The 70,500-nt window shown below is 46.8% G+C and overlaps 3 protein-coding genes and 1 long non-coding RNA gene across 4 annotated transcripts; 2 read left to right on the top strand and 2 right to left on the bottom strand.

Moving 5' to 3' along the window:
- Positions 1–17,236: 17,236 nt before the first annotated feature.
- Positions 17,237–28,422, bottom strand: LOC115337776 (butyrophilin subfamily 3 member A2-like). The gene is made up of 12 exons (XM_041121758.1): positions 28,350–28,422; positions 25,386–25,736; positions 23,861–24,145; positions 22,435–22,533; positions 22,020–22,046; positions 20,887–20,913; positions 19,870–19,896; positions 19,400–19,426; positions 18,753–18,779; positions 18,484–18,504; positions 18,270–18,296; positions 17,237–17,781 (listed from the first exon to the last, which is right to left on the bottom strand). Exons 1-12 carry the CDS (start codon positions 28,420–28,422, stop codon positions 17,237–17,239), a joined length of 1,536 nt encoding a protein of 511 aa, XP_040977692.1.
- A 7,450-nt stretch (positions 28,423–35,872) lies between these two features.
- Positions 35,873–45,202, top strand: LOC115337775 (butyrophilin subfamily 3 member A1-like). The gene is made up of 6 exons (XM_041121757.1): positions 35,873–35,945; positions 37,155–37,511; positions 38,237–38,521; positions 39,475–39,573; positions 44,143–44,169; positions 44,658–45,202. The coding sequence occupies exons 1-6, from the start codon at positions 35,873–35,875 to the stop codon at positions 45,200–45,202; spliced, it is 1,386 nt and encodes a 461-aa protein (XP_040977691.1).
- Positions 40,592–43,481, bottom strand: LOC121233095. The gene is made up of 3 exons (XR_005931879.1): positions 43,395–43,481; positions 41,716–41,790; positions 40,592–41,423 (listed from the first exon to the last, which is right to left on the bottom strand). It is a non-coding gene; the product is annotated as an uncharacterized LOC121233095 (long non-coding RNA).
- Positions 45,203–50,963: 5,761 nt separating the features above from the next.
- LOC121233088 (butyrophilin subfamily 1 member A1-like) lies at positions 50,964–67,931 on the top strand. Its single transcript, XM_041121756.1, has 7 exons — positions 50,964–50,967; positions 51,214–51,555; positions 53,526–53,789; positions 54,443–54,703; positions 59,293–59,337; positions 60,425–60,445; positions 67,405–67,931. Exons 1-7 carry the CDS (start codon positions 50,964–50,966, stop codon positions 67,929–67,931), a joined length of 1,464 nt encoding a protein of 487 aa, XP_040977690.1.
- The last annotated feature ends 2,569 nt before the right edge of the window (positions 67,932–70,500 follow it).

The raw sequence follows: 70,500 nt of genomic DNA, 5'->3' as shown, positions 1-70,500 counted from the left end.
GAGGGAAAGCAGGGAGAGATCGCCTCCAGCCCAGCTGTCTCTCACCACTCCTGACACCACTCACGCTGCAGGCTCTCCTGGCTACCTCGTGGCGTGAGGGGTGGCTTGCCCTCCACTGTCCCACCCTGGCAACGCATCCCATGACCCGCTTGCGCACACATGGCACCCAGGGAGTCAGCAATACTCACCAATCTCCTGTTTCTGTTTCTCTGCAAAAAGAGATGGGGAAGGGAGACGACCTTGCTTAGCAGCCCAACTCCAAGGAAGACAGGGGAAAAAGCCTGGGTCTATTTGGCAACGTGGTCTCATACTCCACCAACACCCATCCCCAGTCTGGGCCTCAGACGAGCACAGAACCATGGTGGCAGCACACTGCATGCAGTCCCCCTTCTTGGCACCCCTTGATGTCCCACCTTGTGGCTTGAGCTCCTCTGCAAATGAGGGGCAGGGAGAAGGGAGAGCAATTGGGGATGCAGAAGCAGCAGCTGCTGCCAGCAGTGGGGATAAGGGCTCCCTCGGTTCTGGGGACAGCAGCATCCACCACCTGCGCTGGTTGAGACCCACTGCCCTTGCTCCCGCTCCCCCACTCACGAGAACTTCCCACCAGCCCTGCCGAATGCACGCTGGGCCAGGACGACAGCCAGGGACCCCATGAATAGGACAACCATTGCACTGTCAAGACTCCACTAATGACCCCGCACCACGGGCGGGCAAGGCCACGAAACACCAAACATCCACACTTACCATTCTGCCTCTGAAGGTGCACTGAAAGGCAAAGACACCAGAAATAGGACCTCCACGGCTGCTGTTGGGGGACCCCTCACAAAAAGGAGGAGTCAAAAGCAATTGGCCATGGGGCACTGCCTTGGCAAAGCCCAAGCTAGGGAGCACTGGCTGCTATGTCGAGCTTTGGGCACTGGCAGGGTCTCTCAACACGACAATCGCAAAGCAGTTGGCATTGCTGGAGCATCCCACCTTCACCCGCCCCAAGGCCCCTGTCCCAGCGGAGAAGGCACGTGGGCAAGCAGAAAGACTCACCGTTCCTTGCACGCAGTTCCTCTGCCGAGTCCCCGTGGTCACAGGAGAAGAAGACATGAAGTCAGGGCAAGACCGTGACCAGGTTCTTGCAAGACATGGTCCTTGCAAGCCAGTCCGCTCAGGGACTGTCGAACCCAGGGAGGGATGAAAAACTCCTCTGGCATGGTGGATGGCTCACGCTCCTTGGAGCTACTCATTACGTGGCGCTGATTGGATTTTTGCCACCAACCACAGACACCCACGTCCCTACCAGGACCCGGGGCTGGTCAGGGACACAGGCTCGCCGCCTCAGCAGCCACACCGTGGCCTTCCCTCAACATCCCCTTCCCTCACCCTCCTGCCTGCACCAAAGCCTCCACCAGCCTGGACACCACCAGCCACCCGCCATGGCAGCCCCAAATCTCACGAGTTGCAAGGGCCATGGCTGCCGCTAGAGATCCTTTCCCCGGGGACATTTGGTGGAAGAAAGCAGAGGGAAAGCAGGGAGAGATCGCCTCCAGCCCAGCTGTCTCTCACCACTCCTGACACCACTCACGCTGCAGGCTCTCCTAGCTATCTCGTGGCGTGAGGGGTGGCTTGCCCTCCACTGTCCCACCCCGGCAACGCATCCCATGATCCGCTTGCGCACACATGGCACCCAGGGAGTCAGCAATACTCACCAATCTCCTGTTTCTGTTTCTCTGCAAAAAGAGATGGGGAAGGGAGACGACCTTGCTTAGCACCCCAACTCCAAGGAAATGGGCAAAATCATGCACCAGGGACCACGGGAGTGACAGGAGCAGCAAAGCCCTTGTGCCTCACAGCACCATTGCCATTGGGATCTTCGAGGAAGTCTTGCCCCATGAGTCCTCAACCAGGAACAAGGGAGGACAAGGGGCACAGCACATCCCTCTCTCACAGAACATGCGTACTGGCCTCATGGCACCCTTTGGAGCCAGACCCAGCACACGCTCCCTGCCTGGCTGCCCGTGCTGCACCTCTCCCACCATGGCCATTCTTGGCACAGCATGGGAAGTCTTCAGCAAGGCAGTCTTGACCCCCGTGAACGCCCGCCCCCAGCCGGGGCTCCCGTGGGCACTGAGCCGTGGCAGCAGTCCGCTCCTTGCACTCACCCTTCTCTGCATCGCCTGCTGCCTTGTTTTGCGACTGGAGCTCCTCTGCAAATGAAGTGTAGGGAGAAGGGAGAGCAATCAGGGCTGCGCAGGCAGGAGTTGCTGCCAGCAGTGAGGACAGGGGCTCCCTCGGTTCTGGGCACAGCAGCATCCAGCCCCTGCGCTAGGCTGAGACCCCCTGTCCACCCACCCACTCCCCACGCCTTACATCGATGACCCTGCATGGCACAGACACCCTGCACGGCTCTTCCCTCCACTGGCATCGCAGCCACGTGTCCTTGTTGGCATGTCGGGTCCTGAGGGACACGGCACCACCCCTCGACCAGCACCCAGTAAGGCAGAAGCTGGAGCACCCCCACCACAACCTCCCTCACCCTTCTTTCTGGCTCGCACAGGGAATACAGCCTGGCAGTTTCCTACTTCCCCAGGGATGGTATTCCCTTCACGCAGGGATGGATTCTCTCTCTTGAGCCACCGCTTCTCACCCTGACGCAGCAGCAAGGACCCAGAGCCTTCACAATGGAGCCCAGTCAGCAACAGGGGCCCCCAGTCACGAGAACTTCCCACCAGCCCGGCCGAATGCACGCTGGGCCAGGACGACAGCCAGGGAGCCCATGAATAGGACAACCATTGCACTGTCAAGACTCCACTAATGACCCCGCACCACGGGCGGGCAAGGACACGAAACACCAAACATCCACACTTACCATTCTGCCTCTGAAGCTGCACTGAAAGGCAAAGACACCAGAAATAGGACCTCCACAGCTGCTGTTGGGGGACCCCTCACAAAAAGGAGGAGTCAAAAGCAAGCACACAATTGGCCATGGGGCACCGCCTTGGCAAAGCCCAAGCTAGGGAGCACTGGCTGCTATGTCGAGCTTTGGGCACTGGCAGGGTCTCTCAACACGACAATCGCGAAGCAGTTGGCATTGCTGGAGCATCCCACCTTCACCCGCCCCAAGGCCCCAAGGCCCGTGTCCCAGCGGAGAAGGCACGTGGGCAAGCAGAAAGACTCACCGTTCCTTGCACGCAGTTCCTCTGCCGAGTCCCCGTGGTCACCGGAGAAGAAGACATGAAGTCAGGGCAAGACCATGACCAGGTTCTTGCAAGACATGGTCCTTGCAAGCCAGTCCACTCGGGGACTGTTGAGCCCAGGGAAGGATGAAAAACTCCTCTGGCGTGGTGGATGGCTCACGCTCCTTGGAGCTACTCATTATGTGGCGCTGATTGGATTTTTGCCACCAACCACAGACACCCACGTCCCTACCAGGACCCGGGGCTGGTCAGGGACACAGGCTCGCCGCCTCAGCAGCCACACCGTGGCCTTCCCTCAACATCCCCTTCCCTCACCCTCCTGCCTGCACCAAAGCCTCCACCAGCCTGGACACCACCAGCCACCCGCCATGGCAGCCCCAAATCTCACGAGTTGCAAGGGCCATGGCTGCCACTAGAGATCCTTTCCCCGGGGACATTTGGTGGAAGAAAGCAGAGGGAAAGCAGGGAGAGATCGCCTCCAGCCCAGCTGTCTCTCACCATTCCTGACACCACTCACGCTGCAGGCTCTCCTGGCTATCTCGTGGCGTGAGGGGTGGCTTGCCCTCCACTGTCCCACCCCGGCAACGCATCCCATGATCCGCTTGCGCACACATGGCACCCAGGGAGTCAGCAATACTCACCAATCTCCCTCTGGTTTTCTGTAAGAAAAGAAGGGGAAAAAAGAACACCTTGCTTAGCACCCCAACTCCAAGGAAATGGGCAAAATCATGCACCAGGGACCACGGGAGTGACAGGAGCAGCAAAGCCCTTGTGCCTCACAGCACCATTGCCATTGGGATCTTCGAGGAAGTCTTGCCCCATGAGTCCTCAACCAGGAACAAGGGAGGACAAGGGGCACAGCACATCCCTCTCTCACAGAACATGCGTACTGGCCTCATGGCACCCTTTGGAGCCAGACCCAGCACACGCTCCCTGCCTGGCTGCCCGTGCTGCACCTCTCCCACCATGGCCATTCTTGGCACAGCATGGGAAGTCTTCAGCAAGGCAGTCTTGACCCCCGTGAACGCCCGCCCCCAGCCGGGGCTCCCGTGGGCACTGAGCCGTGGCGGCAGTCCGCTCCTTGCACTCACCCTTCTCTGCATCGCGTGCTGCCTTGTTTTGCGACTGGAGCTCCTCTGCAAATGAAGTGTAGGGAGAAGGGAGAGCAATCAGGGCTGCGCAGGCAGGAGTTGCTGCCAGCAGTGAGGACAGGGGCTCCCTCGGTTCTGGGCACAGCAGCATCCAGCCCCTGCGCTAGGCTGAGACCCCCTGTCCACCCACCCACTCCCCACGCCTTACATCGATGACCCTGCATGGCACAGACACCCTGCACGGCTCTTCCCTCCACTGGCATCGCAGCCACGTGTCCTTGTTGGCATGTCGGCTCCTGAGGGACACGGCACCACCCCTCGACCAGCACCCAGTAAGGCAGAAGCTGGAGCACCCCCACCACAACCTCCCTGACCCTTCTTTCTGGCTCGCACAGGGAATACAGCCTGGCAGTTTCCTACTTCCCCAGGGATGGTATTCCCTTCACGCAGGGATGGATTCTCTCTCTTGAGCCACCGCTTCTCACCCTGACGCAGCAGCAAGGACCCAGAGCCTTCACAACGGAGCCCAGTCAGCAACAGGGGCCCCCAGTCAGGAGAACTTCCCACCAGCCCTGCCGAATGCACGCTGGGCCAGGACGACAGCCAGGGACCCCATGAATAGGACAACCATTGCACTGTCAAGACTCCACTAATGACCCCGCACCATGGGCGGGCAAGGCCACGAAACACCAAACATCCACACTTACCATTCTGCCTCTGAAGCTGCACTGAAAGGCAAAGACACCAGAAATAGGACCTCCACAGCTGCTGTTGGGGGACCCCTCACAAAAAGGAGGAGTCAGAAGCAAGCACACAATTGGCCATGGGGCACTGCCTTGGCAAAGCCCAAGCTAGGGAGCACTGGCTGCTATGTCGAGCTTTGGGCACTGGCAGGGTCTCTCAACACGACAATCGCAAAGCAGTTGGCATTGCTGGAGCATCCCACCTTCACCCGCCCCAAGGCCCCAAGGCCCCTGTCCCAGCGGAGAAGGCACGTGGGCAAGCAGAAAGACTCACCGTTCCTTGCACGCAGTTCCTCTGCCGAGTCCCCGTGGTCACAGGAGAAGAAGACATGAAGTCAGGGCAAGACCGTGACCAGGTTCTTGCAAGACATGGTCCTTGCAAGCCAGTCCACTCAGGGACTGTCGAACCCAGGGAGGGATGAAAAACTCCTCTGGCATGGTGGATGGCTCACGCTCCTTGGAGCTACTCATTACGTGGCGCTGATTGGATTTTTGCCACCAACCACAGACACCCACGTCCCTACCAGGACCCGGGGCTGGTCAGGGACACAGGCTCGCCGCCTCATCAGCCACACCGTGGCCTTCCCTCAACATCCCCTTCCCTCACCCTCCTGCCTGCACCAAAGCCTCCACCAGCCTGGACACCACCAGCCACCCGCCATGGCAGCCCCAAATCTCACGAGTTGCAAGGGCCATGGCTGCCGCTAGAGATCCTTTCCCCGGGGACATTTGGTGGAAGAAAGCAGAGGGAAAGCAGGGAGAGATCGCCTCCGGCCCAGCTGTCTCTCACCATTCCTGACACCACTCACGCTGCAGGCTCTCCTGGCTATCTCGTGGCGTGAGGGGTGGCTTGCCCTCCACTGTCCCACCCTGGCAACGCATCCCATGATCCGCTTGCGCACACATGGCACCCAGGGAGTCAGCAATACTCACCAATCTCCCTCTGGTTTTCTGTAAGAAAAGAAGGGGAAAAAAGAACACCTTGCTTAGCACCCCAACTCCAAGGAAATGGGCAAAATCATGCACCAGGGACCACGGGAGTGACAGGAGCAGCAAAGCCCTTGTGCCTCACAGCACCATTGCCATTGGGATCTTCGAGGAAGTCTTGCCCCATGAGTCCTCAACCAGGAACAAGGGAGGACAAGGGGCACAGCACATCCCTCTCTCACAGAACATGCGTACTGGCCTCATGGCACCCTTTGGAGCCAGACCCAGCACACACTCCCTGCCTGGCTGCCCGTGCTGCACCTCTCCCACCATGGCCATTCTTGGCACAGCATGGGAAGTCTTCAGCAAGGCAGTCTTGACCCCCGTGAACGCCCGCCCCCAGCCGGGGCTCCCGTGGGCACTGAGCCGTGGCGGCAGTCCGCTCCTTGCACTCACCCTTCTCTGCATCGCGTGCTGCCTTGTTTTGCGACTGGAGCTCCTCTGCAAATGAAGTGTAGGGAGAAGGGAGAGCAATCAGGGCTGCGCAGGCAGGAGTTGCTGCCAGCAGTGAGGACAGGGGCTCCCTCGGTTCTGGGCACAGCAGCATCCAGTCCCTGCGCGAGGCTGAGACCCCCTGTCCACCCACCCACTCCCCACGCCTTACATCGATGACCCTGCATGGCACAGACACCCTGCACGGCTCTTCCCTCCACTGGCATCGCAGCCACGTGTCCTTGTTGGCATGTCGGGTCCTGAGGGACACGGCACCACCCCTCGACCAGCACCCAGTAAGGCAGAAGCTGGAGCACCCCCACCACAACCTCCCTGACCCTTCTTTCTGGCTCGCACAGGGAATACAGCCTGGCAGTTTCCTACTTCCCCAGGGATGGTATTCCCTTCAGGCAGGGATGGATTCTCTCTCTTGAGCCACCGCTTCTCACCCTGACGCAGCAGCAAGGACCCAGAGCCTTCACAATGGAGCCCAGTCAGCAACAGGGGCCCCCACTCACGAGAACTTCCCACCAGCCCTGCCGAATGCACGCTGGGCCAGGACGACAGCCAGGGACCCCATGAATAGGACAACCATTGCACTGTCAAGACTCCACTAATGACCCCGCACCATGGGCGGGCAAGGACACGAAACACCAAACATCCACACTTACCATTCTGCCTCTGAAGCTGCACTGAAAGGCAAAGACACCAGAAATAGGACCTCCACAGCTGCTGTTGGGGGACCCCTCACAAAAAGGAGGAGTCAAAAGCAATTGGCCATGGGGCACTGCCTTGGCAAAGCCCAAGCTAGGGAGCACTGGCTGCTATGTCGAGCTTTGGGCACTGGCAGGGTCTCTCAACACGACAACCGCAAAGCAGTTGGCATTGCTGGAGCATCCCACCTTCACCCGCCCCAAGACCCCAAGGCCCCTGTCCCAGCGGAGAAGGCACATGGGCAAGCAGAAAGACTCACCGTTCCTTGCACGCAGTTCCTCTGCCGAGTCCCCGTGGTCACAGGAGAAGAAGACATGAAGTCAGGGCAAGACCGTGACCAGGTTCTTGCAAGACATGGTCCTTGCAAGCCAGTCCACTCAGGGACTGTCGAACCCAGGGAGGGATGAAAAACTCCTCTGGCATGGTGGATGGCTCACGCTCCTTGGAGCTACTCACTACGTGGCGCTGATTGGATTTTTGCCACCAACCACAGACACCCACGTCCCTACCAGGACCCGGGGCTGGTCAGGGACACAGGCTCGCCGCCTCATCAGCCACACCATGGCCTTCCCTCAACATCCCCTTCCCTCACCCTCCTGCCTGCACCAAAGCCTCCACCAGCCTGGACACCACCAACCACCCGCCATGGCAGCCCCAAATCTCACGAGTTGCAAGGGCCATGGCTGCCGCTAGAGATCCTTTCCCTGGGGACATTTGGTGGAAGAAAGCAGAGGGAAAGCAGGGAGAGATCGCCTCCAGCCCAGCTGTCTCTCACCACTCCTGACACCACTCACGCTGCAGGCTCTCCTGGCTATCTCGTGGCGTGAGGGGTGGCTTGCCCTCCACTGTCCCACCCTGGCAACGCATCCCATGATCCGCTTGCGCACACATGGCACCCAGGGAGTCAGCAATACTCACCAATCTCCTGTTTCTGTTTCTCTGCAAAAAGAGATGGGGAAGGGAGACGACCTTGCTTAGCAACCCAACTCCAAGGAAGACAGGGGAAAAAGCCTGGGTCTATTTGGCAACGTGGTCTCATCCTCCACCAACACCCATCCCCAGTCTGGGCCTCAGACGAGCACAGAACCATGGTGGCAGCACACTGCATGCAGTCCCCCTTCTTGGCACCCCTTGATGTCCCACCCTGTGGCTTGAGCTCCTCTGCAAATGAGGGGCAGGGAGAAGGGAGAGCAATTGGGGATGCAGAAGCAGCAGCTGCTGCCAGCAGTGGGGATAAGGGCTCCCTCGGTTCTGGGGACAGCAGCATCCACCACCTGCGCTGGTTGAGACCCACTGCCCTTGCTCCCGCTCCCCCACTCACGAGAACTTCCCACCAGCCCTGCCGAATGCACGCTGGGCCAGGACGACAGCCAGGGACCCCATGAATAGGACAACCATTGCACTGTCAAGACTCCACTAATGACCCCGCACCATGGGCGGGCAAGGCCACGAAACACCAAACATCCACACTTACCATTCTGCCTCTGAAGCTGCACTGAAAGGCAAAGACACCAGAAATAGGACCTCCATGGCTGTTATTGGGAGACCTCTCGCAAAAATGAAGAGTCAAAACTGAGCCCACAACTCACTCTGAGGTTGATTCTTTACTGTCAAGAAGACCTGGGTAATGTGATCTCTGACATGGGGAAATATCTTACCTCGCAAAGTAATGAGAACAAGGCAGCAGATAATCCAGAACAAGTTGCTGTTTTCTGAAAAATGGAAAAAAAGCCATAAAAAAAAAAGACATCCATTTTCTTGCGGTATAGCACGTGCATAACAGAGTGGCTTTGGAATCACATAATCTGCACTATTTGGACACAGTTAGCAGCAGAACACTTTCAGCAAAATCATTCATCTGGAAATGTGATGAGGAACACAAAAAGTCTTAAAGAAAGCTGAAATGAGACACTGATAGTTCCATTTTAATTCACTGCCTTGTGTCCAAGAATTTTCCATACACACACACTGAAATCCAGATTTGAGATTAACCGGGAAGTAAAATTTTTTTTTTCCTTGTGAAGTTTTTTATTATTTTTAGTCTTTGCAATTGCTCTCTATTTTTATTCAAGAGGCTACTATCTCTGAAGTGAGCAATATTGTTCTAAGTGATACCATAAAAATATTGTAGCTTAACACAAGTTGACCTTCAAAGCTTTCGATGAGAAGACATTTCAGAGGAAAGCTCAGCCTTAGCCTTGCTGCTCAACACCACCTTTCAGGCAGAATAATCCTCCAGTAGCCTAGTGCCAAAGTCTTTCCTTGCTGGTACAAATCTCAGCAGCTGACAGTCTGAAGAGCTGCCAGAAAAGCTTCTCTGCCAGCATTGAAAAATAGAGGTTCATGCTGGGAAACGGGCCAGTGGGCACTTAGCTCAGGAGCCCACTGTCTTCCTGGCTTTCCTGGGGTCAGCAGATGCTCTTGCCATTTCAGCCACAGTCCTGATAGCGGGATGCCATGACTGCAGATTCATTGACTTCCTCAAAGTATTGAGCAATAGACTCCTCTTAGGCAAAAATCTCATTCCCTAACTATTGTACCCATTAGTCTTTACAGGATGACATTTTATCAACTTTCTTTAGATATACGTAGTTACACCGTATACCGAATCCCCATGCTTAAGTAAGCATGACTAAAGGAGCCCAGCTTATTGCAAGGAGGAGGACAGTCCCGCCTGGAGATAAGGACCTTTGTTTCTCAGAATCTTAAAGCTGTCCATGAAGGATAAGGATACCCCTGGACTACCGAGATATCGCCAGCATCCTAGCCACTCAAAACCTCTGTGAAACCCTCCCATTATCAGGTGTCATAGATAAGCAACTGTAGCAAGACCAACTCCAGGGACATCTAGATCAATAAAGAAGCAGGTAGATGATGACACCATGGAATTATCATTGCTTTGCAAAGAGTTGTGTGTGTGTGTTAAGTAGCGATTAGTCAAATCATGTTGTAACCGAATGCTTGAAAGGTGTTAAGAACCATGTGTAAAACCACATTTGGGTTTCCCAATTTGGCTCATGCACGTGAATAAAAGAATTACTCTTGCAATTCTATACTTTGTGTCCTAGCCTCTCTGCCTGGTCAGCACGGGCCAGTTGCAAATTTTTGTGACATTCCCAAATGAATTCAACTATTGAGTGTTGTGGGAAACTGAGTGAACAATTCACAGCATTAGGCCCAGCTTTCTCATTAGTGGAGGATGATGCAGTATCCAAGTGAAAAGAGAGTACCTTTGCTTGCTTGGAGAATGCCAAAGTACATGATATGTCTTAATTGCTGCATACCTGACTGTTGAGCAATCCGTGGACTGCGTTCCCCATCAGTGGTCACAAAAGAAGGTGGCGGTTGTCCACAGAGTATCTCAATGGAGCTTTCTATATAAAAAATATTGTCCTTCTCCTGCAGAATGCTTGTCTGGGCCAGTGAAGATAGATCTTCTCCTTGGGGATTAACCCACATCACTTTGGGCTTTACATAGGAGCCTCTTATTTTGCCCTTGTATGTACAAGTGCCTGACTGTGGCACAGTAATTTCATTCATGGGACTTGTAACAGAGGCAATTTAACACCACAACATCTGGCACAACACAGAAATAACAAGTATGCCATGAAAGAGATCTCATAGAACACCTGTGCTTTTGTTGTTTTTTTCATTTCTAATCAAAACCATCTGGCTTTTGAGCACTTCATTTTTAACAATTCCACACTGGAGAGAGTCCTATGAGCTTTCTGTGTGTAAGAGTGAAACTGCTGAAATAAATGAAAACAGACAGGATTGTGTACAAGAAGCTCTTCCCAAACCCTAAGTGATACAGCCTGTCGCTTCAGGTATGAAGGTAAAAAAACAGAAGTGATGCTGAAGAGATAACAATACTAATGGTTCAGACTGTTAAAAATACAGGAAAGCTATGAGCCCCTTAAGCTATGGCTGAACTCGGCCCAAAGAGGCAGAGCAGTGAGAAGATCACTCTCAGTGCTTTCCTGGGGTGTCGTTTCATGGTGTTCCCCTGAAGATGCCACAAGGCCAACCCAAACCTCTGTCACCCGACAGCAAAGATTCCTCCTGAAGGGTAAGATTCTGCTGGATGCTTGCGGCTTCAGGGAAGGTGCTGAGACCTGTCCAATTTCAGCTCTTCTAGCAATAATGGAAGGCTCTGATTCCCTCAACAAAGCAGATGCAGGTGTAAAAATGTGACCTACCTGACAGGCTTATCTTGGATTTGTTGAGTTTGACTACACACACCACATCTACATTATCACAAGGCACTGTGATGATGCTTTGCACTGTGAAATGGTCTCTCTCACTCCAGTGTTACGTACCCATGGAGCATACTCATGGGCACTGTGGGCAGTGGTTTATTCAGGAAGACAGTAGGTACGCTGGTGCGAGGACTGCAAACCAAAACTCACCGAGCTAGGAGCAAGTCACCACACGAGGTGCAAAGATCTATGCAATGATCTATGCACTCCGCAAATTTACACCCTGCAAAGCAATCTGCACAGGCTCTTGCTCTCCACAGGCCCTGGCTCTGTGACCCAGGAGACACTGAACATGCCTCCCTCTTGTCTGTAGTAAGATAATACACCTATGCTCCTTCCCTGAAATAGCTGACACCCCAGCGCAGGACTGGGGTGTCTCACATCATCAAGATGGCTGAAGTTACCCCAAACTTGGGCTTGGAGGTATGAGACACCGCATACAACGTACAGTGCATTTGTTCCTTTAGGGACTATGAACTGAAGTGCAGGCATGATATCTTAGGAGAACTGGCTAGCTGGATACAGGAGGGAGTTTCTTACCTGTAGGCCACTTTCCAATTAAAACACATGTTAGAAGAGCAAAGAACAGGACTAGTACAAGCTTCCTTCCTGAGCACTTATTCCATAAATCCTCCAAAAACATCCTGTGGGTCAAGTCAAATTGCTTCTATTCCCCCTGGAAATGGATGATGTGCTGTAAAAATGAGAAAGAATTCCCAAGAGGAATGAAACAGAAAGCAATGAATCTTGCTAAAGACAGAAACACAAAGGCAGCACCTGGCTCTGCCTGCTGTGTTCAGATCCTGTGGGACTGCGTCATATTGGTGGGGTCACCCACAGCTCTTGGCTCCTTTCTCTGAGGGAAAAGCTGCCCATTCCCACTCCCTGACAGTCCCTATTCTTCGGCACAGGATCATTTGACTTCAAACTGATTTAGATGGCAGGCCAGAAAGTCCAGGATGCCCACTGCCAGCCCTGTACGCATATTACTCGGCTCATGCAATGAATCTCTTGTTGCATGTGTCTAGGAAACTGGGCCATGCATTGTACTTCCCAGGCTACTTTGATTATGCAGCAGTGCATTACTTGGGTAGGAACACTTTCCTGGATGAGGATGTGACAGAGAATAACAGAAAATGCTGCTTTTGCTTCATTACAGATGAGCAGCTGTGATCCTCATGCATAAATGAGGGAGAATGGGAGCAACTGCCTGGTCTGGTTCTCCCAGTCTCCTCGGAAACTTTGCCAGGGTCCCATCTTGGAAGGCCTGAGAAAAGCAAAGTATTCCACAGAGATGCAACACTGCAGCTCATCTGTGCCCAGTCAGTTGTGACTTTACTCCCCGCAGCCACTCTCTTCTGTCTTTTACAGTTCCTCACACAGCCTGGCTAAATCAATCAGCACACCCCATTCCCTATCTCTATGGCTGCGTTATCTTGCACCTGCAGTTTATCTTAACTCCCAACAAACTTGCACTCTTGTCTTAGCAGAAAACGTTGGTGAACTCCTGAAGGGCAGAAAAAGAGTTGTTTGCTAGGGCAATAAAACTGGAGGAACTGTTAGTGCTGTAAGGAAGCATCTGGGGAGTACACCATGGCTTGCAAGGGTCTAGCGTTTACTCTAAATGCACAGAGGATAAGAGGGAGGCAATGCAAGCACAGTGCAGGAGAAGAGCAGACATCATACTAATCACCTGAAAGGCAGGTTAGAGGACAATAAGGCATGCCCAGGGAAGCCCTCTCCCTTTGTTTTACTGAACCCGAGTCACACTGAGCTGCTTGGCACTAAAGCTCATCTACATATCAAAATACACAATTACCCACATTCTGAATACCAACTGGCATTTACAACATCTTTTCATAATAGTCTATCTGAGGGACAGAATACTAACATTTATGTCTCAACCATTCAACATTTTGAATGAATTAAACCAGCAAAATGTATATCTGGCTGTCACTGTTTTGTATATGTTTGCCCTCTTCTTCTACAACCCTTAATTCCCTGCTGGGCTAAATATTTATACCTATATTACAAAGATCATTCTAATAGATATTTACCATTCCAAAGCAGAGGATGTTTTACATTTTCAATCAACCACATTGGAAGAACACTATATAGCAACAAAGTACCAGTTCAATGAGATAAAGTGACTAAAACCACAGTACAAATCTCAGAGCAGTACCCGATTAACGAACATACATTCTCATAGGTTTAGTTATTAAAATGCTCCTTCCTTACTAACGCTAAGGTATCCTCCACTTTATTCCTTCTCATTCATTAATCCTCCGATCTCACCTGTGAAGTAGTAAATAGAATATACCTACCCAAAAAGACATCTAGAATATATTTTTTTGCTATTTTCATTATGCATCCTTTCTAGCATTAAAAAGGTCTTGTGCTCTTACCTGTGGGAAGGAGTGTCTTGGCTAGAGATTTTAAAAAATACAGGAAGGAACGAGATGACTCAAGTTACCACTGAAGTAGGAGGAGCAATTCTGCACTACTGAGAAAATGATAAGAAATGCCTTTCACCTGTTGGTGAACTCAAGAAGTCTGATAGAAGATGATAGGTAAATATGAGAGACTTATTTGGGGGGTGTATTGGGTGTCTGTGGCCATGTTTTGGGAGCAGGGGGGTTGCAAGGGTGGCCTCTGTGGTAAAAAGTGAGGGGCTGCTCCCATGTTGGACACAGCTGATTCAAGCCGGCGGCAAAATGGACCTGCCCCAGGCCAAAGCTGAGCCAATCAGTGAAGCTAGTGGCACCTCTGAGAAGACCTGTTTATGACGGGGCAAAATGCAGCACGACAGTAAGGAAAAAATGTGACAGAAACAATCCTGCCAACACCAAGGTCAGAGAAGGAGGAGGGGGAGGAGGTGGTCCAGGTGCCAGAGCAGAAATTCTCCTGCAGCCTATGGGGAGTGGTGGAGCAGGTACCCACACTGGACCCGTGGAGGTCCCTATACTGCAGCAGAGTGGATATTCTCTGAAGGAAACTGCAGCCTGTGGAGAGCCCATGCGGGAGCAGGTTTCCCACGCTGGAGCAGGGGAAAGTGTGAGGAGGAAGGTCTGGCAGAGGGGAACCATTATGGACTGACCACAACCCCCCATTCTCTGTCCCACTGTGCCACTTGGGGTGGGGGAAGGTAGAGGAGTCAGGAGTGAAGGAGTGAAGTTGAGCCTGGGAGAAAGGAGCATGGCGAGAAGGTGTTTTAGGTTTTGTCTTTCTTTCTTACTATCCAAATCTATTCTAAGTAGCAGTAAATTACATTAATTTTCCCCAAGTTGAGTCTGTTTTTCTCATGGTGTTATCAGACTTGACCATCTGGAGAAAGACTCTGAAGGAATGAAAAAGACCAGGAGGCAGGTTCTTCCATGGATTTTGGAGACTCCTTTGACTAGCGATTGTGTAAAGACCCATGCATGGTGGGAGGCATCCTGTTACTGTTTTCCATGAGCCTGCTCCATGCCATCCACCCAGATCAAAGCATTTGTGGGGTATAAGAGGTTTGCTACACACTACAGGCTGCCCTTTTCTCATAATCAACTCTCTGGTCTTGCTGATCACGCAAAAGTTTGCCTACATGCTGCCATCACACTGGCAATGACATGGTATTCCTTGGATTGAAACCACTCTGCATTCTCTAAGCTCCTTTCACTGGTGTAAATCTGTTCATTACCCTTCTATTCTGGGACCAACCTTTTGCCTGATGCACCCTGTTCAGGAAGGGAACACATCCATTGGACACCTGAATCCCGTTGAGCAGGCTCCTTGCTGCCCCACTGGAAAATCAGGATGCATTGGGCAAAGGTGATAACTTCAAGGTGACCGGCTCAGCTGGAGATTTCTACTGGACAGACACACTGAATAAAGCCCAAGTTGAGGGCACCTAAACTGAAGCAAATCTATATCACTCTACATTCATGTATAACTCGTATATTAATTATCATATACTCATTATCATATACTCCTCATGTATTAACTCATATAACAACCTCTTTTGGTCTGCTGAAAAGTTGATAACCATTCTGCTCTGTCGCTCCTGCCTCCTCACACATCTCTCCTGCTCAGCATGGGTCCTCTCCATGGGCTACAGTCCTTCAGGATCAATCTGCTCTAGCATGGGTCGTCCATGGGCTTCAGTTCCTGTCAGGAGAATCTACACCAGGGTGGGCTCTCCACAGGCTGCAGTTCTTCAGGATAAACCTGCTCCAGTGTGGGCTCTCCAGGGATCGCAGCTCCTTCAGGGAATATCCACCTGCTCCAGGGTTGGGTTCTCCATGGGCTGCAGTGTGAATACCTGCGCCAGCATGATGTCTCCGCAGAATGCAGGGAAATACCTGCTCCATCATGGATTCTTCCAAAATTTCTGTGGGCCGCAGGGCAGTCTCTGCTCTGGAGCCCAGAGCCTTCTTCTCACAGAGGCCACCCCTGCAGCCTCCCCGCCTCCAGCTAAAAAAACCTTGCCATGTAAACTCGAAACAATTTCTAACTGGAATTTGACCATTTTGACGCAAACAGCTCTGAATATTTTTCAAGCCAAATAGTTCAGAGACTGTAAAAAAGTTTTATTCTCCCCTCAGGCAGCCAAAATTTAACCAAGGCAGCTGTGAAAACAGGAAATAAAATGAAAAGAAAGTGCAGATGGTATTAAGATCAGTTTGCGTACCATTTATTATAAAGGTTTTGTGTAACTTTTTCATGCATGGTGAGACCTTTAGGAATTGAGTCACAGGAGGTCAGAAGAGGAGGAGGTGCTCCGTGAGCAGGCACCTCCCCGAAGGGATTGCAGCTCACGCTGGAGCAGGTACACCTCTGAAGGGAGTGCAGCCCATGGAGGACCCACACTGGAGCATAGGAAAAGAGTGAGAAGGAAAGAGTGGTAAAGAGAAACCACTATGTCATGACTCCAACCCCTTGCACTGCTTGTTGCCCAACTGGAGAGACTGAGTGTAACCTTTGGTGATAGAAACCTTTGGTGAGGGGAGAGGTGTCTGGAGTTGAGCCTGGGTGTGAAGCTGAGCCTGGGAAAGGGTGAAAGGTGATTGAAATGTTTGTCTTTTTTTCATTTCCCAATACCCAAACCAGTAATTGAATCCTTCTGCCAATTGGTAGTAAACTAAGTTAAATTCCCAAGTCTAATCTCTTTTGCCCGTGACAGCAATTGGTAAGTGATTTCTTGGGGGAGTAGGGAGCGAGCATCTCTGCTGGGGCTTGGCTGGTAGCCAGGGTCAACCCACCACAGTGATGCAGACAGATGAGGTATGCTCAGTACCCTGCCAAATGTTAGCACACTCTTGGAAAACACAATCTCTCTTTTAACTCCTTTTCCTACCTTGAATTTTCCAAGGAGCTTAAAATTGAAAAGAAAAGTTTTCAAAACAACACTCTCTTCCTTCAAAATACCTTTATTTCATTTCTTGATACAAGAATGGTAGCAGTTGGCTTGCCTAACTTTAGGGATGGCATTCAACCTAACATAAACACAGAACATGGAGTATGAGTCATGTTGCCTAGAGGAGAAGGAAAGACAGGCTATATAACATCACCTAAATTACAATTCTGTCTTCAAGCAACTGAAACCATTGCTGTACTGATAAGACTTTCATGGCCTGTAATGGGAATTCAGACTCCTGCCTAGGTTTTTCTGAATCGGATCCCAATCTTCTTTCGACTAGCTGATTCTTTTTTCCTTTCTCATTTTTTCCCCCTGTTTCAGCTTCAGGTTTCTTCTTATTTAATTTTACATTACTGATGTCTGGGAAGTAACTTTTCCCTTCTTCTTTCCACTGAACTGTCTTTCCCTAATCCATTAGATCTCACAGTCATATTTCAAGAAGCTTTAATGGGACAGGGGTTAAGACTGGGCGGATAAGAGGTGTGAGCGTCCCTTCCCTTTTGGATAGAAATGGGTAAAACATTTCTGCAGGTTCCTTTCCAAGCCTTAGAGGCATTCTCACCATGATGCCCATCTGCTCTGCGTCATAAAAGTTCACTTGCCCTTCCTCCAAGTCCAGCAGCACACCGATCACTGAATTACCCATCTGCTGCTTCGCAATCCTGTGGTGTCCTTTGCTAGAGAAAATCTCTCCCTGGGAGCTGTGCAGAGCCCAGAAGTCCTCCCCGGGAAGGGTCCCTTCCTCCTCCTCTCTCCCTTTCTCCCTCAACACCCCCAGCACCCAGTCCTGCTGCTGGCCCACCTCCACCTCCCAGTAGTGTTTCCCAGCTGCAAACCCTTCCTTCCCCAGCAGGACAGGGACTGTGGAGGGAGCGTTTGGGCCAGCAGGTTCAGACGTGTTGCTCTCCACATCTGGAGTCCCCGGCACCTGCAGCGCCAGGACTCGGCAGTCAGGATCCACAGTAATGGGAACTGGAGGGGAAAACGAGAATCATCCGATGAGCAGAGTGGCCCAGGGACCTCTCTCCCCGTGGGGCTATGTGTTGACGTGTTTGAGGGTCTGAGTGGTCCTGGTGCGATTCAACAAAGAATTTAAGCATTCCCCAGGACAGGGCATGCAATCACTGATTGATGCACCTCAGAGCTGTCACAGCCATGTCCCCTTTCAGGGCGCAAGTCCACACGCTGTGCCATAAATCTCTTTTTCTCTTTTCCATACAGCCATCCATCCTCTCCAGAATTGTGTCCACATCCCACCCCACAGCTCGACACCTTTCAGCAACTCCTTCTCTCAGTCTTCCCAACAGCCACATCCCAGCTTCATTAGCCTGTTAACCAAGCCAGGCATATTCCTGTGACTCCAGCTAGTCGTTCTATCTCCAACATCATGGCATTGTCATTTCAGGGTGGCTTGGACAGATGGCCACTGCATTTTCACACCCTTCCTCCTGCCAGCTTACCTGCGCAGCTCCGGGCTTCCCAGAAATCTACAGAAAGGAAATGGACATTACTGTATTATGTTTTAGTAGGGCAGTTAGATACCTCTCAGACTGAGAAGACTACTAATGTGCAATTATTGTCATTACTGTGATTCTGCATCAGTTTTGGCCTTTCTCCTCTTAAGCCACCAATACTAGTATTTTGTATAATCACTAGTATTTCTAAGCCACTTACCCAGCTCTGCTTTTAGTTGACCTGAAAAGGAAAGATATAGATATTCCAGTCAGTAACATTTGTTTGCTTTTCGTTTTTTGTTCCAGTTTTTCAAAACAGGACAACCCCCAAGCATGCAATACGAGGCTATTCCTCTCCATAGGTTGATCTTTGATTATATTACTTGGCTTCAAATCCAGGGATAACATAGACATGCTAACCTGAAGATTTGTCGTACTGTTTCTAAACTTGACAAGAATGTCATATTTACATAAAATGTGTTTTCTTACCAAAGCGTTTTTTGAGTTTGGACTTTGCTGAAAAGGAATAGCATAAATGAGTGATGTAGAAACTCAAGGCAAAAATGAAAAAACACTTGTGAGAGAGATATTAGAATTACATCACCAGTTGTTCCTTATGGGAACAGTGTGGGAGATTTCTGTCATTAAATTTGCAGAATAAAAGCAGTTACAGTTTTTTCTTAGTAATGTGAGAAGAGGGGAAGGAGAGAATGAGAAAGCTGAGCTGAGAGTTTTGGTTCTGTGAAATTTGCAGTTGTGTCCAGGTAAATCATGCTGCTTAGAGACGTGGTTTAGTGGTGGACTTGGTAGTGTTAGGTTAACAGTTGGACTCAATGATCTTAAGGGCCTTTTCCAACTTAAATGATTCTATGAAACCACAAAGGAGAGAAGAAACCTAATGCAGAGTCCTGAGATGTGTAAGTGGACCGTAATCAGGGTCTAAGGCACAATGCATCCTGCACATGTAGGTAGAGAAGTAAATATGATTGGCCTTTTTGCCATGTAATTAACATGGCAAATAACATTTCTGAGAAGTCATTTTAAAGAAAAGTAAGCTAATTAAACATAGTAGCTTATTTTCACTGGGGCTGGACAGCATCTATTCTCAATGAATATTTTAAGAAAACGAGATTTACCTGCTTGATTTTTGGTTTTCTCTCCTTCTGAAAATTCAGCACATAGAATAAAAGAAATAATATTAATGGAGTACTTATTGGATATATATTGGAGGTTAAATGTTACTTAGTGGACTTTCACATTGCATTCTGTAAAGCCTTAATCTTGAGTCACTTCTGTGGGAAACACATCATTCCAACACGCTTTTTGTTAGTTCATTTTACAGCTAAGCATACACACACAAATTCTACAATACTTCAAGCCTTTCTTTTCTGGAAGGAAAAAAAAAAAAGTAAATATCTCGGACTGTGCCTGGAGTTTTTCACATTGATTCAGCTGAGCCTTGCATTTCATTTTAAATGCTTAACCACATTAAAAAGTGCCATCAAACCCAGAACAAACAAACAAGCCAAGCCAGAAAAAAACCCCAAAGTGGGCATAACTTTAACACAAAGACAATTAAACACAATGAACAAGAAAAGCATCTTACCTAACATCGACTTCAGTCGTTTTTTTTCTAGAAAAGACAGTACACAGATATCTGTATCAGCTCTTTGATAGAGCGGCTTAATGCACTCAACAACACCAATACACAAATTGCATAACCATATAGCAAGTGCATCCTTGGATTACACTGTCAACTGCTTTGAGTAAATCCAATTCAACAATTTAATGCATGAATGTATCACACTATTTCAACTTTATTATATTTAGAAAACTCATCAAGTTATTTAAAAACTCATTAAGCAGGGTGGGAACAAGACTTATATGTATTGCTGGTAGAGGTCTTCTTTCAAAGCCTGTTTAAAACATGCCTTAACTGACTACATTTAAGAGGGCTATTCAGGTGCCTGGGCACCTAGTGCATTTGAGATGCCCTGGGGTATCTCAAGTGCTATGTAGGTGTCTCTAAAAGACCTAGGGTCTCCCATAGAAGCTCTGTTAGTTCAAATTGTATCTGTCAGATACAATCAAAGATCAATGAGGTAACTGCTTCCTTCCAGGGTGGCAGCTAGGAAATAAATGGGATGACCAAGGACATCACAAATGCTCCAGGGCACCTGTATGTACAAAAGTGGATTGAGCCATAGGCATGCAAGCTCCCAGTGGAGATCCGTGAATAAAGTTCACAGGGTTTACAGGCAACTCAGCTGATGAAAGATAGGTCTGAATAGATGGGTCTGATGAAAGATAGGTCACTAGGGAGAGAAGGAGTGCTAGAAGCTTGCTAAGAGCTTTCCATCCAACAGCAGGGATTTGGTTTGAGTTTTTTAAAAGATCACTGCTGGCCCATGTTACTTCCTTGTAAACATCTGCAGTCTTCACTAGAGAATAGACCTTACGTGGGATATGATGTGTCATTGTCACGGTTTCCTTAACATTGAAAAGGGCTGCCACTCCCGCAATTACTGTACTGATAATCAACATTTGAATATTGTTTCCCTGAATTTACATCTTTGAGATCTCTGAACATCTTAGCATCATTTCAAATTCAAAGGACTTTTACCTTCTTCCATTTCCATCTTCACTTTCACTGAAAAATAAAGAAAATGAATCATAATGTTAATTATTCTTGTAAACTTCCCTTGTCATACAACAGTGTACTTTATGTACAAACAGAAATAAGTAGGGTTAAAATTTTAATTTAATTTAAGGTAATAAGCTTCCCAAGGCTTCTTGTTAGTCCAAAGAATTCTTATTTTTTATACCAAGACATGTCTCATTTCTAATGGAGTTCACAAAAAATGAGGTAGCATTCCGAGACACCCAGTCCTTCCTAGGTGAGTCTTGCCCAACCATAGCCTAACTGAGGTTCAGAGACCAGGAATAAATCCCTTCTGGTCCAATCGATATGTGTATCCTCAACTGCCAAACCTGGTCAGGGAACAGAACCAGATGTGCCTCAGAATAAAATTATTCATGCAATTCATTTGTCCCTGCTATGGTTATCGCATGGGTCAATTAGTACTCTCCCAAACAATAAGCAGGTAAGCATCTAGGTGACAACATGAGCTGAGGGCCATTCCCGATAGATGGTTTTAACTGTAAATACTCTGTCCTGGTGAGCAAGAAAGTTCAGCAAAATCCACATGAGCTATGCCATGTCCCCCCACCCCACTGCAGTGGTGTTGGACTAGATGATCTTTAAAGATCCCTTCCAACTCAAACCATCCTATGATTCTATGACAACTGGTCCGTTTTATTTTCAAGTACAGACATAGGTGGTGAGTACCAAACAGATGTATTCAAAGAGTAAGCTGCTTTCAGAGTCTTGAGATGGCCTTAGGTAGGATCCTTGAATTGCTCTTGACTGTTTGCTTAATTCATTTAGTTCTTCCTAGTCTAAGGAATCCAAGGAATGCTTCTGATCAATTAATTAACTCTTGAACAATTGCAAACAAACCTTGAATGTGTACGACATGGTAGAGTATGTCAGTCAGCATATAATAATGGCTAGAGCTTAATGAAAGAAGGAAACAGATTCTGTTTATAAAACACAAATGAAAAAAACTCATACTGGAACTTATTACATTGTGCTGTGTAAAAGTAAAATTAAAAACTACAAAACATTTGGATGCAAATAAACCTTCCAACTTACAAATTGTTATAATCTTCATATTCATCTTGCTCATTACTTACCCGATCTAACTGTTTTCTTGTGATTACCTGGTTAAAAAAAGAGCAAAAAAACCTTTTTTGCATGTTTTTGTAGAGTAATACTGACAGAAATCAGCTCTCTGATTTGTCATTTAGGTTCTAGTGTCATTGACAACACTATGGAGTTATGTCCCCAATAATTATAGAAAGGGAACTACATGTGTAGTTTAGGTCACAGAGCTCCTCTTGTCAGACTTAAAGCCATCTGAGGTAAGGACATGCAATTTGCCTTCCTCTTTGTTCAGACCATGTACTTTCCCACCCCTTTTTTGTTCCATTTCCTGAATTTGGTCATTAAACAATCACTGGTGAGCTTTTGTTACAGTCATGGATTTCAATATGAACTGTTTTGATATTTCTGTATGTTGACTGAAATAACATACAAAGAAATACTTACTTCTCAGCTTAGAAAATACAGTGGAAATTAGGACCATGCTAAGACATAAAATTACGAGGAAGATAATCAGCCATTTTGAAATGGAGGGAAAGAAAATATCTGTAAAAATGACCAAAAGGAGTTATATTCTATTAATGATTAAAACATAATGACAGTTATATCTTAGGATACAGTCAATACGTCTGAGGAGATGGTGAATTTGTATTTTAGTTGAAGTTTCCTAGTAAAGTTGCTGAAGAAGAGATCTAGCCCTCCCCAACAGGACTAATCCAGGGAGATTCTTTCTCTGGGTATCAGATTCAGAATTATGAAAGATATGTCAGGGAGAGGTAGACAGGTTTCCACAGTTCATGAGTCACGAGAAAGGCAGCAATACCAGCTCTCAGTTTTTTTCACAGATGTGTTGCGTTTCATACTAAACTGAGCAGATGATGGAAGAAACCATCACCACTGGACAAGAGAGACACGTTCACCCTTGTTTAATTTGATTTAATGAACGTCTGATTCATCCTGCCGAGTATAGTGTGTAAGCCAAGAAGGAGAATAAGATTTAAGATATTCCCCACATTGGATTTTTCCTGTTTCCTCTTTCCAGGTGTTTCCACACTCAATGTTCTGGGATTTCTTGATGCCACCCCGAAAGGGACTTCCCTCACACACTTCTTCAAGAGCTTTACACTGCACTTTAGTTCCCATTTCAGACCTAGACACTGGCTTTGTGGTGCTGAAGTTCTTTTTGGGGTCCAGCCCTATGAGGCTTGTTTCAGACTACCTGATGCTTGTCTATATACCTAGCAAAAAGAAATGTGTAAAGTTCTACAGAGTACAGGGAGGCATGACATTATCCACACCACGATCACACAGTAATGCACATATTAAAAAGAAGGAAGGTAAAAACATAGACTAAAAACATGTGTGAGCTGTTGGAATTATCACTTTAACTCTTGTGACCATAACTCTTGTTTTCAGCAATGCTCTGTGAAACCCGTCAGCACACATCTTATTAAATGGCCTCGTAACCTGTTTCTGGATAATGCAAGCTTTTAGAGTGCTTGACCATTGCTAAGGAAATATGTAATTTTTTTATGTGCAAACAGTTATATTCTTAATCTGTTTTAATTCAGCTCTGACAAGTTGACTGCCTTTGAACACAGATTTGTGTAAATTTGTGTAAATTTGAACACAGAAAGTCTTGATACTACCTGACCACTTTTTAAGAGGAAAACCTGATTTACTGGGTACTGTCAAAGGCTGTGCAGTCAACTAGAAATAAACGTGGAAGAAGACTGCAGTTCTCATGAACTTTTTTCCAACACTGATTCTGGAAATACATCTTCAGGCCAGCTCATGACATAAAAATTGGACCCATGCCATTTAGACAGTGTCTTTTTGATCTTACAAGCAGGTGACTACAGAGCTCACCCACCTGAGATCAGGACTCGGGACTCGCTCGTTGTATTTAGCAGATTGTTGACTATCCTGCAGGAGACTTCCATGTCAGAGCCCGGTTTTAGGTTCATGGAAGTTACAACGCTGTATAGACCTGCAGGCATCATTGTCATCTTTGTGGTTGATACTTCCTTCCGGACCTGTCCTTGGCCATCCAGCCAAATCACCTCGGGTTTAGGAAACCATCCAACTGCGTGGCAGGTGAGGCCAATGCCCTGCTTCATGTGACTCCTCAGGAAAATGGAAGGCACACCACCTCTAGCTAAGAAAAAGAATACGTATTCTCCATTTCAACCAGTACTGAGAATGGGAAATTGTCTGGCTTATCTTGAATTCAACACTTCTTTTTTTATATGTGTATTTGTATGGAAATACATAGAAAGACTTTTCTGAATTTAAACTGTGACAGAGACCGAGGCCCTGAAGTTTCTTAACGGTCAGCAATTCAGAGTCTATCAGATTGAGAATAAGGAACAATTTAATGGAAATTACAGCAAACAGAGCTAGCTGGGGATGGCTATTCTGGAATGAAGTTGCCAGTGGAACTTCCCAGAATTTTGTAAAAAAAGAAAAAAAGAAACCCATATCCTTGCAATGATTAACGGGTTACAGGAAGCCTCTGAACAACTAGTGCAATCTGTCCGTGAGAGCAGAATGTGTTAGTGTCTCAGGCTAATCATTTCAAGTAAAACTGTTACTGACATGGTATGCATCTGGTCTATGGTTCAAAAAAATTGTATTGTTTATACTCAGGATTTCCGAAGACTAAATTACAGTGTTACTTAGATGTTAAATCTTTGCTTCATCTGGAGTTTTAAAGCTAAGAGGACATCTTCAGCAGAATCTGGCTGCAATATGAGATGCCACAATACCTATCTAGCGGAAATTGGTTCCTGTGTAGCAGGGAAAGCATGGAGGAACACTGTCTACTTCCAAGCCGACTACATTAATTGAAGCAACCCATGAAGATGGTATCTATTAACATACTGAAATAGAAATAGGAGCAATGAAGTCCTACCCACTGCTTTGTTCTCCTGCTGTGGGCAAGCAGCAATGTAAGTGGCGAGGTATTGGGATGGGACCAATTGATTATGCTGACCACAGAGAAACTCTGGACAATCAGCTCAGTCATGGTTGATTGCACAGTAGAAATCTAAATTCAACTTTACATTGATCAGCTGAATAATTGCAGGGTTCCCTGAACTTTCTGACTGGGCTTTCATTGAGTATGAAGGGAGATTGTACTCTCAGGTCACACACAGCTGCTTGTGTTCGGTTACCTAAACACAGGTATCTCAAGCTAGGACTAAAACTTACCTCAAATATTGGATATAGCCATTAATTTAGAGAAAACTGACTCAAATCAAACACAACCCTCCATGAAGACAGTTTATGTGTCAAATTATATTAAAATTATATTATAATTCCCTCAGTCAGTGATGGATATACTTGTGTCTGTTCAGCTCCATCTTTAAATAAAAAGAGAGAGAATTGCCACTAACCTGCCACTTGCAGTTCAATCAACACATCATGGTATGTGCCATTGAAAGAGACCACACAAGTGTATGATCCTTTGTCAGAGCTCCTGACATTCTTCAAGTGCAGAGACATGTTGCCAGCTCTAAATTCACTGTGGAAGAATTCTGTTCTGCCTTGAAATCTCTCATCTTGTTTCTCCATTTTATTCTTTCCATCATATCTGCTCACAGTTATTTTTTGAGACAGCTCATGAAATATCCACTGGACAGAGAATACCTCAGGAATGTTATCTGCTACAACGTGGCAGGGCAGAACCACACTTTCTCCGATGACTCCAATGATGGAACTATTAGGAGGAGAGCTAATAAGTTGACCTGGGTAAAAATAAAATAGCAGTTGTTTCTGTTTGTCCATATCACATTTTTCACAGCATTACATCAGGCAACCGATAGAACCAATATCACTGTCAATAGGAGAGGAATCCAGAAGAAAACTAAAAAAATGACATGGCAGATTACTTAGATGAGTAATGTTCACATTATGTGAGGCTCATGGAGTTTATCCTTCCGTACTTTGAACACTAACTTAAGCAATTTCGTGGCCATTAAGTGATGGCTATTGAGAAGTCATGGAAAATGGGTGAACACTGAGAAGTCCATAAAAGGTCAAACACAGGGTGCAGGATCTATCAAACAAAAAAGTAAAGGTGGGATTCAATTGCCCAAACATTGGTACCTAGTATCATTTGAAATGTCATTAGGGTATGCAAGACATCCTGATGGTGCTGGTAGATGTGGCATACGAACTCCAGCAGATCTGCATTCATGTGAAGGAGCAGCTGGAGAGCAGACCAGAATATAGCAGTGCCTAGAAGGACACTAGATATTCATGTGTTGGCACCTGAATGACATATATGATGATTTGGTTATCTACATCTGAGCTAGATGTCCTAGGTTCCCTTTGCAATGAATGGGGAGAAACAGGCAGCCTCAGACATCAGCCTTTGTTAAAGGGCAAACGACTCTCTCTTCTAGATCTTTTCTTTTGTCCTGGTTTTAACTGGGATAGAGTTAATTTTCTTTCTTGTAGCTGGTATAGCGCTGTTTTTGAGTTAGGTATGAGAAGAATGTTGATAACTGATGTTTTCAGTTGTTGCTAAGTAACGCTTAGTCTAAAGTCAAGGATTTTTCAGCGTCTCATGCCCAGCCAATAAGAAGGCTGGAGGGGCACAAGAGTTGGCATGGGACACAGCCAGGGCACCTGACCAAAGTGGCCAAAGGGGTATTCCATACCATGTGATGTCATGCCTAGTATATAAACTGGGGAGAGCAGGGGCGGGAGGGTGGATCACTGCTCAGGAACTAACTGGGCATCTGTTGGCAACTGGTGAGCAATTGCATTGCACATCACTTGTTTTGTATATTCCAATTCTTTTATTATTATTATTATTGTAATTTTATTATTGTTGTTATTATTTTCTTCCTTTCTGTCCTATTAAACTGTTCTTATGTCAACCCACAAGTTTTACTTTTTTTTCCTGGTTCTCTCCCCCATCCCAGTGGGTGGGGGGGGAGTGTGTGAGTGGCTGCGTGGTGCTTAATTGCTGGCTGGGGTTTAAACCAGGACACTGGTAAAATGAGGCTGGTGTGTCCAGGTTGGGCTTACTTGAGGTTTGCTCTCACGGGGAAGGGCTGTGTGTTGGGAGCCTTGGTGATGCTATACTGAAGTCAGATGTGCAGCTTTCAGATTTCTAAAGATACATGAGATGAATCCCACCCACAATATATGTCTTTGAAAGGGAGTAAAAGGGAAAACCAGGACATTTTATAGCAGCCATTCTCATTTCAGTTCCAAGGAGGGTACCAGAATGGAAAGAAGGCTCTTGGAAATAACAAAATAAATAGCAACCAACATGGACTTGCAAAGAAGTCGTATCACAGCAACTTGACTTTTTTCTACAGCAAGTTAAAAATCTACCATGAAACATGTAGGAAATATTTAATATTAAATATAATGTCACTTCATATGCTGTAGGGGATTGCATCTGATCAAGCCCCAAGAGCCCCAGTCTATGCTGATCTTCTGTCACATTTAACAGGAAATCTCAGATACGCTAAAGCATTTAGAATTGCACTAGGCGTCTGTGGTTAGGCACTGAATAACTCACAGGGAGCAGGATTCAGGTCCAGAACTGGGAACCTAAAAACAGATGTCCAGGCTTCCTAATCATCAAGAGGACTAAAAGCAAAACTTCCACCTTTGAATAAACAGAGACATGCCACTGACCTGCCGCTTCCAGTTCAACCGTTGACTTGACTACATTCCTACTGTAGTCAATGGAGATCTAGCCAATAGTCTGTTCAGTTCATTCTACAGCAGGCAGTGAGTCTTTTCATGGGGTGGGATAGAGTTCCTTGAACATCCGTCTTTGATGCCCTGAGATACTATAGGCACAGGATTGGCAAACGTGACACAGGCTACATGGTAGGTCTGTTCTATATTGGAACATCAAGAAGCAAGAAGACCCTACAGCATCTGAAATACCAGTAGATGCCAATGCAGGAGCCTCTGAATATTACCCTAGATGCTAAGCTTGCATGCAGACACCTGCCTCTAGGAAGCTAAACGTAAACAGCTAAATCCACGAGCCAAATCCAAAACCTTGGGCACAATTCAGTTGGCTACACCTAGGTGTCTAGTGCTGAGTTACCTTGGAGCTTCCCAGCTGCCCTCCATTCACCAGTCTAGAGGGTTCTAAGTGTCCGGCAGCCCTATCATATCTTCCAGCCTATGCAGATGTCCCAGGTACCCTAACACGTATCAGACAGCACCAGGGTCTTATCTGGTGTTTTAATTTGATGTTTTATGTCGTCTAAGTTAAAAAGAAAAAAGATGTGTACTCATTATTTTTGACTTTGACATTTCTATGAACCTAGGCAGAAATAAGCTGTTTTATTAAAATATATTCAAAATGGAACTATCTTTACCTGTAATGAGGCATGATCTGCGTTGAAAAGTCAGTATGTGAATAGCTGTCAACCACCAAAAGGGGGAACCCATCAATATCCAGGCTTCCTAATCATCCACAGGACCAAAAGCAAAGCTTCCAGCTGAAATTCCCGTATGACTCCTTCAGTCTCTTCACATGTTCAATGCAAAATAGCAAGCGTAATTGCAGAGATAGAATGATAGGAAAAAATATGAATGAATTTACAGATAATGGGTTTGATGCTGTCAAAGGCAAAGAGGATTGCAGGACATCTTTTCCTTCCTCATCTCCCTGTCAAGTTTAACTACGTAAATGGTGCAAAAGAAATATAGCCTTTGCTTCCTCTTTATTTACCTTTGTCTTCCAGAAACTCTTTATTATGTTCACTGGCATTCTTTTTCCTTTCAGTGAGGAGTTTAAAGCATTTCTTCTTGTCTTTTGATATTAGCAGGCTAGTTTTTTTTTTTTTTTTTTTTTTTTTTTTTTCTCCTGCCTTTTGTATAGTAAAAAAACTGCAAACAACTTCATGGATAAATTCCCAGGAGCAATGTTACTATACTGATCTCTCTGTTGACTTACACCAGCATTTTAAAAAGAAACTTGTGATTTAACAAATATGACTCCTCCAACTTCCTCCCAAGATCTTTGCTTTCAACTCACTGCTGAACTAATCCATACTCACAGCATACTCACAGTAAAGGTATGTAACTCAAACTGACTAGTGAGCTGAAAGGGCACAACACAACTTAATTATAGATATAAGAGCTCCTCATTTCCTCTGATTTTCTGTGTTTTCTCTCACATCTCCAATCACAGATAAAATCAAGTGCCGTCAGAGAGAGGTATTCCCGTCTGAAAATGGTAATAATGCATCTACAGCAGGCAGGTTCATTCCTGTCAGTGCAACTGATTAAATCCATACCAGTTAATTCAAGTAAATGCAATGGGTTTTCTTCATGGATTTGGCAAAAGTATTATTTCTTACCTGAACAGTAAGAACCTTAAGACTTCTTTGTGGGATATGGTTGTGGTGAACCTTTGTCCTCATATCTTTATTACCACTGAAGCTTGTGATTGCATTTTCCACATCCAATAGGGCTAGAGAGGATTGGACAGTATGACTGGGGAAAAGGTAGCTGCCAAGATGCATGTTGCAAGGCCAAAATAGCTTCTTGCTTCCCAATTTATCTCTCTATACTCCTAGCTGGAAAAAGGTAGGGATGTTCCTCCTCATCCTCCTGTGCAAAATCATTCTCTGTTCAACCAGCTTTTAACCAGAAATCACTGCAGGAAGACTTACAAGTATGTCATGAATAACTTAGCAGGGTACTTTTGTATCGCATGCTCAGGTGTTTCCCTCTGTTTGCAAATATATCTGGATCTTGGTAGTGTTGCAATTTTTTCCCCATATTGTTCTTTTTATGTCCTGTTGAAGATCAGAAGACAATTTCAGTCAACTTCCCTCTCATTTTTATCCTTCAGTTTTTCTGACTCCTGGCCATCCTGTGAAGAAGCATTTAGTGCTCTCAGGAGACTGCTGTCTCTCCTATATCCAGATTGCACTGAAGATTCTTGAAAAAGGGATGTCCCAGAGCTTTTGTGTGTGGCAGTATAATGCTATGTTTTGCTTTGGGGTTTTTTTTGTTGTTTTGGGGATTTGGATTTGTTTTGGTTTTTTTGTGGCAGGGGGGTGTCTTGTCCTGTTTTTCATTCTTTTTGTCATGGAAATTCAAAACCTACTGATTAGGTGTTTTGCCAGATTTTTTTTATTTCTTGAAACAAAGGCATGATTGTGGAAACAAAGACTACAAAGGAAAACTGTACCCATCTCTTTCATACGAGTGGCATTCCTTAGGGGTAGGTACTGGGACTGGTGCTCTTTAACATCTTTGTCGGCGACATGGACAGTGGGATTGAGTGCCCCCTTAGCAAGTTTGACGATGACACCAAGCTGTGTGGAGGGAAGGGATGCCATCCAGAGGGACCTTGACAGGCTTGAGAGGTGGGCCCGTGCAAACTTCATGAACATCAACAAGGTCAAGTGCAAGGTCCTGCACATGGGTCGGGGCAATCCCAAAAGAAAATACAGGCTGGAATGAGTGGATTGAGAGCAGGCCTGCGGAGAAGGACGTGGGGGTGTTGGTTGACGAGAAGCTCAATGTGGCCTGGCAATGTATGTCTGCAGCCCAGAAAGCCAACCATATCCTGGGCTGCATCAAAAGAAGCCTGACCAGTAGGTCGAGGAAGGTGATTCTGCCCCTCTACTCCACTCTCATGAGACCCCACCTGGAGTACAGCATCCAGCTCTGGGGCCCCCAACATAAGAAGGACATGGACCTGTAGGAGCAAGTCCAGACGAGGGCCATGAAGATGATCAGAGGGATGGAGAACCTCTCCTATGAAGACATGTTGAGAGAGTTGGGGTTGTTCAGCCTGGAGAAGAGAAGGCTCTGGGGAGACCTTCTAGCAGCCTTCCAGTATGTAAAGGGAGCCTACAAGAAAGCTGGAGAGGGACTTTTTACAAGGGCACGTAGTGATAAGGCAAAGGGTAATGGCTTTAAACTGAAAGAGCATGGATTTAGATAAGATATAAGGAAGAAATTCTTCACTATGAGGGTGGTGAGGCACTGGAAGGCGGTTGCCCAGAGAAGTTGTGGATGCCCCCTCCCTGGAAGTGTTCAAGGCCAGGTTGGATGGGGCTTTGACCAGCCTGGTCTAGTGGAAGGTGTCCCTGCCCGGGGAAGGGGGGTTGGAACGAGATGATCTTTAAGGCCCCTTCCATCCCAAACCATTCTATGATTCTATACTTCTAACTTTTGAGGCTAATTTGATCAATTTGATCTGAATTTGATTGAGCAGTGGATTTTCTCAGGGCTGCAAAGTTTCTGTAAGGGCTATGAAAACAGTTGCTTATTTGTCTAGGGACAGTCAAGTATTTGTGCTATTCCAAGGGAATTAATCTATGTAGTAGGGCTACAGTCACAATCTATTTCCCTGTAGTAACTGCATAGCTGGAGTTCTTGAGCTAGCTGAAATGCTGTCTGGGAAAATAAAATAAAATAAAATAAAATAAAATAACTCTTAGGAACCTCCACTGGCACATTTGATACAAAGAGAAAGAGTGTCCCCATCACTCAAGGCTGAGTTCTGCTGAACACTCAGTTGGACCTACTCTCAAGCACCCTCCAAGATAACTAAAGAAAAATATTTCTTTTCTCTTTACACCATGACATCTGGGACTAGTGCATTTGTGTTAGATCCTACAGTCACATAGGAAAGGAGACTTCTGAACGAGCATGAAACAGTTTTGCAAGATGGTCTTTCCAGAGACAAAACTGAAGAAAGCACGGAGGAAATTGCTCAAAAATGAACCTGCTGAGTGATGGAGCCTACGATTACATCGAGAATGCAAAATGTGATGTTTTCTCATGTGAATCTTGACATTTCCTAGATGGAGTCGTGATTGACGAGGAGAATTCTGCAGGTCCACCTTGCACCCTCATGAGTGGTGATCCCATCTAGAAAATGGGCACATACAAAGCATGAATTAACTTTGTTAGGGATGCAGGTGGAGGAAGGGTTGTCTGAGATCACCATAGTGTCAGTACTGGCAGCAGGTCTTTTCTGCCTAACTAACATGTAACTTCTGAGAAGATTTTATTGTTACTTATCAGAAGCTATCTGAGATAGGTAACAAAGTGCTGTTTTGGTATCATCTAATATGAGCCTAATCTAGCAGTGCTTCTCAAAATATGAGCTGGCTAGTTTTGTAAGAGAACTGCAACTGCACACTGGAGCATAATTAGCAAATAACCAATCCCTTCAGTTAATAAGGCAGTAAAACAGTGCTTTCTTTTCCACAGGAAAGGAGCTACCCTTTAGGAAGAAAAGTTGCCATTTACAGCTTTTTTTTTACAGTACAGCCAGTGAAAGCAATCTCTCTTTCTAAGTTTCCATCTCTCTGTTGCTTAAAGATGGTGTATGTGTAACTTTAAAAACATTTCTGGCGTATTTTTGAGGATGTAGTGTGTGAGGCACAAAGCAATAATCAGAAAACTGCAGGTTTTGGTCAGAAGCTTGATAATGGGAGCCCACCTCAACGTTTCAAGATTTAGCTTTCCATTAATTTATCAGGATGGTCCTGAATACCATGTCTGTGGAGAGAGGTGCCTGCATTTTCAGAGATAGCCTTCACGTGAAACAAACATTTCTTTCCTGTAGACTGTGAAAGACAGTGGAGTTTGAGTTATGATTCATCTCATGGTATCATAAACTACGATATTTGATTAAAGGAATCACAGTCCTGGATTCCCTGGGTGCCATTAAGCTGCTGTGACCTTGGCTGTTTGAAGACGAAGTTTCAGGTCTCAGCTGGATGGTTATTCTCCCTCTGCAGTCAAAGGAGGGACAGGCAGCTCTGCAACATGATTGATCCTGCCTGGGGGGGCCATAAAAAACCCTAGAGTTTTAAATCTAGTTGTGGCCCCATGCCTACAACACTTTTGTATGCAGGATACATCCCACCTTTAAGTGAAGAGGAATTGAGCCCCATTTAGATGCTCATTAGTCTTTTTCTCTGTGAAGGGACTGAGTCTTGTAAATCAAGGTATTTTCCCGCTCACTACAGATCTTAACTTCCTCTCTTTCTAACACATAAAGCGAACTGGTGTAATTGAATGAGAAGGTCTTGCACTTTAAAGTTCTAAATTGCCCAATTTTAAAATTTCTGTGTTTTCCTACCTGGTCTCTGTCTTGTATATTCATACTTCTAACTTCAAATCATCCTAGTGGGTAATGGGCTCATGCAACACCCCATTTTGGTTTCTCTGCCTCCCATTCACACTGTTTTTCTCAGTTTTATTTAATTGTCTGAAAGCCATACTAGAAAATGACTTGCAAAGGATTTGAAACATAATCCTCTTGCTGTACTTTGGATCTAGGTGTGTAAGCAAACCAAGCCTTTGGATATCTCCTGCTGTAGGTTGTTGGTATCTGCAGGTATCGGCTGGAATCTTGCACCCAAGGGCAAAACATTGCTCATGGTGAAAGTTCAGTTTTCAATACTTGGAAGCTTTAGTGAGGAAATTAGTGAAGTCTATCCCCTCTATAGATATGGAAAAGGAAAGTGTGTGTGTTCAGGCAATACAAGCCAAAGGTTCCTTACTTCCATAATCCATGCTGAATTTAAAATGGATACTTTGGATCTTGCTATTCAGGTAAGGAATTAAAGTCTGCCTGAAACAGAATTGTGCACGATTAGGTTTTTGGAGGGGTTTGGATGAATATTGAGCTGGTGGTTTGCTGTTTACAGTCCCCCAGGAATGATTCCAGTTTGGAATTAAAAAGGCTTCTCTCTTGCCTGGATCAGTGCGAATACGGTAGTCATTTGTGGGTGCCATTTTAATGAACTTGTTAGAGATCATTGAAGTTTCTCTTTATTTACTGCCTTACTGTAATGAATAAAACAGTCTGCTTGCTTAAGAGTGCATAATGCCTGAGTCAGATCTATGATTTTGATTTTGAATCAGATGCTACCTGCTAGCAACCTTTATTAAAGAAATTAGTCACTGAAATGCTAATTGTTTTTTTGGTAGATTGCTTGAAAGAGATAGTTTGCTGAAACTGTTGTGGTGGATGGGGTTGGCTTGAGGATTGCAATGTGCTGATTCTGAAACATACTTGCACTTACGAAAGCAAATTTATTTACTCTTTTTGTGTCAGAAATATAGACTTGTTATGTGCTTGTCTGGTAGGTATATACCAATATGACTTATTATATATACCATGATGTAGGTAATCTTAATTAATGAATTATCACGCAGGTATAAAATTATTCTGAAGATAATCGGTATAAAGGATAACAGTTTTTGCATTCATGTATGTGGAAGCAATAAATCTTGGCTAAATTTTCTAGCTGGTGAGTGGTGCAAATCTGTGGCATTTATTTTCTGCCTTTCCTTTTTTAAAAAATAATATTTGGCCTGTGTCTGAGAGCTTTTAGCTTTATTTGGAGGAGTGTGAAACAGAACTACATCAAAAGCAAGACAGAAAATGCTCTGTAGCTTTGCTGCAGTTTTTAATCCTTTTTATTTTTCCTTCTTTCACTCTAGATCTTAGAAAAGCTAACTTTGCATTTGGGTAAACAGTTAATTTTTCAACAGAAATAGCAATGAATGAGTGCAGATTATGACAATGGGCTTGGTATTCTGTACTCACAATCCCTAGCTTCCTTTTTGACTCTTTACTGCTTCATGCTTCTCCTTTGTTAGGAAAGCAAAGACGCATGTGGGTTAGCCTCCACAAGGAAGTGAGCATCGAGTGTGTTCTGTAGACCTTGCATATGAACAGAAATGCTGCTGGGCTCTAAGGAAACCAGTCTCTTCCCATGTTGAGTTTCGTGACATGAGTAGTCTAGGTCCGTCTAATTTTTTTCAGCGGTCACATGGAAAGCTCTGGGTGGAGGGAAGTGCTTACATTTTATACTAAAAAAACCTGTTGAAACATTGGGTGAGATTCTGTGTGCCTAAATTTACACCCCTAGAATCTGCATGCCAGTGTATCCTCTCTGACTTTCTTTGTGATTACAGCAATCGATAGGTCGCTTCACCTTACGTACGTATTTCTCTCCAAGTATCCGAACGTACTTACTTAACTCATATACAGCAGGTGAATTTCACCCATTGCTGCTCGTACTGACTGATGTGGGCCTGGAATAATCATTTGACATGCCAATGTCTGTTACTTAGGTCAGGAATTTCCCAAGTTGAATCCATGGTTTCAAATGGCACGTGCATCTGCTAATGTTAGAAGCATGTAAGCATTTTACTCAAAACAGAAATGATGTAGATTTTTTTTTTTGTCTTTGGGCATTTTTGAAGATCCTTTCTAGAAATCCTAGCTCCTTCCTCCAACCACCACCACCAACAGAAGTTTTGACCAAGCAAGTATGAGTAAGAGAAACAACATATGGAGTTTCAGTGCACAGTAGATGCTTTCTAGCAGAACCTGGAAATAAAGGAGCTTTTTAAAGACTTCTGTCTGCCTCAGGGTCTCACCTGTCTGAAGTTAGACACATCCTACTGGGTTTAGATTTAGCCTCATGTCATCTAGAAAAATGTTGCTATCCTGGCTACAAGTTTCCTGAACACTGAGTGTCTCATGGATGCTTGGGGACCAGGCCTGTGAGGGGCCCTTAAGACCCAATATACTGTTCTAAGTCTCTCAGAAATACTTCTCTTTTCTCTGATGGCCAAGTGTAAGTCTTAGAATCACAACTTAATTGACTGACTTTCGTTAAAAACAGCTTATTCTGTCATTTTCCTAATTTTACTCGAAGGTACCTAAACACCTCTGCAGATTTGTCCTTGTGTCACTCCATATACAGCAGTATATAGAGAAACATATGGCTCTAGTTTGATTCGCTCTTCCCATTCTCTGTTCTGTGCTTGAAAAGATGACGGGAATCTGGTAAGACTGGCCCCAGAAGTTTTGCTTATTGATGTCTGACAAAACTGCAAGGCAATGGGTTCCAAATTCCAGCAGGCGACAACTCTTCACATCATTCTTTTCCTGCAGATAATTCATTTGGTCACAGGTAAATCTAGGTTCTGTTCTAATCACAATTTGATTTAAAAAGATACCTAATTTCCAGAGCTAGTGGATAGATATAGAAGGAAAAAAAGAAGTGTAGATATTGGGGGGGGTGGGGGTTGGCAATACATGTTTTATTTGCAACATATTTGTATCATTACCTGATTTTATATATATATAGAAAATAGATCTAGATACACATATTTTTATACATATATATACACCCACCATTCCCTCCACTCATTTTCTGAAGCCAGAATGAAACAGTAGCATTATATGAAATCTTAATACACTTCAATCATGCAGATGGCAGAAGGCCTAGGCAATACTAAAGACTCACTTAAACCTTCAACATGGGGTTATAGATTCACAGGCCCCCCATAACTGTTTTTCAGGGAGCTTCCTTTCTCTGTTTTGGAGTCATTTTTCAGCTTGGCTGACCCTGTCACTTTGCCATGCTGAGAAAACCTAGGTTTCTTTTTGGATCTCCCACTGTAGAGTACTGAACTGAAGGGCAAAATAAGCTCAGGAAAGGGCCATTACTATTTTTGCTGTTAAACCTCAACACTAAGCTTGTCCTTTTTCACTAACGGCCATTTTGCAACAAGTTGCCTGCATTTGAAATGAAATACACTTCCTGTGGTGTGTTTCATCCCTGGAAGCGGCTGTCCCAGTGAAAAGACTATGGACATCTGAAATTAGGTAGGTGAAATCCTGCCTTTGTGAGCTCCAGCTTTACAAAGTGAGCTAGCCTTTCTGCATGATAGACATGGCATTTCTATCTCTGAACCAGTCTACAGACTGAGCTCAGTATTTTCAGCAGCATCTGCCTGAAGTTACGCTATGTTCTTAGGATAAGTGGTAGTGGTGAAGGATGGCAGAGGATGGCAGGGGCCTTCAGTTACAAAACTGTGCTTGTATATGCTCATATGGACCTACAGAGATGTGATGCGATCACTGTCACAGGGTTTCTTCCTCTCCAGTCCTGTTGTCCCATCAGTCTCCGCCTGGTAGAGGTGGTAGCTGCCCCATCCCTGGAAACATTGACGGTCAGGTTGGACGGGGGTCTGAGCAACCTGATCTAGTTGAAGATGTCCCTGCTCATTGCAAGGGGGGTGGACTAGATGACCTTGAAAGGTCCCTTCCAATCCAAACTGTTCTATTATTCTATGATTCTATGACAGGTAAGATTTACATCTATATTTTCTTGCAGGCCAGTATATAATTATTACTCCTGACAAGCCTGTCATTGGAGTCATTGGAAAAGGAGTCATCCTGCCCTGTCAGCTGAATATTAAGATAATCCCCGAGAGACTACTTGTTCAGTGGGTGTTTACTGGACACTCCAAAAAAATTGATGTGATCACTTATGGTGGAAAAAACGCAGACAAACCAGTTTATGAGGATGAGACATACCAGGGCAGGACAAATATTTTTTGGTCTGAATTTAATAAGGGAGATGTGTCTCTTCACCTGAAAAATGTCACGCTCTCAGACAAAGGCAAATACACCTGCAGTGTCTTTTTTGAGAATTGGTATGATGAAGCAGTGGTTGACCTGGATGTGGCAGGTAAGTGGAATGGCAGGCATTTGCTGCTTCTTCCTCTGTCCAGTTGTATAACATCAGAAAGGTCTATGGGGTACCAATGGGCTGGATTCGTCTGACTTGCTCTTAGCCATGTGAAAGATCAGCCTCTGCTATAGGTTAGGCTACCTCTGTCTCCAGCAGACTCTGAACAGTCATAGAGGTCTTTTTACCATGTCTTGCAGAGGGAGCGTAGGCAACACCTTAGCTTTAAAACATTTAAATGTTGGAGAGAGATGAATCCTACAGTAAGACAAGTCTGGTTTTGCAGAGGTGAAGCAACCAAAGCTGCATTTGGTACTGCAACCAGTTTCTTCTGCTCTTGCCCTATACATCATCTCATTTTCGGTCCAGTATTCTAATTTTCATCTATTCATGGTGTCGTCCAACTTTGTTTTACCAACAAATTTCCATTCAGTGCAATGCTACTTTATTTTAATTCCAGTTGTTCATGGAGATAACAAAAATCAGTCCAAAGATCTGTCTCTATTAAGACTCTAAAAGGGAAGTTACGTGCAAATGCCCCATTTTAATGTAACACAGGAAGAGCTGTTTACCAGCAATTTAATGAGAACTAAATTTTCAAATCTGATGAATTTACACACTGTGTTTATAGATAAATCTGGGGAAGACCTTCCCACCGTGTACTGTTTGGTGTGAGAATATCTTGTCTCCTGTTTGTTGGAGCTTGTTTGTTTGCTGTTCTATAGCTAAAGGTGATGAGTCTTCAGTTTTCCTGGATGGTCCTGTGGGTCAGGGCATTGGCCTCACCTGCAAGTCACAGGGATGGTTGCCAGAGCCCAAAGTAGTTTGGCTGAATAGCAAAGGACAGACACGGAAGGAGGAAGTGACCACCCAAAGCACAAAGACATCTTCAGGCGTTTTTGATGTTGTAAGTTCCATGATTCTCGAACCAGGATCTGACAAGGAAGTCTCCTGCAGGGTAGTCAATAACCTACTCAATGCAACATGTGAATCCCGAGTCCTGATTTCAGGTGAGTGACCTCCAGGATCAATCACTGTCAGGTCCGCTTGGTAGGCTGCTGTGCGTTGTCTCTCCACTGCCCCTGGGGTGATCCTGGACACCCAGCGCAAGCACAAACATGACTAGTGTTTAGATGGATAACATGATAAGAAGTCCATCTTTGTGTCTTAGATCACTTGTTACTTCCAAGATACAACTTAGCTATAAATACTAATGCAGGGCTCTCGTTAGCTGCCACCTGAGAGCACTGTGCCAGTTTGGAGAGGGAAGGATTTAGAAGTGCCAATGGGGTTAACAAAGGCCCTATGATGCTGCCAGGATACCAAGCACAATGACCTGAGACGGCTGGAGTATGCCAATAGGAAATGCTGAATGTCCGTTCCCATCCCCTTCTCTCTCCCTAACACCACCGTGATTACTCTGAGCTTCAGTGTGTGCCTCCCTCTAGATGGATTCCTAGTCTGGAAAGTAGGCAATTTGATTTCAAAAGGGGAATCCAAAAGGGGAATCCAAAAGGGGAATTGGATCCTTTTTTCCAATCTGAAATGCCACTGAGGACAGTTGTGCTTTGCTGAAAACTTCATCATGTGGCTCAACAGTGCAAATACTGGCATCGGAGATGGGCTTCTCAGCACATCTCCCTCATAAAGAGGTACCTTCTCCAAACATGCCTCTACCCGTGGCAGTTGGAGTATGGGTGTATGCAGTGCAGGAGCCCAGTTTGATTGCCTGCACATAGGCATCTGATACTATCTCCGATGGCCTGGTATAGCTGGCAGAGCAGAACTTTGGATGTTTTGGATTTGAAGGGAGACCTGCAACCTTTAGGGGTGGCAGGAGGAGACTGTAAAGGCTACAGTACAGCAAATAAAATGGCGCTGGATGCATATGCTTTGGCCGCTGGAGCCTGTCATAGCTGTTTCACAAACATGCAGTGAAAGTAACACCATTTATATTTTACAGATGTCTTCTTTCCTTCCACTTCACCTTGGATGATGACGTTCCTTGTAATTTTATTTCTTAATATAGCTGTTATTGCTGCTATCGGTTATAAACTACACAGTAAGTATTTCCACCTACAACAGTTGATATGCAAGTTTTAACCTACAATGCAAACCACAGTTAATGAAAACTTAAGTAACAGATTCAGAAACAAACATATGGGAATGAGGGGGAGAGAGACAAAATTAACAAACATATAGTTAAATGTAGAGTAGGGTGGGGGGTTGCATGTGTGTGAATGCACAGAGAATCTTTTACAGGGAGGTCACTTCTATGAGATGCCATTTTGTATGATCACAGATATTTACAGACACAGAATATGATTTTAGCTTTTAGAATAGTGGATTTTTGAAAAAAATTCATTTTAAAATGAGAAAGTTTGAGGTTTTACTTCAATATTCTCAATACACATCTTGTTTAAAAAATAAAAACAAAAATTAAAAAAGTTTCTTTGTTTTTCCAGGTAGTTATACACAATGCCGTAAAGCAGGTGAGTAGTGAAGCAGCTAAATATAAACCCACACGAACATATTTGAGGAGAAAAGTTTATGCTTCTGAGCCAGCAACAGTCTTAGAAGCAGTATTATAGGTGTGATAATAATGCAGGCATGATCAACATTTAAGTATTTCAGTTTTTCAGAGCACCATGCTGAAGTGGGGATATTTGGACCCTGCTCAGCTCTGTGTACTACCACTGCTGCTTAATCAGGGAGCTTTGCTTCTTACACTCCTAGGCAGATCTTCTTGTCAGCACAGACAAGTTGGGGTACTCTCCTGCTGTATGGACTCCAATACAACAATACAGTCAGTGGCTTGTATTGCTCCAGAGCTCACTCTTCCTCAAGACAAGAATATACATATACTGAAACCATAGAATCATCAAATGGTTTGGGTTGGAAGGGAACTTAAAGTCCAACCCCTGCTGCCACGGGCAGGGACACCTTCCACTAGACCAGGCTGGTCAAAACCCCATCCAACCTGGCCTTGAACACTGCCAGGGATGGAGCATCCACAACTTCTCTGGGCAACCTGTTCCAGTGCCTCACCACCCCCACAGTGAAGAATTTTTTTCCTTACATCTAATCTAAATCCACGCTCTTTCAGTTTAAAGCCATTACCCCTTGTCCTATCAATGTCAGCATCAGCTGGTGAATCCAATACAAACTTTTTTTGTCTGCTTACCTACTTGCACGTGGAAGTTCTCCTTGCCTCTATCATTTCTCCAGATGTGAGGTTGTAGAGGGGCTTCTTCACTAAATTGGTTGCTGTTCCAGTAGCTCTTTTTTCTTTGGGTATTTCTAAGGTCTTCTGGTATTTCCATAACCCTCTGTTAAAATGGCTTAATTTTTCTACAGAACTGATGGGTTCAACTTCCAACTAGCTTTCCAGATGCTTTGACTGGTATAATTTATGCTTTATTCTTTTGAGAGAGTCAATAATTAATATTGCAATATTTTTTTTTCCAGTAAACTTGAGGGAGAACATGGTAAAAGGTAAATGCTCCTTGAAAACTGTGAGGATATCTTGAAAACATAAAATCAAACACACTGTTCTAGGGCCTTTTGATTTCTTGGACATGAATCTCCAAAGCAGCATTCCTTATTGGCATAAAGGATTTGATGGCAATTGGTCACATTGTCCTTTATAATTAAAAAGTATTGACCCCTCCATAGGTAGCCTGAAGTAGAGTACATCACTCAGGGTAATCCTCTGATGCTTGCAAGATGGTGAACAGACTGATACACCGTGATCTAGTATGACTGCACTAATATCTTGAGGTACAACCATATCAATGCTGTAATTGCTCTGAAAATGCCATTGTTCTATGCCAGGTTTATGCTCCATTTTTTGCACGGCTGGATCACAGTAATCCATGTATTCTGATCTTTTGCCTCCTCTGTTTTCACCTGCTAATAATTCCCAAGATTATTAGAGAAAAAAAGATTTAAATAACGAGCCTTGAACTGTTCACTGCTAAATTGCACCCCGTGGCTTTGACTCTGATGCTCTCATCAAGCTCATCAAACGCTCATCTCTGATCCTCTCAATCCAGTCTAGCCTGAAGAAACAAGTAACAATTTCTGCTGCAATTTCTGCAAATTCTGTGTGTCATCAGCGTACATTTCTTGTAAAATAATGATAACAGTAAACAAGACATAGTCTAGAGGAACTCCGTTATCTCATTTTGGCCTTTCAACTTACCAGTGAGATTCAATTTAAGTTTCTAAAGTGATAGAAGTCTCTGGGTGTTCCTGAGGGTCTTGTCTTTGTAGTCAGCTAAGAGAAACAGAAACTTATACATTATTAATAACCATGTATAATTTCTTGCAGAAAAAGTATGCTTGGAGGCAAAACTAGGTAAGGACACACTTCTACTGTTCCTTTTAGTACTTCTACGGTGCATACTATTTACAACCCCAAAAGAGCAAATGAGATGTAGATTTTCATATGAAGTACTTCTGGATGCGTCTGTTCCCTTTAGAAAACATTTTTGTGACCTGCTTTCAAGTTTGATTATAAATTAAAAAATGATCCATTTTCAAATAACTTGTTGGAGCTTTAGTAATTGAGGACAACGAAATAATTTAAAAGCTTGTCTCATCATTTTAAACTTGTAAATTAAACCAACTGGCCAGCCAATAATGGTTTTTTTTTTTCTTCCTTTTTTTGTTTTGTTTGTTGATCATCTTAGAAATACACAAGAAAATAGACGGAGAAGCAGGTATGTAAGAGAGAAAAAAAATAAGCTACTTCATAAAAAAGCATAGCAGCTTGCCTTTATTCAAATGGCTGTTACTTCTATTTCATTTTTAGTCACTGCTGAAAAATATTACTTATTGTGGCTCTACTTCTAAGAAGCTTGTGATACTTTTCTGCTCCTGTGTAATCTCTCTGCCTGGAGTCTTGCTGACTGTAGTGAGATTTCTTGAAGCTCTGACCTACTGCTCCTGTTCGTTTTTTACTTTCTGGTCAAATTATTCAAACAGCTGTAACCAGCATCACAAAGCCAAAAATGTACGGCTCGGACTGTACCCTGAGGAATATTGGCTTGGATGTTTAGTTACATACAAAATGAGCACTAAGGAAAATGCCATGTCATGCTTCCCCCTGTCTTCCTGCTTCATCCCTCAACTCAGATACCCACCTGGAGAGGACACATACAGCGAAGACCCTCCTGGAGGTCAACTCCTTTTGGATGAGTAGGCCACCTCAATGCCAGGGAGGAGACTTTAGGGCATCTCAAATAACATTACACAGCTTGTGCCTATGAATAGGCAGTAGACAAATAACATTGGGCAACTTATGCCACAATAAGGAGGATACTATCAGTGCCATCAATATTGATTAGCAATATTGCTAACGGCACCTAGAGAACTCAAAAATAGACACCTGCATTTGGTCACCTAAGCCTGCATACCAAGCTATTCTGACTGTGTTCATTTGGGTTGAAATTCAGCTATTTATAGTAGGATACCTAGATTCTGCTGAGATGCCATGAGGTTTCCCACCCAGGGCACACCACTTCAGACAGCACTGGAGGTGTACAACTAAGGGAAGAAGGGTCAGAAAAAGAAAAAAAAGAGTGCCATAACTCTAGAGCATAGGAACAGTGCAGTATAGCTGTGTTAATTTACACCTGACCTTTATCAACAACATATGCTTTTAAGAATTTAAGTTGACAAGTTTTCACATGGCAATTTTTAAGGGAAAAAATCATTTGAGAATTTGCACAGGGATAGAATTATTTCCTTCAGATCTCACCTTTTGATCGTTATCTCCTCGAGTTTTCATGTCACTTATTATTCTTTTACAGAAATATTGCAAAAGAGAAACATCCTTGGTAAGAAAACACCTTGTATAAATCTTACATTTTTACAAACCTCATAAAAAATAAAGCAAGTGTTCAGATAGGTCTTCTGTGAGGGTGAAGCCAATGTAAATATCTCCTCACAGTGAGGTTCAATTTTCTCCTTCAAGAAATTTGTCACACAGCTGCTATAAGACCTCTCTGGAAGTCTTCTATGAATAATGAATAATCTTCCTTATTGGGAGTTTTTCTTACCGAAAAACTACACCAAAACTACAGAAAACTCTGTTGCATCATGTGTTTTTTTCTTACAAATCACGTCCGCCTGAACCATTACGATGACAGCCGAGAAACAGATTTCCTCCACATAGCCCAACTGGCTGACCTAATGTCCTCTAAAATGCTTGCCAAATGTAAAGAAATTCAGACCTTCTTGAGAGACCCAGTTTGTGTGCCTCACCTTGCAACAAAGTCTCAAAAGTTTAAACCACACAAATTAAAAAAAAATCAGCAGACTGACTCATGTCATTGCTTGAGCTTCTATTGTTAGGTGTTGTCCGACATTGAAAAAACCCTCACAAATTAAGTGTTAATAACTAGAACATCTTTCTCTTTCAGAGACATTAGAAGCTGAGATAGGTAAGTGGTTTAAAAGTTTTATTTTTTTTGTTATATGTACTGGTGCATTAAGTAAAGTCAACCCCGGGGCAGAATCACAGTAATGACAATAATTGCACATCGATAGACAGAAATACTGTAGGTTGATAAGTGTCTGGCTGCCCAATGGATTCATAAAACACTGCTCTCTTTCCTTTCTGTAGATTTCTGGGAAGCCCGGAGCTGCGCAGGCAAGCTGGCAGGAGGAAGGGTGTGAAAATGCAGTGGCCATCTGTCCAAGCCACCCTGAAATGACAATGCCATGATGTTGGAGATAGACCGACTAGCTGGAGTCACAGGAATATGCCTGGCTTGGTTAACAGGCTAATGAAGCTGGGATGTGGCTGTTGGGAAGACTGAGAGAAGGAGTTGCTGAAAGGTGTCGAGCTGTGGGGTGGGATGTGGACACAATTCTGGAGAGGATGGATGGCTGTATGGAAAAGAGAAAAAGAGATTTATGGCACAGCGTGTGGACTTGCGCCCTGAAAGGGGACATGGCTGTGACAGCTCTGAGGTGCATCAATCAGTGATTGCATGCCCTGTTCTGGGGAATGCTTAAATTCTTTGTTGAATCGCACCAGGACCACTCAGACCCTCAAACACGTCAACACATAGCCCCATGGGGAGAGAGGTCCCTGGGCCACTCTGCTCATCGGATGATTCTCGTTTTCCCCTCCAGTTCCCATTACTGTGGATCCTGACTGCCGAGTCCTGGAGCTGCAGGTGCCAGGGACTCCAGATGTGGAGAGCAACACGTCTGAACCTGCTGGCCCAAACGCTCCCTCCACAGTCCCTGTCCTGCTGGGGAAGGAAGGGTTTGCAGCTGGGAAACACTACTGGGAGGTGGAGGTGGGCCAGCAGCAGGACTGGGTGCTGGGGGTGTTGAGGGAGAAAGGGAGAGAGGAGGAGGAAGGGACCCTTCCCGGGGAGGACTTCTGGGCTCTGCACAGGTCCCAGGGAGAGATTTTCTCTAGCAAAGGAGACCACAGGATTGCGAAGCAGCAGATGGGTAATTCAGTGATCGGTGTGCTGCTGGACTTGGAGGAAGGGCAAGTGAACTTTTATGACGCAGAGCAGATGGGCATCATGGTGAGAATGCCTCTAAGGCTTGGAAAGGAACCTGCAGAAATGTTTTACCCATTTCTATCCAAAAGGGAAGGGACGCTCACACCTCTTATCCGCCCAGTCTTAACCCCTGTCCCATTAAAGCTTCTTGAAATATGACTGTGAGATCTAATCGATTAGGGAAAGACAGTTCAGTGGAAAGAAGAAGGGAAAAGTTACTTCCCAGACATCAGTAATGTAAAATTAAATAAGAAGAAACCTGAAGCTGAAACAGGGGGAAAAAATGAGAAAGGAAAAAAGAATCAGCTAGTCGAAAGAAGATTGGGATCCGATTCAGAAAAACCTAGGCAGGAGTCTGAATTCCCATTACAGGCCATGAAAGTCTTATCAGTACAGCAATGGTTTCAGTTGCTTGAAGACAGAATTGTAATTTAGGTGATGTTATATAGCCTGTCTTTCCTTCTCCTCTAGGCAACATGACTCATACTCCATGTTCTGTGTTTATGTTAGGTTGAATGCCATCCCTAAAGTTAGGCAAGCCAACTGCTACCATTCTTGTATCAAGAAATGAAATAAAGGTATTTTGAAGGAAGAGAGCGTTGTTTTGAAAACTTTTCTTTTCAATTTTAAGCTCCTTGGAAAATTCAAGGTAGGAAAAGGAGTTAAAAGAGAGATTGTGTTTTCCAAGAGTGTGCTAACATTTGGCAGGGTACTGAGCATACCTCATCTGTCTGCATCACTGTGGTGGGTTGACCCTGGCTACCAGCCAAGCCCCAGCAGAGATGCTCGCTCCCTACTCCCCCAAGAAATCACTTACCAATTGCTGTCACGGGCAAAAGAGATTAGACTTGGGAATTTAACTTAGTTTACTACCAATTGGCAGAAGGATTCAATTACTGGTTTGGGTATTGGGAAATCAAAAAAAGACAAACATTTCAATCACCCTTCACCCTTTCCCAGGCTCAGCTTCACACCCAGGCTCAACTCCAGACACCTCTCCCCTCACCAAAGGTTTCTATCACCAAAGGTTACACTCAGTCTCTCCAGTTGGGCAACAAGCAGTGCAAGGGGTTGGAGTCATGACATAGTGGTTTCTCTTTACCACTCTTTCCTTCTCACTCTTTTCCTATGCTCCAGTGTGGGTCCTCCATGGGCTGCACTCCCTTCAGAGGTGTACCTGCTCCAGCGTGAGCTGCAATCCCTTCGGGGAGGTGCCTGCTCACGGAGCACCTCCTCCTCTTCTGACCTCCTGTGACTCAATTCCTAAAGGTCTCACCATGCATGAAAAAGTTACACAAAACCTTTATAATAAATGGTACGCAAACTGATCTTAATACCATCTGCACTTTCTTTTCATTTTATTTCCTGTTTTCACAGCTGCCTTGGTTAAATTTTGGCTGCCTGAGGGGAGAATAAAACTTTTTTGCAGTCTCTGAACTATTTGGCTTGAAAAATATTCAGAGCTGTTTGCGTCAAAATGGTCAAATTCCAGTTAGAAATTGTTTCGAGTTTACATGGCAAGGTTTTTTTAGCTGGAGGCGGGGAGGCTGCAGGGGTGGCCTCTGTGAGAAGAAGGCTCTGGGCTCCAGAGCAGAGACTGCCCTGCGGCCCACAGAAATTTTGGAAGAATCCATGATGGAGCAGGTATTTCCCTGCATTCTGCGGAGACATCATGCTGGCGCAGGTATTCACACTGCAGCCCATGGAGAACCCAACCCTGGAGCAGGTGGATATTCCCTGAAGGAGCTGCGATCCCTGGAGAGCCCACACTGGAGCAGGTTTATCCTGAAGAACTGCAGCCTGTGGAGAGCCCACCCTGGTGTAGATTCTCCTGACAGGAACTGAAGCCCATGGACGACCCATGCTAGAGCAGATTGATCCTGAAGGACTGTAGCCCATGGAGAGGACCCATGCTGAGCAGGAGAGATGTGTGAGGAGGCAGGAGCGACAGAGCAGAATGGTTATCAACTTTTCAGCAGACCAAAAGAGGTTGTTATATGAGTTAATACATGAGGAGTATATGATAATGAGTATATGATAATTAATATACGAGTTATACATGAATGTAGACTGATATAGATTTGCTTCAGTTTAGGTGCCCTCAACTTGGGCTTTATTCAGTGTGTCTGTCCAGTAGAAATCTCCAGCTGAGCCGGTCACCTTGAAGTTATCACCTTTGCCCAATGCATCCTGATTTTCCAGTGGGGCAGCAAGGAGCCTGCTCAACGGGATTCAGGTGTCCAATGGATGTGTTCCCTTCCTGAACAGGGTGCATCAGGCAAAAGGTTGGTCCCAGAATAGAAGGGTAATGAACAGATTTACACCAGTGAACGGAGCTTAGAGAATGCAGAGTGGTTTCAATCCAAGGAATACCATGTCATTACCAGTGTGATGGCAGCATGTAGGCAAACTTTTGCGTGATCAGCAAGACCAGAGAGTTGATTATGAGAAAAGGGCAGCCTGTAGTGTGTAGCAAACCTCTTATACCCCACAAATGCTTTGATCTGGGTGGATGGCATGGAGCAGGCTCATGGAAAACAGTAACAGGATGCCTCCCACCATGCATGGGTCTTTACACAATCGCTAGTCAAAGGAGTCTCCAAAATCCATGGAAGAACCTGCCTCCTGGTCTTTTTCATCCCTTCAGAGTCTTTCTCCAGATGGTCAAGTCTGATAACACCATGAGAAAAACAGACTCAACTTGGGGAAAATTAATTTAATTTACTGCTACTTAGAATAGATTTGGATAGTAAGAAAGAAAGACAAAACCTAAAACACCTTCTCGCCATGCTCCTTTCTCCCAGGCTCAACTTCACTCCTTCACTCCTGACTCCTCTACCTTCCCCCACCCCAAGTGGCACAGTGGGACAGAGAATGGGGGGTTGTGGTCAGTCCATAATGGTTCCCCTCTGCCAGACCTTCCTCCTCACACTTTCCCCTGCTCCAGCGTGGGAAACCTGCTCCCGCATGGGCTCTCCACAGGCTGCAGTTTCCTTCAGAGAATATCCACTCTGCTGCAGTATAGGGACCTCCACGGGTCCAGTGTGGGTACCTGCTCCACCACTCCCCATAGGCTGCAGGAGAATTTCTGCTCTGGCACCTGGACCACCTCCTCCCCCTCCTCCTTCTCTGACCTTGGTGTTGGCAGGATTGTTTCTGTCACATTTTTTCCTTACTGTCGTGCTGCATTTTGCCCTGTCATAAACAGGTCTTCTCAGAGGTGCCACTAGCTTCACTGATTGGCTCAGCTTTGGCCTGGGGCAGGTCCATTTTGCCGCCGGCTTGAATCAGCTGTGTCCAACATGGGAGCAGCCCCTCACTTTTTACCACAGAGGCCACCCTTGCAACCCCCCTGCTCCCAAAACATGGCCACAGACACCCAATACACCCCCCAAATAAGTCTCTCATATTTACCTATCATCTTCTATCAGACTTCTTGAGTTCACCAACAGGTGAAAGGCATTTCTTATCATTTTCTCAGTAGTGCAGAATTGCTCCTCCTACTTCAGTGGTAACATGAGTCATCTCGTTCCTTCCTGTATTTTTTAAAATCTCTAGCCAAGACACTCCTTCCCACAGGTAAGAGCACAAGACCTTTTTAATGCTAGAAAGGATGCATAATGAAAATAGCAAAAAAATATATTCTAGATGTCTTTTTGAGTAGGTGTATTCTATTTACTACTTCACAGGTGAGATCAGAGGATTAATGAATGAGAAGGAATAAAGTGGAGGATACCTTAGCGTTAGTAAGGAAGGAGCATTTTAATAACTAAACCTATGAGAATGTATGTTCGTTAATCGGGTACTGCTCTGAGATTTGTACTGTGGTTTTAGTCACTTTATCTCATTGAACTGGTACTTTGTTGCTATATAGTGTTCTTTCAATGTGGTTGATTGAAAATGTAAAACATCCTCTGCTTTGGAATGGTAAATATCTATTAGAATGATCTTTGTAATATAGGTATAAATATTTAGCACAGCAGGGAATTAAGGGTTGTAGAAGAAGGGGGCAAACATATACAAAACAGTGACAGCCAGATATACATTTTGCTGGTTTAATTCATTCAAAATGTTGAATGGTTGAGACATAAATGTTAGTATTCTGTCCCTCAGATAGACTATTATGAAAAGATGTTGTAAATGCCAGTTGGTATTCAGAATGTGGGTAATTGTGTATTTTGATATGTAGATGAGCTTTAGTGCCAAGCAGCTCAGTGTGACTCTGGAGTTCAGTAAAACAAAGGGAGGGGGCTTCCCTGGGCATGCCTTATTGTCCTCTAACCTGCCTTTCAGGTGATTAGTATGATGTCTGCTGTTCTCCTGCACTGTGCTTGCATTGCCTCCCTCTTATCCTCTGTGCATTTAGAGTAAACGCTAGACCCTTGCAAGCCATGGTGTACTCCCCCGATGCTTCCTTACAGCACTAACAGTTCCTCCAGTTTTATTGCCCTAGCAAACAACTCTTTTTCTGCCCTTCAGGAGTTCACCAACGTTTTCTGCTAAGACAAGAGTGCAAGTTTGTTGGGAGTTAAGATAAACTGCAGGTGCAAGATAACGCAGCCATAGAGATAGGGAATGGGGTGTGCTGATTGATTTAGCCAGGCTGTGTGAGGAACTGTAAAAGACAGAAGAGAGTGGCTGCGGGGAGTAAAGTCACAACTGACTGGGCACAGATGAGCTGCAGTGTTGCATCTCTGTGGAATACTTTGCTTTTCTCAGGCCTTCCAAGATGGGACCCTGGAAAAGTTTCCGAGGAGACTGGGAGAACCAGACCAGGCAGTTGCTCCCATTCTCCCTCATTTATGCATGAGGATCACAGCTGCTCATCTGTAATGAAGCAAAAGCAGCATTTTCTGTTATTCTCTGTCACATCCTCATCCAGGAAAGTGTTCCTACCCAAGTAATGCACTGCTGCATAATCAAAGTAGCCTGGGAAGTACAATGCATGGCCCAGTTTCCTAGACACATGCAACGAGATTCATTGCATGAGCCGAGTAATATGCGTACAGGGCTGGCAGTGGGCATCCTGGACTTTCTGGCCTGCCATCTAAATCAGTTTGAAGTCAAATGATCCTGTGACGAAGAATAGGGACTGTCAGGGAGTGGGAATGGGCAGCTTTTCCCTCAGAGAAAGGAGCCAAGAGCTGTGGGTGACCCCACCAATATGACGCAGTCCCACAGGATCTGAACACAGCAGGCAGAGCCAGGTGCTGCCTTTGTGTTTCTGTCTTTAGCAAGATTCATTGCTTTCTGTTTCATTCCTCTTGGGAATTCTTTCTCATTTTTACAGCACATCATCCATTTCCAGGGGGAATAGAAGCAATTTGACTTGACCCACAGGATGTTTTTGGAGGATTTATGGAATAAGTGCTCAGGAAGGAAGCTTGTACTAGTCCTGTTCTTTGCTTTTCTAACATGTGTTTTAATTGGAAAGTGGCCTACAGGTAAGAAACTCCCTCCTGTATCCAGCTAGCCAGTTCTCCTAAGATATCATGCCTGCACTTCAGTTCATAGTCCCTAAAGGAACAAATGCACTGTACGTTGTATGCGGTGTCTCATACCTCCAAGCCCAAGTTTGGGGTAACTTCAGCCATCTTGATGATGTGAGACACCCCAGTCCTGCGCTGGGGTGTCAGCTATTTCAGGGAAGGAGCATAGGTGTATTATCTTACTACAGACAAGAGGGAGGCATGTTCAGTGTCTCCTGGGTCACAGAGCCAGGGCCTGTGGAGAGCAAGAGCCTGTGCAGATTGCTTTGCAGGGTGTAAATTTGCGGAGTGCATAGATCATTGCATAGATCTTTGCACCTCGTGTGGTGACTTGCTCCTAGCTCGGTGAGTTTTGGTTTGCAGTCCTCGCACCAGCGTACCTACTGTCTTCCTGAATAAACCACTGCCCACAGTGCCCATGAGTATGCTCCATGGGTACGTAACACAGCTGACGTATATAAACCCAGGAAATTTGGTAACTGTGAAGCACGTCTGTGCCTGGAGGAGGTGGTAGCAATGACTCAAGACCCTGTCCTCACTATTGTAAGGTACTATGAGACTCTAACCTAGAGCTCAGCTTCCTGCTTTGGTTTCAGCTAACACATGTGGCTTTCTTCTTTCTATGGAAGGATTACACTCGCGGGGAAAGCCAATACATTTGCTCCCACCTCTTCCTTGCAGGTGAAGTGCCCATCACCATCAGCATCGAACCTGCGGTTGTCCGTGTTGGAGAGCGAGTGACTCTGTCCTGCCAGCTGACAGACAGTATCCCTTCTAACACGAGAGTGCTCTGGTACAAAATGGAAAAGGGGAGGGATTCTCCACTATGCTCTTCCTCCAGCCTGGGTGGGGTGGTGGAGCAGTGCCAGGATGAAGAACAGGGGAGGATTGTGGGACTCTGGCAGAGAAGAACACTCCTTCTGGTTATCTGGCAAGTGCAAATAACTGACGAGGGGACCTATGTTTGTGCAGTGAATGGCAGTGTTGTCAGGCAGGAGGCTACTACTCACCTTGATGTCACAGGTAAGCAGGGAGATTTTCACAGTGAAATGCAACCTGCTGTGACCATGCTGAGTTCAGTTCCCATCATGACTCTGTGGCTTTGCCTATTCCTTGCTGGACAGCTGAGACTTTGTCATGGTTTAACCCCAGTAGGCAGCTAAGCATCACACAGCCACTAGTTCACTCCCTGCCCCGGTCGGATGGAGGAGACAATCGGAAGGGTAAAAGTATGAAAACTCATGGGTTAAGATAAAGACAGTTTAACAGGTGGAGTAAAAGTTGTGTACACAATCAAAGCAAAATGAGGAATTCATTCACTACTTCCCATCAGCAGGCAGGTGTTTAGCCATCTCCAGGAAAGCAGGGCTCCATCAGGTGTAACGGTTACTTGGAAAAATGAGAAAATAAGCAAAGATGGAGGAAGTAGCTGGAAAGACTTGCTTCAATTCTGAATATCTAAAAGCTGGGCACGGAGGGGGACAGGGCATGTGGTTTGTCATGTGGGAAATAGTGCAACACGGCATCTGTGTTAAGATGCTGAAAATCCTTAGATAAATCCCGATATAGGTGCTGAAGACCCCTATATAAACGACCTAGAGTTGTTTTCTCTTCTGGGATTATGAATTTTCAGCCTCTCCAGTTAGGGCTGTTTTGCTTTGTAAAATGAAAAAACAATTACTCAGAGCTATTAGGGAGGGTATTCACTGATGTGCAGTGCACATAATGATATGGTAAAGGCCCCTTTTCCCTCCTCATTAGAAATCCTCCATTTCAGAAGAGCTGTCTGAAATGCAAACCAAAAGTTCTGGAATGCAAACATGCACTTCCGAAAAGCACCTTATCAGATCTGATCTCCCGTTGGACAAGTCACACTCTGGAGCTTAGTTTGAGTGCATGAGAACATCTAGCATCCACAAATCTGGCATCAGTCTATTCCTCAGATCAATGCTATGGGTGAAGGCCCTTTTAATTTCTTTTCTTTTGAACCTATCATGTACTAGGCTGACTTGATACCTCCTCTTTTGGTGTTGGACAAGACAGGGAAAGATTTGTTGCTGTTCTTCCTCTCCACACCGTTCCTTTTTTATAGACCTGTATCATATCCCCCTCAGAGATGTGGAGAGTTGTGGTGGGTTGACCCTGGCTGGGCACCAGGTGCCCACCAAAGCCGCTCTATCACTCCCCCTCCTCAGCTGGACAGCGGGGAGAAAATATAACAAAAGGCTCATGGGTCAAGATAAGGACAGTTTAGTAAAGTGAAAGCAAAGGTCGCACACGAAAGCAAAGAAAAACAAATGATGTTATTCTCTACTTCCCATCAGCAGGTGATGCCTAGCCACTTCCTGGGAAGCAGGGCTTCAGTATGCATAGTGCTTGCTCCAGAAGACAAAAATGCCCCCCTTCCATCTCCCTTTACTTAGCTTTTATAGCTGAGCTGACGTCATATGGTATGGAATAGCTGTTTGGTTAGTTTAGGTCAGCTGTCCTGGTTATGTCCCCTCCCAAGATCTTGCCCAGCCCCAGCCTGCCATTGAGGGGGGGCAAAAATGTTGGGGAGGCAGCCTTGATGCTGTGCCAGCACTGCTCAGCAGTAGCCAAAACACTGGTGTGTTATCAACACCTTTCTAGCTACTGATGCAGAGCACAGTTCTATGAGGGCTGCTATGGGGAGAATTAACTCCACCTCAGCTAGACCCAATACAAGAGTGCTCATCTATTTTGCAAACTCCCAGATATCTTCCTGACCTTTGATCATCCAGGCTCCCTGGGGTTCACTGTATCTCTGTGATAAAATGCCCTAGTGCCCACCATTGTTGGAGTCCAGGTAAATGGCCCCTTTGATGTGACCAGGTGTGGTTGGTTTTATGAGCTATGAATTTTTAGAGCAACATACTGAGCCTTTCTGAGTTTTGTTGGTTTATTTTGTTGTTGTTGTCGTTGTTTTGCAATAACTCTAACTCTGTTTCATACTCATTGACTAACTGTTACAGCAATTGGGTATAAGCCAACTTTGAACAGGGATCTGCAAGAGGAGAGTATGTGTCGCTACACGTGTAAGTCAAAACAATGGTACCCAAAGCCTGAAGTCATTTGGATGAACTATGGAGGAGACACAATAAATGTGGAGGCCAAGACCAACGTAACCTGGAGTGAGAGAGACCATTTCACGGTGCAAAGCATCATCACAGTGCCTTGTGATAATGTAGATGTGGTGTGTGTAGTCAAACTCAACAAATCCAAGATAAGCCTATCAGGTAGGTCACATTTTTACACCTGCATCTGCTTTGTTGAGGGAATCAGAGCCTTCCATTATTGCTAGAAGAGCTGAAATTGGACAGGTCTCAGCACCTTCCCTGAAGCCGCAAGCATCCAGCAGAATCTTACCCTTCAGGAGAAATCTTTGCTGTCGGGTGACAGAGGTTTGGGTTGGCCTTGTGGCATCTTCAGGGGAACACCATGAAACGACACCCCAGGAAAGCACTGAGAGTGATCTTCTCACTGCTCTGCCTCTTTGGGCCGAGTTCAGCCATAGCTTAAGGGGCTCATAGCTTTCCTGTATTTTTAACAGTCTGAACCATTAGTATTGTTATCTCTTCAGCATCACTTCTGTTTTTTTACCTTCATACCTGAAGCGACAGGCTGTATCACTTAGGGTTTGGGAAGAGCTTCTTGTACACAATCCTGTCTGTTTTCATTTATTTCAGCAGTTTCACTCTTACACACAGAAAGCTCATAGGACTCTCTCCAGTGTGGAATTGTTAAAAATGAAGTGCTCAAAAGCCAGATGGTTTTGATTAGAAATGAAAAAACAACAAAAGCACAGGTGTTCTATGAGATCTCTTTCATGGCATACTTGTTATTTCTGTGTTGTGCCAGATGTTGTGGTGTTAAATTGCCTCTGTTACAGGTTCCATGAATGAAATTACTGTGCCACAGTCAGGCACTTGTACATACAAGGGCAAAATAAGAGGCTCCTATGTAAAGCCCAAAGTGATGTGGGTTAATCCCCAAGGAGAAGATCTATCTTCACTGGCCCAGACAAGCATTCTGCAGGAGAAGGACAATATTTTTTATATAGAAAGCTCCATTGAGATACTCTGTGGACAACCGCCACCTTCTTTTGTGACCACTGATGGGGAACGCAGTCCACGGATTGCTCAACAGTCAGGTATGCAGCAATTAAGACATATCATGTACTTTGGCATTCTCCAAGCAAGCAAAGGTACTCTCTTTTCACTTGGATACTGCATCATCCTCCACTAATGAGAAAGCTGGGCCTAATGCTGTGAATTGTTCACTCAGTTTCCCACAACACTCAATAGTTGAATTCATTTGGGAATGTCACAAAAATTTGCAACTGGCCCGTGCTGACCAGGCAGAGAGGCTAGGACACAAAGTATAGAATTGCAAGAGTAATTCTTTTATTCACGTGCATGAGCCAAATTGGGAAACCCAAATGTGGTTTTACACATGGTTCTTAACACCTTTCAAGCATTCGGTTACAACATGATTTGACTAATCGCTACTTAACACACACACACAACTCTTTGCAAAGGAATGATAATTCCATGGTGTCATCATCTACCTGCTTCTTTATTGATCTAGATGTCCCTGGAGTTGGTCTTGCTACAGTTGCTTATCTATGACACCTGATAATGGGAGGGTTTCACAGAGGTTTTGAGTGGCTAGGATGCTGGCGATATCTCGGTAGTCCAGGGGTATCCTTTTCCTTCATGGACAGCTTTAAGATTCTGAGAAACAAAGGTCCTTATCTCCAGGCGGGACTGTCCTCCTCCTTGCAATAAGCTGGGCTCCTTTAGTCATGCTTACTTAAGCATGGGGATTCGGTATACGGTGTAACTACATATATCTAAAGAAAGTTGATAAAATGTCATCCTGTAAAGACTAATGGGTACAATAGTTAGGGAATGAGATTTTTGCCTAAGAGGAGTCTATTGCTCAATACTTTGAGGAAGTCAATGAATCTGCAGTCATGGCATCCCACTATCAGGACTGTGGCTGAAATGGCAAGAGCATCTGCTGACCCCAGGAAAGCCAGGAAGACAGTGGGCTCCTGAGCTAAGTGCCCACTGGCCCGTTTCCCAGCATGAACCTCTATTTTTCAATGCTGGCAGAGAAGCTTTTCTGGCAGCTCTTCAGACTGTCAGCTGCTGAGATTTGTACCAGCAAGGAAAGACTTTGGCACTAGGCTACTGGAGGATTATTCTGCCTGAAAGGTGGTGTTGAGCAGCAAGGCTAAGGCTGAGCTTTCCTCTGAAATGTCTTCTCATCGAAAGCTTTGAAGGTCAACTTGTGTTAAGCTACAATATTTTTATGGTATCACTTAGAACAATATTGCTCACTTCAGAGATAGTAGCCTCTTGAATAAAAATAGAGAGCAATTGCAAAGACTAAAAATAATAAAAAACTTCACAAGGAAAAAAAAAATTTTACTTCCCGGTTAATCTCAAATCTGGATTTCAGTGTGTGTGTATGGAAAATTCTTGGACACAAGGCAGTGAATTAAAATGGAACTATCAGTGTCTCATTTCAGCTTTCTTTAAGACTTTTTGTGTTCCTCATCACATTTCCAGATGAATGATTTTGCTGAAAGTGTTCTGCTGCTAACTGTGTCCAAATAGTGCAGATTATGTGATTCCATGGCCACTCTGTTATGCACGTGCTATACCGCAAGAAAATTGATGTCTTTTTTTTTATGGCTTTTTTTCCATTTTTCAGAAAACAGCAACTTGTTCTGGATTATCTGCTGCCTTGTTCTCATTACTTTGCGAGGTAGGATATCTCCCCATGTCAGAGATCACATTACCCAGGTCTTCTTGACAGTAAAGAATCAACCTCAGAGTGAGTTGTGGGCTCAGTTTTGACTCTTCATTTTTGCGAGAGGTCTCCCAATAACAGCCGTGGAGGTCCTATTTCTGGTGTCTTTGCCTTTCAGTGCAGCTTCAGAGGCAGAATGGTAAGTGTGGATGTTTGGTGTTTCGTGTCCTTGCCCGCCCGTGGTGCGGGGTCATTAGTGGAGTCTTGACAGTGCAATGGTTGTCCTATTCATGGGGTCCCTGGCTGTCGTCCTGGCCCAGCGTGCATTCGGCAGGGCTGGTGGGAAGTTCTCCTGACTGGGGGCCCCTGTTGCTGACTGGGCTCCATTGTGAAGGCTCTGGGTCCTTGCTGCTGCGTCAGGGTGAGAAGCGGTGGCTCAAGAGAGAGAATCCATCCCTGCGTGAAGGGAATACCATCCCTGGGGAAGTAGGAAACTGCCAGGCTGTATTCCCTGTGCGAGCCAGAAAGAAGGGTCAGGGAGGTTGTGGTGGGGGTGTTCCAGCTTCTGGCTTACTGGGTGCTGGTCGAGGGGTGGTGCCGTGTCCCTCAGGAGCCGACATGCCAACAAGGACACGTGGCTGCGATGCCAGTGGAGGGAAGAGCCGTGCAGGGTGTCTGTGCCATGCAGGGTCATCGATGTAAGGCGTGGGGAGTGGGTGGGTGGACAGGGGGTCTCAGCCTAGCGCAGGGGCTGGATGCTGCTGTGCCCAGAACCGAGGGAGCCCCTGTCCTCACTGCTGGCAGCAACTCCTGCCTGCGCAGCCCTGATTGCTCTCCCTTCTCCCTACACTTCATTTGCAGAGGAGCTCCAGTCGCAAAACAAGGCAGCACGCGATGCAGAGAAGGGTGAGTGCAAGGAGCGGACTGCCGCCACGGCTCAGTGCCCACGGGAGCCCCGGCTGGGGGCGGGCGTTCACGGGGGTCAAGACTGCCTTGCTGAAGACTTCCCATGCTGTGCCAAGAATGGCCATGGTGGGAGAGGTGCAGCACGGGCAGCCAGGCAGGGAGCGTGTGCTGGGTCTGGCTCCAAAGGGTGCCATGAGGCCAGTACGCATGTTCTGTGAGAGAGGGATGTGCTGTGCCCCTTGTCCTCCCTTGTTCCTGGTTGAGGACTCATGGGGCAAGACTTCCTCGAAGATCCCAATGGCAATGGTGCTGTGAGGCACAAGGGCTTTGCTGCTCCTGTCACTCCCGTGGTCCCTGGTGCATGATTTTGCCCATTTCCTTGGAGTTGGGGTGCTAAGCAAGGTGTTCTTTTTTCCCCTTCTTTTCTTACAGAAAACCAGAGGGAGATTGGTGAGTATTGCTGACTCCCTGGGTGCCATGTGTGCGCAAGCGGGTCATGGGATGCGTTGCCAGGGTGGGACAGTGGAGGGCAAGCCACCCCTCACGCCACGAGATAGCCAGGAGAGCCTGCAGCGTGAGTGGTGTCAGGAGTGGTGAGAGACAGCTGGGCCGGAGGCGATCTCTCCCTGCTTTCCCTCTGCTTTCTTCCACCAAATGTCCCCGGGGAAAGGATCTCTAGCGGCAGCCATGGCCCTTGCAACTCGTGAGATTTGGGGCTGCCATGGCGGGTGGCTGGTGGTGTCCAGGCTGGTGGAGGCTTTGGTGCAGGCAGGAGGGTGAGGGAAGGGGATGTTGAGGGAAGGCCACAGTGTGGCTGATGAGGCGGCGAGCCTGTGTCCCTGACCAGCCCCGGGTCCTGGTAGGGACGTGGGTGTCTGTGGTTGGTGGCAAAAATCCAATCAGCGCCACGTAATGAGTAGCTCCAAGGAGCGTGAGCCATCCACCATGCCAGAGGAGTTTTTCATCCCTCCCTGGGTTCGACAGTCCCTGAGTGGACTGGCTTGCAAGGACCATGTCTTGCAAGAACCTGGTCATGGTCTTGCCCTGACTTCATGTCTTCTTCTCCTGTGACCACGGGGACTCGGCAGAGGAACTGCGTGCAAGGAACGGTGAGTCTTTCTGCTTGCCCATGTGCCTTCTCCGCTGGGACAGGGGCCTTGGGGTCTTGGGGCGGGTGAAGGTGGGATGCTTCAGCAATGCCAACTGCTTCGTGATTGTCATGTTGAGAGACCCTGCCAGTGCCCAAAGCTCGACATAGCAGCCAGTGCTCCCTAGCTTGGGCTTTGCCAAGGCAGTGCCCCATGGCCAATTGCTTTTGACTCCTCCTTTTTGTGAGGGGTCCCCCAACAGCAGCTGTGGAGGTCCTATTTCTGGTGTCTTTGCCTTTCAGTGCACCTTCAGAGGCAGAATGGTGAGTGTGGATGTTTGGTGTTTCGTGTCCTTGCCCGCCCATGGTGCGGGGTCATTAGTGGAGTCTTGACAGTGCAATGGTTGTCCTATTCATGGGGTCCCTGGCTGTCGTCCTGGCCCAGCGTGCATTCGGCAGGGCTGGTGGGAAGTTCTCCTGACTGGGGGCCCCTGTTGCTGACTGGGCTCCATTGTGAAGGCTCTGGGTCCTTGCTGCTGCGTCAGGGTGAGAAGCGGTGGCTCAAGAGAGAGAATCCATCCCTGCGTGAAGGGAATACCATCCCTGGGGAAGTAGGAAACTGCCAGGCTGTATTCCCTGTGCGAGCCAGAAAGAAGGGTCAGGGAGGTTGTGGTGGGGGTGTTCCAGCTTCTGGCTTACTGGGTGCTGGTCGAGGGGTGGTGCCGTGTCCCTCAGGAGCCGACATGCCAACAAGGACACGTGGCTGCGATGCCAGTGGAGGGAAGAGCCGTGCAGGGTGTCTGTGCCATGCAGGGTCATCGATGTAAGGCGTGGGGAGTGGGTGGGTGGACAGGGGGTCTCAGCCTAGCGCAGGGGCTGGATGCTGCTGTGCCCAGAACCGAGGGAGCCCCTGTCCTCACTGCTGGCAGCAACTCCTGCCTGCGCAGCCCTGATTGCTCTCCCTTCTCCCTACACTTCATTTGCAGAGGAGCTCCAGTCGCAAAACAAGGCAGCACGCGATGCAGAGAAGGGTGAGTGCAAGGAGCGGACTGCCGCCACGGCTCAGTGCCCACGGGAGCCCCGGCTGGGGGCGGGCGTTCACGGGGGTCAAGACTGCCTTGCTGAAGACTTCCCATGCTGTGCCAAGAATGGCCATGGTGGGAGAGGTGCAGCACGGGCAGCCAGGCAGGGAGCGTGTGCTGGGTCTGGCTCCAAAGGGTGCCATGAGGCCAGTACGCATGTTCGTGAGAGAGGGATGTGCTGTGCCCCTTGTCCTCCCTTGTTCCTGGTTGAGGACTCATGGGGCAAGACTTCCTCGAAGATCCCAATGGCAATGGTGCTGTGAGGCACAAGGGCTTTGCTGCTCCTGTCACTCCCGTGGTCCCTGGTGCATGATTTTGCCCATTTCCTTGGAGTTGGGGTGCTAAGCAAGGTGTTCTTTTTTCCCCTTCTTTTCTTACAGAAAACCAGAGGGAGATTGGTGAGTATTGCTGACTCCCTGGGTGCCATGTGTGCGCAAGCGGATCATGGGATGCGTTGCCAGGGTGGGACAGTGGAGGGCAAGCCACCCCTCACGCCACGAGATAGCCAGGAGAGCCTGCAGCGTGAGTGGTGTCAGGAGTGGTGAGAGACAGCTGGGCCGGAGGCGATCTCTCCCTGCTTTCCCTCTGCTTTCTTCCACCAAATGTCCCCGGGGAAAGGATCTCTAGTGGCAGCCATGGCCCTTGCAACTCGTGAGATTTGGGGCTGCCATGGCGGGTGGCTGGTGGTGTCCAGGCTGGTGGAGGCTTTGGTGCAGGCAGGAGGGTGAGGGAAGGGGATGTTGAGGGAAGGCCACGGTGTGGCTGATGAGGCGGCGAGCCTGTGTCCCTGACCAGCCCCGGGTCCTGGTAGGGACGTGGGTGTCTGTGGTTGGTGGCAAAAATCCAATCAGCGCCACGTAATGAGTAGCTCCAAGGAGCGTGAGCCATCCACCATGCCAGAGGAGTTTTTCATCCCTCCCTGGGTTCGACAGTCCCTGAGTGGACTGGCTTGCAAGGACCATGTCTTGCAAGAACCTGGTCATGGTCTTGCCCTGACTTCATGTCTTCTTCTCCTGTGACCACGGGGACTCGGCAGAGGAACTGCGTGCAAGGAACGGTGAGTCTTTCTGCTTGCCCACGTGCCTTCTCCGCTGGGACAGGGGCCTTGGGGCCTTGGGGTGGGTGAAGGTGGGATGCTCCAGCAATGCCAACTGCTTTGCGATTGTCGTGTTGAGAGACCCTGCCAGTGCCCAAAGCTCGACATAGCAGCCAGTGCTCCCTAGCTTGGGCTTTGCCAAGGTAGTGCCCCATGGCCAATTGTCTGCTTGCTTCTGACTCCTCCTTTTTGTGAGGGATCCCCCAACAGCAGCTGTGGAGGTACTATTTCTGGTGTCTTTGCCTTTCAGTGCAGCTTCAGAGGCAGAATGGTAAGTGTGGATGTTTGGTGTTTCGTGGCCTTGCCCGCCCATGGTGCGGGGTCATTAGTGGAGTCTTGACAGTGCAATGGTTGTCCTATTCATGGGGTCCCTGGCTGTCGTCCTGGCCCAGCGTGCATTCGGCAGGGCTGGTGGGAAGTTCTCGTGAGTGGGGGAGCGGGAGCAAGGGCAGTGGGTCTCAACCAGCGCAGGTGGTGGATGCTGCTGTCCCCAGAACCGAGGGAGCCCTTATCCCCACTGCTGGCAGCAGCTGCTGCTTCTGCATCCCCAATTGCTCTCCCTTCTCCCTGCCCTTCATTTGCAGAGGAGCTCAAGCCACAAGGTGGGACATCAAGGGGTGCCAAGAAGGGGGACTGCATGCAGTGTGCTGCCACCATGGTTCTGTGCTCGTCTGAGGCCCAGACTGGGGATGGGTGCTGGTGGAGGATGAGACCACATTGCCAAATAGACCCAGGCTTTTTCCCCTGTCTTCCTGGGAGTTGGGTTGCTAAGCAAGGTCGTCTCCCTTCCCCATCTCTTTTTGCAGAGAAACAGAAACAGGAGATTGGTGAGTATTGCTGACTCCCTGGGTGCCATGTGTGCGCAAGCGGATCATGGGATGCGTTGCCAGGGTGGGACAGTGGAGGGCAAGCCACCCCTCACGCCACGAGATAGCCAGGAGAGCCTGCAGCGTGAGTGGTGTCAGGAATGGTGAGAGACAGCTGGGCTGGAGGCGATCTCTCCCTGCTTTCCCTCTGCTTTCTTCCACCAAATGTCCCCGGGGAAAGGATCTCTAGCGGCAGCCATGGCCCTTGCAACTCGTGAGATTTGGGGCTGCCATGGCGGGTGGCTGGTGGTGTCCAGGCTGGTGGAGGCTTTGGTGCAGGCAGGAGGGTGAGGGAAGGGGATGTTGAGGGAAGGCCACGGTGTGGCTGATGAGGCGGCGAGCCTGTATCCCTGACCAGCCCCGGGTCCTGGTAGGGATGTGGGTGTCTTTGGTTGGTGGCAAAAATCCAGTCAGTGCCACGTAATGAGTAGCTCCAAGGAGCGTGAGCCATCCACCATGCCAGAGGAGTTTTTCATCCCTCCCTGGGTTCGACAGTCCCTGAGTGGACTGGCTTGCAAGGACCATGTCTTGCAAGAACCTGGTCATGGTCTTGCCCTGACTTCATGTCTTCTTCTCCTGTGACCACGGGGACTCGGCAGAGGAACTGCGTGCAAGGAACGGTGAGTCTTTCTGCTTGCCCACGTGCCTTCTCCGCTGGGACAGGGGCCTTGGGGCGGGTGAAGGTGGGATGCTCCAGCAATGCCAACTGCTTTGCGATTGTCGTGTTGAGAGACCCTGCCAGTGCCCAAAGCTCGACATAGCAGCCAGTGCTCCCTAGCTTGGGCTTTGCCAAGGCAGTGCCCCATGGCCAATTGTGTGCTTGCTTCTGACTCCTCCTTTTTGTGAGGGATCCCCCAACAGCAGCTGTGGAGGTACTATTTCTGGTGTCTTTGCCTTTCAGTGCAGCTTCAGAGGCAGAATGGTAAGTGTGGATGTTTGGTGTTTCGTGGCCTTGCCCGCCCATGGTGTGGGGTCATTAGTGGAGTCTTGACAGTGCAATGGTTGTCCTATTCATGGGGTCCCTGGCTGTCGTCCTGGCCCAGCATGCATTCGGCAGGGCTGGTGGGAAGTTCTCGTGAGTGGGGGAGCGGGAGCAAGGGCAGTGGGTCTCAACCAGCGCAGGTGGTGGATGCTGCTGTCCCCAGAACCGAGGGAGCCCTTATCCCCACTGCTGGCAGCAGCTGCTGCTTCTGCATCCCCAATTGCTCTCCCTTCTCCCTGCCCCTCATTTGCAGAGGAGCTCAAGCCACAAGGTGGGACATCAAGGGGTGCCAAGAAGGGGGACTGCATGCAGTGTGCTGCCACCATGGTTCTGTGCTCGTCTGAGGCCCAGACTGGGGATGGGTGCTGGTGGAGGATGAGACCACATTGCCAAATAGACCCAGGCTTTTTCCCCTGTCTTCCTGGGAGTTGGGTTGCTAAGCAAGGTCGTCTCCCTTCCCCATCTCTTTTTGCAGAGAAACAGAAACAGGAGATTGGTGAGTATTGCTGACTCCCTGGGTGCCATGTGTGCGCAAGCGGATCATGGGATGCGTTGCCAGGGTGGGACAGTGGAGGGCAAGCCACCCCTCACGCCACGAGATAGCCAGGAGAGCCTGCAGCGTGAGTGGTGTCAGGAATGGTGAGAGACAGCTGGGCTGGAGGCGATCTCTCCCTGCTTTCCCTCTGCTTTCTTCCACCAAATGTCCCCGGGGAAAGGATCTCTAGCGGCAGCCATGGCCCTTGCAACTCGTGAGATTTGGGGCTGCCATGGCGGGTGGCTGGTGGTGTCCAGGCTGGTGGAGGCTTTGGTGCAGGCAGGAGGGTGAGGGAAGGGGATGTTGAGGGAAGGCCACGGTGTGGCTGATGAGGTGGCGAGCCTGTATCCCTGACCAGCCCCGGGTCCTGGTAGGGACGTGGGTGTCTGTGGTTGGTGGCAAAAATCCAGTCAGCGCCACGTAATGAGTAGCTCCAAGGAGCGTGAGCCATCCACCACGCCAGAGGAGTTTTTCATCCTTCCCTGGGGTGGGCAATAGCAGAATGGACTGGCTTTTGCAGGCAGATCAGTAAGTGTGGATCTTCAGGGTTAGTCTCCTTGCCTGCCCGTGGTGTCAGCTCAGTAATGGAGAGTTGACTCTGCCAGGGTTTTCCTGTTCCTCGGGTCCTTGGCTGTTCTCACCCAACTTGCATTCAGAAGGGCTGGTGAGGTGTTCTTGTGACTGGAGCGCTCCTGTGTTCCTTTGAGTCAGGGTGCTATGCAGGGTGTTCCCCCTCTGTTGGGGGAGAGACCCAGAAGAAGACTGATGAGTGTCGCGGTCTCCTTGGAGGCCATGTGTGTCAGATAATTGTGAGGTTTAGGGGTCTTCACAGGGTGTTGCCTGTGATGTTCTGGCTGGTGGAGGCTTTGGTGTTGGTAGGAGAGTGAAGGAAGGGTATGTTGAGGGAAGGCCGTGATGGGGCTGATGCGGCTAGAGAGCCTGGGTCATCAAGCAGCCCTGGGACCTGGTGGGAAAGTAGGTGATGATGGGGCATTGAAGAGATCCCTGCCAGAGTCAGAAGCTTGTGAGATGCAGCTCCAAGGAGCACAAGTCATCCTCCTTCCCATTTTTTTTGTCACTTCCTTGGGCAGAATGTCCCAGAGTGGACTGGTTTCTAAGTTGAGAAACTGCGTGCAAAGGATGGTGAGTCTTTCTGGTTGCCTACATGCTTTCAAGTTTAGAGTCATTGGAAGGTGTATATACTTTGCTCTCCATGTTCCTTGGAAATATGTGACCTGAATCTTCAGGAAGCTGTTTCCATTATGAAGCCCAACCTAATCCACGGGAGTAACTCACAGTAGCTCAGACGGTCCTGTTAATAAATGCTGTATTCCTCCCATGTCCTTTAGTTACTTCCAGCTTCAATGACCTGACTATCCTTTTAAGTCTGTTGCCCTCTGATGTGCAAAAGACCTCATATCACTTGTGCCTCAGCCTTTCTAGTTGGAAAAGGTCCTCCTTGTGTGCGTAGAGAGGTGTTTTGGGGTTGTGTGGTGGGGTTTTTGGTAGCGGGGGAGGGGCTGCAGGGGTGGCTCCTGTGAGAAGCTGCTCGAAGCTTCGCCGGCTCCAAGTAGGACCCGCCTCTGGCCAAGGCCGACCCAATCAGTGACGGTGGTAGTGCCTCTGGGATAACATATTTAAGGGGAATCTGCAGCGGGGGAGGAGATTGGAATGTGAGACAAACACCTATGCAGATACCAAGGTGTCCTGGTTTAACCCCAGCCAGCAACTAAGCATCACGCAGCCGCTCACTCACTTCCCCGCCATGCAGTGGGATGAGGGAGAGAATCAGGAAAAGAAGTAAATCTCGTGGGTTGAGATAAGAACAGTTTAATAGAACAGAAAAGAAGAAACTAATAATGATAACAATAAGCAAATGACAGTAGTAATAATGACAGGATTGGAATATACAAGTGATGCACAATGCAATTGCTCACCACCTGCCGACCGACGCCCAGTTAGACCCTGAGCGGCGATCCCCCCACCCAGCTCCCCCCAGTTTATATACTGGGCATGATGTCACATGTTATGGAATACGCCCTTGGCCACTTTGGGACAGCTGCCCTGGCTGTGTCCCCTTCCAACTTGTTGTGCCCCTCCAGGATTCTTGTTGTCTGAGCATGAGAAGCTGAAAAATCCTTGACTTTAGACTAAACATTACTTAGCAACAACTGAAAACATCAGTGTTATCAACATTCTTCTCATACCTAACTCAAAAACATAGCACTATACCAGCTACTAGAAAGACAATTAGCTCTATCCCAGCTGAAACCAAGACACAAGGCCAGTGAAGGAGGAGGTGCACCGGAGGAGGGGAATGCCCCTGCAGCCCGTGGTGAGACGGCAGGCTGTCCCCCTGCAGCCCATACAGGTGAATGGTGGAGCAGATGCCCACCTGCAGCCCGTGGAGGACCCCACACCGGAGCAGGTGGATGCTCCCAAAGATGGCCGTGACTCCATGGGGAAGGCCATGCTGGAGCAGTCTGTGCCTGAAGGACTGCAGCCCATGGGAGGGAACCCTCCCCATGGTGGAGCAGGGGAAGAGTGAGGAGTCCTCCCCCTGCGGAAGAAGGAGCAGCAGAGACAACCTGTGATGAACTGACCCCAACCCCCATTCCCTGTCCTCCTGCGCCGTTGGTGGGAGGAGGTAGAGAAAACTGGGAGTGGAGTTGAGCCAGGAAGGAGGGAGGGGTAGGGCGGAAGGTGTTCTAAGGTTTGGTTTTACTTCTCAGTATCGTTGTTTTGATTTGATTTGTAGTAAATTGAATTGATTTTGTTTCTGCCCCAAGTTGAGCCTGTCTTTTGCCCGTGACATAAGTGGTGAGTGATCCCTCCCTGTCCTTGTCTCGACCCACCACCTTTTCTTTATAGTTTCTCCTCAACCCACCAGGGATGGGGAGGGGAGGAATGAGCATGCGGCTTCGTGGTGCTTTGTTACCTGCTGGGCTTAAACCACCACAAGAGCCCGTTTAGGAATGACTCTTAATGTCGTGTAGATCTGACTGCCTGGAAACCTATGGTGACTTCAGAAACAGTGGGTTAAAATATGGCATTTCAGGATACGGCTGAACTTTGGTATTAGCAGAGTTATCTGTATCCAGAGTCATCCTGTAGTGCTACCAAGTACTGAGTCTAATCCATAGTACGTTTTCTTTCTGTGCGTTTATCTTTTTTGGAAAGAGTTGCAAAGTTGGTAAAGTCATTATTGTCTCTTAAGTCCCTTAAACCCAGTGAAAGGAAAAGTCTGAAGAGAGGACGGGATGGTTCTTCTTTTATGGGACAATGAATTTAGAGCTTGTAACTAGAACTCCTGGGGCTTCAAAGCCTTTCCTGCACACAGTTCCAGGTGCACATCTCACACCTGTCTGCTCACATGCTCAGACCTTCATCTACAACTTGAAGTTTTTCACATACAGATGCCTACCTATGAGCTAATCTCTTAAGTTCACATCTCAGGACTTCGTGATCCTACCCTGCTGGGTCGTCTTTTCCTCTCTCACACATAAAAGCACAGGCTCAGTGATTCTGCCCTGGTTAATATTTACTCGACTGGTTTGACTCCTCAGCAGCTTGGTTTGTACAGTAGATTCTCTGCCTGCCACATCTTCTCTGCTATCCTTCCCTGCCCAGCCACTATGGCACAAAGCTGTCACAGTTGCATGGACCCAGAAACTCACCGGAAAGTGCACTCCCTCTTCCATTTGGAAGATTAGGGAAAATTCATGCTACCTGTTCCTTTGTATCCAGCCCCGCCTGAGAAATTCACAAAATGTGGCTGAAATTTATTTCCCTGAGTGTCACAAAGGTGCCTGTCTCTTTCTGTGTCCCTGGAAATGCTGGGGTGATGACCAGGGATCTCACATGCTTTGAAACGTGGCATGTGGCTGGTGGGGCATCTGTGTAAAATGCTGGCAAGGCAACAAACTGGGACCTGAGACAGAAAGTACTTCCCAAAGAGGAAACTCATCCCAACTTCAGATCCTTCTTCAGACCTCTCAGACACGGCTTGAGAGAGCAAGAGGGAATTTGAGTATCAGTTGACCCACATAGCTTAACCTTAGACTCAGTCTGAGATTTCCCAACTTGGAGTTGGAAAACTTTTTCAGTCAATGTTTGGAGTTTGGTTTTTCTTACCTATTCTTTTTTCTTTCTTTTTCCCTCCCTTACTTGCTCTCAGAACTCAGAATGGCTCGTGGCAATGCAGGTAAAATAATGTATTTACTTATGCGTATACTCAATGGCTTGCAATCTGTGAATAATACAGAAGCAGTGCTGAGCATGGACTGGATTGTGAGTCTACAAATGCCTTTGATTCCAGGGATATGGAGATATTTCACTTGGCAGTGAAATATTTCAAAGTTACAGTGTAATTTATACGTCTGAATGCAGTCTTTCTTCACTCCAGGCTTAGAGGTCTTTCTAAACTAGTTGTAGGGAGATTTTCAGAATGAAATGCAGTACACTACACTTTCCTTCTCTTTTTGCATATCTGTTTTAGAGGAGTGTTTGTAAAGCCCCAAATATCTGTTTGTTGTAGATGACATCAAGGTTGATGAGAACACAGCCCATCCAAACTTGTCTATTGCTGTGGACAAGAAGAGTTTTACGCATAAATCAGAGGCCCAGAAAGTGACTCAAAATGAAGAGAGTTTTGATTCATTTGTCTGTGTGCTGGGCTTAGAAAGTTTCTCCTCTGGGAAGCATTACTGGGAGGTTGACGTTGAAAAAAGCAATGACTGGGACCTGGGAGTAGCCAGAAAATCTGCTCCAAGGAAAGGAATAATGTCTCTGTCACCTGAAGAAGGATTCTGGGCTCTGGGCTTCAGTTTTAAATGTTACTGGGCAAGAACGGAGCCATGGACACGGCTAGCGGTGCAGAGAAATCCCAGGAGAGTCGGAGTTTACCTTAATTGTGAAGAGAAAATTTTGACTTTTTTCAATGTTACTGACATGTCTGTGATGTTCACATTTAAAGACTGTGCATTCTCGGAAGAAGTTTACCCGTTCTTTAAAAACTCACACAAAGAATCAACCATGAGAATTTGTTCAGTTCAAGAGGAATAATTTCTTTTTTTAATGTGGTAATTTTGTTGTGACATGAAAGATCATATTATTTTCTTAGACAAATTTAGTGCTTAATTGCAATTTATATATGACACATTCCTGATCACATTCTGTATTACATGTAGTTTAATACCTTACCTTAAAATATTTTCTTTTATGTACACATTTTGTCCAATACTTGCAGCATGCATGCAGAAGTGAGCCATCCCATGCCACGATTTGATAAGTGATATCTTCATCTCAAGAACAGTTTCTGTAGAGTCTTTTTTCTGAAAAATAATTTCAGTCTTCATAATTCTCTAAGATTTTGTTCTGGACTGCTGCACTGTTGTGGTAGGTTGACCCTGGCTGAGTACCAGGTGCCCACCAAAGCCACTCTATCACTCCCCCCCCTCAGCTGGACAGCGGGGAGAAAATATAACAAAAGGCTCATGGGTCAAGATAAGGACAGTTTAGTAAAGTGAAAGCAAAGGTCGCACGCGAAAGCAAAGAAAAACAAATGATGTTATTCTCTACTTCCCATCAGCAGGTGATGCCTGGCCACTCCTGGGAAGCAGGGCTTCAGTACACATAGTGGTTGCTTCAGAAGACAAAAATGCCCCCACTTCCATCTCCCTGTACTTAGCTTTTATAGCTGAGCTGACGTCATATGGTATGGAATAGCTGTTTGGTCAGTTTAGGTCAGCTGTCCTGGTTATGTCCCCTCCCAAGATCTTGCCCTGCCCCAGCCTGCCATTGAGGGGGGGCAAAAATGTTGGGGAGGCAGCCTTGATGCTGTGCCAGCACTGCTCAGCAGTAGCCAAAACACTGGTGTGTTATCAACACCTTTCTAGCTACTGATGCAGAGCACAGCACTACGAGGGCTGCTATGGGGAGAATTAACTCCACCTCAGCCAGACCCAATACGATCTCCACCCCTTATTCCATACCATTTGCGTCATGCTCAGTTCCCACATAATTTAATACACATATCTTCTAACCACGCCATTGTATTTAATTCTCATTACTGAAATCCCTTCTTACCAACACTTACAACTGAAACTACATACTTAAACCACTTTTATGCCCAACATACAGATATATACATTCTTATTAACTACTATTCCCTGTCCTTTAACAGATAGATATTCCATGGGCTCCTTCCACTCCTCCAGATGTTCACTCACAGGTTATGACTTGGGCCCCATCCGTCAAGATGAGTGGTCAGGACAGGAGAAGCAGTATGTTCGATTATTGGGCACCAACACCGGCTTGGTTTGGGTCACCATTGCACTTGTCTGGTTCCTTGCGAAGTTCACTCCTTTGCAGTTCAGGTCATTCCTGCTACATTACTTCCTACAACATACAACTCACGTCACAGATTATTTTTCCCCCAAGGTTAAATGTCCTTGAAGCACACACTGGGTCTCCCCATCCTTCCGCATTACCCACCAAGTACACCCAGGTCCTTGAGCAAAGACAATCCCACGAATGGGTTTGCCTTTTCCCATGGGAGGAGAAATCCACACTGCCTTCCCCAGCGACTTCCCCATGTGCACTACGGGGAACCTTATCTCCTCCCACAGTATGTAGGGGTTTTGTCTGGGCAGGACCAGGATGGTTAGCAGATCCTCTGGTGTTAACTAGCCAAGTGGCTTCTGCTCAATTTGTATCCCAATGCTTCCATGTCCCATTGCCTAGCGCTCTCAACATAGTCTTTAACAGTCCATGATATCTCTCAATTTTTCCAGATGCTTGCGGGTGATAGGGGATGTGGTACACCCACTCAATGCCATGTTTCTTTGCCCAGGACCTTATGAGGTTATTTTGGAAATGAGTCCCATTGTCTGATTCAATTCTTTCTGGGGTACCGTGTCGCCACAAAATTTGCCTTTCGAGGCCTAACATGGTGTTTCGGGTGGTGGCATGGTTTACAGGATATGTTTCTAGCCAACCGGTAGTTGCTTCCACCATGGTGAGTATGTAGCGCTTGCCTTGGCGTGTTCGTGGCAGTGGTCCGATGTAGTCAATTTGCCAGGCCTTGGGATATCGAAAATCCAGCCACCACCCTCTGTTCCAGGGAGACTTTACTCTGGTGGCTTGCTTGATTGCAGCACATGTTTCACATTCGTGAGTGACCTGTGTGATGGCCTCCGTGGTCAGGTCCACCCCTCAATCACGAGCCCATCTATATTTTGCATCTCTCCCTAGATGTCCCAATGTTTCATGGGCCCATCAAGCTACAAATAGCTCACCCTTATGCTCCCAGTCCAGGTCCACCTGAGCTACTTCTATTTTGGCAGCTTTGTCTACCTGTTCATTATTTCTATGTTCTTCAGTGGCACAGCTTTTGGGCATGTGAGCATCTATGTGGCATACCTTTGGAGCCATGTGTTCTACACAGGCAGCGATGTCCTGCCACAATGTAGATGCCCAGATGGGTTTACCCCTGTGCTGCCAATTGGTCTTCTTCCACTGCTGTAGCCACCCCCATAGCACACTAGCCACCGTCCAGGAGTCGGTATAGAGATAGAGTACCGGCCACTTTTCTCGTTCAGCAATATCTAGGGCTAGTTGGATGGCTTTCACT

The sequence above is a fragment of the Aquila chrysaetos genome, unplaced genomic scaffold (genome assembly GCF_900496995.4).
Source record: "Aquila chrysaetos chrysaetos unplaced genomic scaffold, bAquChr1.4, whole genome shotgun sequence".
NCBI classification, from domain to species: Eukaryota; Metazoa; Chordata; class Aves; order Accipitriformes; family Accipitridae; genus Aquila; species Aquila chrysaetos.
This window is presented reverse-complemented; position numbering and strand designations above follow the sequence as displayed.

What these genes read in the sequence shown, in the direction of transcription:
- LOC115337775 (XM_041121757.1), top strand. Translation starts at nt 35,873, where the DNA reads ATGGGTTCCAAATTCCAGCAGGCGACAACTCTTCACATCATTCTTTTC. An exon ending in GATAATTCATTTGGTCACAG is followed by an intron (nt 35,946 to 37,154) that starts GTAAATCTAGGT and finishes ATTTTCTTGCAG; the next exon opens with GCCAGTATATAATTATTACT. An exon ending in GGAAGCCCGGAGCTGCGCAG is followed by an intron (nt 44,170 to 44,657) that starts GCAAGCTGGCAG and finishes TTTCCCCTCCAG; the next exon opens with TTCCCATTACTGTGGATCCT.
- LOC115337776 (XM_041121758.1), bottom strand. Translation starts at nt 28,422, where the DNA reads ATGGGTTCCCCCTTTTGGTGGTTGACAGCTATTCACATACTGACTTTT. An exon ending in GATTGAACTGCAAGTGGCAG is followed by an intron (nt 24,146 to 25,385) that starts GTTAGTGGCAAT and finishes TCTTTTTCTTAG; the next exon opens with CTAGAGGTGGTGTGCCTTCC. An exon ending in TGTATTTTCTAAGCTGAGAA is followed by an intron (nt 22,047 to 22,434) that starts GTAAGTATTTCT and finishes TTTTTTAACCAG; the next exon opens with GTAATCACAAGAAAACAGTT.
- LOC121233088 (XM_041121756.1), top strand. An exon ending in TACTCACCTTGATGTCACAG is followed by an intron (nt 51,556 to 53,525) that starts GTAAGCAGGGAG and finishes TAACTGTTACAG; the next exon opens with CAATTGGGTATAAGCCAACT. An exon ending in ACGGATTGCTCAACAGTCAG is followed by an intron (nt 54,704 to 59,292) that starts GTATGCAGCAAT and finishes CTTCATTTGCAG; the next exon opens with AGGAGCTCCAGTCGCAAAAC.